Here is a 72,089-nt window from a genome sequence, read left to right on the forward strand (position 1 = left end):
GCGACCTGCTGAGCCCCCCCGACTAGTGCTCAGAGGCAGAGTGGTGGCTGATGAGGCAGTTGTAGACATGCTACCAGTTCTCCGACTCTGTCCAGGAAGGCGCAAGGTAACTTCGTCGTCGGTTGCATCCTCCTCCACCGCCTCTGTTGATCTCCTCGAGTGCCTGACTGTGGGTTGACAGTAGGTGGGATCTAGAACTTCCTCATCAATTGTTGTGTTTGCACTCCCCTCACCCTCAGACCGAGCCTCTTCTTGCCCTGACCGAATATTTAAGTTGTCATCACAATCTGGTATCTGCGTCTCATCGTCATCAGTATGTTCCTCATTGTCTATAACCACAGGTGTTACAGTTTGTGACAAAGGGTCAACATTATGCTCAGAAACTTGGTCCTCATGGCCTGAATCAGAGTCACAAAGGTTCTGGGCATCACTGCAGACCATTTCCTGGTCTGTACTCACTGTAGCTTGGGAGCAGACCTCTGATTCCCAGGCTATAGTGTGACTGAACAGCTCTGCAGACTCAGCCATCTCAGTTCCACCATACTGTGCAGGGCTGATGGAGACTTCAGAGCTGGGAGAAAGCAAGTTTGATTGGGATGACAACTCAGAGGACTGGTGTTTTTTGGATGCGGTAGTTGAGGTGGCTGAGAGGGCACTTGTTGGACCACTTGAGATCCATTCAAGCATTTTCCTTTTTTGGCCATCATCTACCTTTGTTCCTGTTGTTCGTGTCCATAAAAAAGGGAGCACATCGGATTGTCCACGGTAAGTAGTAGACATCTTACTTTTGCTGGTAGATGGTCTATCTTCAGCAGATGTTAATGGAGCTTTGCCACCTTCCCCACGGACAAACCCTTTTTTTCCTTTTCCAACACGCCTTTTCCCCTTTCCACCAGCATCTGTCATTTTGCCACTCATGTTGATTGCGACAAGATTGTGCACTTAAAATGTGGTAGTAAAAATTGAGAGGTGGTGTAGATTGCAGCGGTGGTCTAGCTTTATTAACAGCAGAATAATAAAGAATAAATATCCCTGACAATGCAACTACGGCCCTGGCAGCTGGCAGCATAAATTGCTAGTATAACGGCTTAGTAACTATCAGTTTGAGTGTGCAATGCAGGCAGACGTGCTGCAAATATCTTTGCACTACTGGGGCAATACAGCAGTCCAACAGCCACGTTTAGGATGCCACTAAGTTCACTCAGTGTTTGCTAGTATAATGGCTTAGTAACAATGAGTTGGAGTGTGCAATGCAGGCAGACGTGCTGCAAATATCTTTGCACTAGTGGGACTATACAGAAGTCCAATAGCCACGTTTAGGATGCCACTAAGTTCACTCAGTGTTTGCCAGTATAATGGCTTAGTAACAATGAGCATGAGTGTGCAAAGGGCAGGAGGGTACAGTGGCAGGGTTGTGGGTCTCTGGGTAGAGGAAAGGAAGCCTGCCTTTCTATCCCTCCTAATGGGGAAATGCAGCGAGGAAATCCCTGACCTTAGCTACACAGACGCTGTCATCTTGTGTAGCTGTTAAACTCTGTTTTCACGGACCTGTCACCTATGGCTCTGACCCTGCCGGTATGAGCCCTTAAAAGGACTGATAGAAAGTGCTATCCCTAAGCTGTCCAGCGCTGTGTATGGAGCGTATACAGCAGTATCGGCGATAGGAGCTGCGCCAGTGATGTCTGACACCAAGGACGCAGAAGGCAGATAATGGCGTGCTGGAGGAAAATGTCTGGTTTTATAATGCAGGGACATGTGACATGGACATCCTATCACACATGCCATTGCTTCTCTGGCTAAAAGTCCACTTAGCTGTGTGTGTGTCTGGGATTGGCTAACATGCTGGCCCGCCCCACCACACGCGCGCGCTTAGGGAAGGAAGACAAGGAAAAAAAACCAAAAATGGCCATTATACATACAGCAGTGATCTGAATGCGCTGTTCCCGCACACTATACACTGAAATGTCATAATAGTGTGAGTAACATAGTGACTTACACTATTACAGCGGAAAGCCAGCTAGGAATTAGCTGTTTTTTTTGCTGCTAGAACCGTTCTCGAACGTATCTAGAACTATCGAGCTTTAGCAAAAAAGCTCGAGTTCTAGTTCGATCTAGAACAGCCCCCAAAATCACTCGAGCAGCGAATTGGAGAACCTCGAACCGCGAACTGCGCTCAACTCTATTTATTAGGGAGATATAAATGGAGAACACAATGCCTCACACAGATATTACAAAGCCCACGGTTTAGGAAATATCTCTTGGGTATAACCCAATATTTTGCAAGTAATCCACAAAAGAAGAAAAAGTGGCTCCACTCCAAGGTCAATAAGAAGGATTTATTGGTACAAAAAAGTGTGCATAAAAAAGGCAGTGGCAGAGCTGGGTGTGAGCTCCCCAGGCCGTTTCACGCTAACCATGCGCTTCTACGTGTCCATGAACCGGTAGAAGCACATAGTAAGTGTGAAACGGCCGTAGTCCTGGGGAAGCTCGCACCCAGCTCTGCCACAACCTTTTTTATGGACCCTTTTTTGTACCAATAAATCCTTTTTATGGACCTGGAAGTGAAGCCACTTTTTCTTCTTTTGTGGATTACTTCCTGGACATCTGCCTCTTTTGAAGTGTGCCCCTCTGAGCATGTTTGATTTTTGGATCTGGAGCTGCTTTACTCTGGATACCCAACTATGAAAGGTAAACCTCGGTACTGCAGGATCAATTCTTTGTTTCACATAACCCAATATTTTTCATTGGATGGGTCTCCCAAAAATAAAGGCTACTTTACACACTGCGATATCGGTCCCGATATCGCTAGTGTGGGTACCCGCCCCCATCTGTTGCGCAACACGGGCAAATCACTGCCCGTGTCGCACAACAGCCGTCACACATACATACCTGTCCGGCGACGTCGCTGTGACGGGCGAACCGCCTCCTTTCTAAGGGGGCGGTCCGTGCGGCGTCACAGCGACGTCACTGAACCGCCGCCCAATAGCAGCGGAGGGGCGGAGCTGAGCGGGACGTAACATCCCGCCCACCTCCTTCCTTCCTCATAGTGGCCGGGAGGCAGGTAAGGGGAGCTTCCTCGTGTGACACGCAGCGATGTGTGCTGCCGCAGGAACGAGGAACAACCTCGTTACTGCTGCAGTAACGAGATTTGAGAATGGACCCCCATGTCGCCGATTAGCGATTTTGCACGTTTTTGCAGCGATGCAAAATCGCTTATCGGTGTCACACGCAACGGCATCGCTAATGCGGCCGGATGTGCGTCACGAATTCCGTGACCCCAACGACTCCGCATTAGCGATGTCGCAGCGTGTAAAGCCCGCTTTAGGCGAGCCTAAAATTCCTAATGCGCTTGGCGCTAGAAAATATATTTAAGGTGAAGAGGGTCATTCACTAGTTTGACCATGCTAAACTGTCCATATGATGAAATGATGACTGAGGAATTGAATAAAACATATTTTTTTTTCTCTGCTCTCTTGCAGAGGTAGTAAAGCGTAAACCTTAGGTTACAGTTTAAGAAAAGTCTGAAAAGGCATTATTAGAAATTCTTTGGGGATATTGATTTCTTCTCCTACTTGACATTGACCAATCATATGCATAAGTTATCATACAGAGGAAAAAGGAACAAATCCACCATAGATCCTTAAAGCTTTCTTTCTTTTCTAAGGCATACATTGAAACTGATCTCTGCATGTACTGTGTAGAATACAGCAGAAATGAGTGTCATTACAAACACCTCCAGCTTTCATTTCAGGGCAGTTAGTTTGAGGGAGGGGGATTATAGCAGAGCTCACTGTCATTGCAAATATCTCTTGCAGATCTACTCTCACTGCACTGTCAGCTCTGCTGTACTTATTTCTCCCCTACACTGATTGACCTAAGATTAAAGCTGGAGGTGTTTGTAATGACACTTAGCTTCACTGTACTCTACACATTAGAAGAAGATTTCAGTGTTATAATATATGTCTCTCAAGACAAGGCATGCTCTAAGCTTATCTAGGGGTGTGTTCTGTTTTTTTAATCTTCTTGACACCTCCAGTTTTTATTGGTGTACATCATTCAAGGGCATCACGGTGATTCAGTGGTTTACACTGCAGTCTTGCAGCGCTGGAGTCCTGGGTTCAAATACCACCAGTGACAACATTTACAGGGAGTTTGTATGTTCTCCCCGTGTTTGTGTGTTTTTCCTCTCATACGCCAAAGACAGTGATAGAGACCTTAGATTGTGAGCCTCAATGGGAACAGTGTTGCTAATGTCTGTAAACTAATGGCGCTATATATGTGACTAAATATTATTATTATCTGACATGCCGCGTCGGGGCCTTGGGGTGACTCGTTACCGGACTGCGGTTCTGGCTCTGGGACATCGTGGTGGCAAGGCCCATCTCTGTGACCCCAGCGGTGTCATTTAAATTTAAAGGGAATGATGACAGTTTATTCGGGACTCCATCTGTGGTATGCGGCAAGTTAGGTGCCGCCGCTGTGGGATTGTGACCTCTGAGGCAGATGGTGACGCAGCTGATGATGGTATAGTTCTCTTCAGGCAGAGCTGGGCCCCAGGGCAGATGGGGGTGGTAGTAGTAGTCTGTGATGGCGGGGGTTTGCAGGGCTGGAGGCGCAGGTGAATAACGAAGCGACACAGAGGTGCAGTCTCAATGCTTTTACTCACTGTAGCAGGTTCCACAGTTACACAACATGCCAGTGACCACCTTTGGAGTGCTGGAGTTTCGCTGTGATGTGCTCCAGCCGATCCCGGGTAGTTCGGAGGTCGAGTCCGGTGCACCTTTCTCAAGTGTACCCTTCCCTGGTCGTGTTCCTGCGCTTGCTTCTCCCTCCTGCCTTGCGCCCTCACTCACTGAACCCTGTGCCAGTGCCCGCGGACCCTGTGGGTGGCATGAAGCTCTATCCCTTGGTCCTTTAGGGTCACCTTCCAGCGAATTTGTGCGCGGATGTGGCTTCGGTGCTTGCAGTCAGCAAGCTGGTTTTAATAGTGGAGTACGTAGGTTCTTCCACTCTAGCCTAGGGACCAGTCCCCATGTTGAGGCCAAGTCCTTCCACCTGTAGATTATATTTGGAACAAGGCCACTGGAGAATGTTGTAGTTCCCGTGGTCTCTAGGACCCCTTCTGTCTGTGCTCGGGCCGAGTGGTACCAGCTCCAGGCCACGGGTCGTCACTCCTCCACTGCTTCTCTCCTATTTCCTTCTCTCTCCACACTCCACTACTGTGTGTTCCCACTCAACAGGCTTTACCCCCCCCCCCCCCGGTCTGGATTCGGGTATAATCACATCCTTATCATGTCTGGTGAGGTGTTGCTGACTGAGAGTGTTGTGCTTTTGTGTGAACCGGTGGTGATCCCCTCTATACCGGGATGGTATACCACACCTCTGGATGAGGTGCAGTACCTCTGTGGCGACTGAAGCCTCAGGGGCGCCACATATGCAGGGAAAAAAGTTCATGCCTCCAGAATCAAATTTCCGCAAACGCCCTTTTGGAATTATCATAAATTAAAATCTAAAATTTTACAAGCTAGTCTCTTTGCATCGTAGATGGGAAATTAAAATATAAAAACCACCTTTTATTCATCTCTACAGACACTATATCATGATGTGGACAGTTTTTCAGTAACATGTTAAAACTGGTGAAATGTTCTTCTAGACAAATGTTCAAATTTCCCATTGACTATCATTATAATCGGTATTCAAGTCGAGCCTGTCTGGGCGTCCAACCTGCCTTTTTTGAGTCCCATAGTGCTCGCTCAACACTAGAACTTATTATTAGCTGTATTTCTTTATTGTGCCACCAATGGAAACAGAACACTTTCAATGGAGTTCATGTAGAGATGTATGAACTCTTTCGGAGAAGGAAATAATCTTCATGTTTTGAAGTTTATATCAATTCTACATGTTAATTTTTTTAATTGAACTAGTTATTTCACCATCAAATGACTCTTTTTCCATAGAAAAGTAATTGCATATTTTGGGAATATTTATTATCACATCTTTAGGAGGTAACGGTTTTGCAGCCCACCTGAGCATCCCTGTATGGCCCTGATAAGTCTCCTCTTTGAAAATCCAGTTTGAAATTTGGCATGAGTTTTTGTATGTGTCAAGTCAACACGGGAAAATGCATTAAAACCAAATTTATGAAAACTGGTGAAATTCTTCATAATAATCAGATTTCTGCTCTGATTGTTCGTTGGTCAGCAAAATTAGCCAGCAGGAAGACCATATAATCTGAACCGGACTGGCATAAACATGACTTTAAAGACGTTTTCTCATCTGAATTTTTCCCTACAAATTAGCTATTCACCATCAACCTCAATTTTCCAAGGAAAACATTTCTGGCCAGGTATCATCCCTGCAGTATCCACTGCTGGTGAAATGGGATTTATACAGAAGTCATTAAAAAAATGTCTGCCTATATACAGTATTGCATGGATGGCTTAAATACAGAAATAGCTTGATGTCCAGACCTATGTGACTCTTCATTCTAGATGAGGGATGGAAGAAATGAAGAAAAAATATATATTTCCGACTTTATTAGCATTTTTAGTGGTAAGGTATGCCACTGCTCTTTATGAAACTGTTGGGCTTTGATACAGTCCATCTCAGGACACTATGGAAGACTTGGTCAAAACTGGAATTAATATACCAAGAGTCTCAAAATTGTTTGCGTAACTTTCATAAAGTCCAGATGTGTATAATTGATGTGTGTCATGGCTGTCCCTCTGTATTTTGAGACTTGTGACAGGATCAGGACTAGAGTCTCTCATTGTCATCTGAGACTCTACATATTAAATGTGTTTTCTTTCTTTCGGTGTGGCAAGGGTTAATGTCAGTTTTCCTTGACAGCAGCTTCTGACTCCTGGTCAGGTGTTTCTGGTTTGGGACCATCCCTAGTCTATCTATATACCCTCTGCTTCTTGCAGAGGGTGGCGGTTTTTCTCTTTGCCATTTGGATGCTGGGTCTGGAGGTGGAAGGAGCTGGTGGAGTCCTTGCTTTTGGTAGCAGTGTAGGCTGCCTGAAGTCCTGGCACCTGACTGCAGCCTAGTGTTTGGAGTCAGTCTGTTGTTGTTTACCCCCTGTCTTACCTTCCCTTGGTGTGTTGTTTTACTGCAGCGGTGGGACTAGTGATCCTTACCATCACACTCACTAGCCAGGGACTATTGTAGGGCCTTTTCAAGGCTTCAGGTTCCTGCTCAGCGACAGGTGGGGAACCTGTTTAGGGACTGGCTAGGAGTGCAGGGTACAGCAGCAGGTCAGTGGATGAGGTGGCCATCTTCTCTCTCACTAGCATCAGAGACTACCGTTTCTAGGCTGGTTTCACATCAGCGTTTTTTTGTCTTCAGGCAAAAAAATGCAAACCGCAAGTGACTGGATTCTGTGACATTATTGACAAACGCAAGCAAATGCAAGTGTTATTTACAGGATCTTGTAACGCAGTTTATGAGTCATGTGATTGGGAATGAGCTGCATTGGGCGTGGATTAAACTGAATTTGAGGTGACTGCATGGACGTCGCTCTGGGGATAGAGAGAGAGAGAGCTTCAGAGCATGCTCAGTACACCAAACAGGATCCTTCAGAAAGGATACAACCGCAAGTGCACATGCAGGATCCGGCGCCCTTTGAACTACATTGCACCAATGGCCGCAATGTACAGGATCCGTTGACCTGCAGTATTTGGACGCAGGTGAAAAACACAACATGTTGCGTTTTTTTAAAAAGTGAAAAAACTGCAAGTTACCGGATCTGGACAGTAACGCATGCGAACGTATGTTACCGCAAGTCCATTAAAAATGCATTGGATTAAAAATGGATCCGTTTTTGCGGCAAAAAAACCCATTCCTACCGCATTTCAAAAAACGCTGATGTGAAACCAGCCTAAATGTATCCCCGGTGTACCCCTTGCTTGTCGTGGTAAAATCCTTGTCTGTTGTGTGTTTTACCGTACGCCAGATCTTCCCTAAGTCAGTGTCGTGACAATGTGTGAATGCAACCTGGTGATGAACATAATGATCTGACTACAGGTCCATAACTTCTTTCAAATGTATTTTCAGCAATAATAAAAGAAAATTAGATTGCGCTATATGGATTTTCATGCTCTCATACACTTCCATTAATCCTATGATTAAACAATTGAAAAAACTTATGTCTTAGGCTGATTGATCATTGCTTCAGAACAGGCAAATGAGATAAAAGCAAAGAAGTGCAATCATGAGGCATTGTCTTTTTACTCAAATAGAGAGAGATAAAAGCACAAAGAAGTGAAAAGGTGGCAAAAGTCTATTATAATAATGTGATATAGCATCGAAGTTCAATGTCATTGGGAACATGGAAAGTAAGTTCTTAAATTAAAACTGCTATGTGACAAAAAATATTTAGCAATAGTGTACTTTACTTTTCGAGACGAGTTTATCATAGCTTTGTGAGTGGTGCAATATAAAAGATAGGTACTGTATTTTATACTTGTTAGAAGATTCAGTGTTGTCATTAAAAAGGGTTGGTTTTGTGGCTAAAAATGGAAAATTATAATAAAAAAAAAATAAAAATAACCTTATGTTCACATTATAGTTGATGATGCATCAATCTAATTTTCACAATTTTAAATGGTCTCCTGCTTACAGGCTGGGTCATGCATATGCAGTTATGCACTGCACAGCCGACCCGTAAGTAGCAGAGCGCCGGAGACAACTGCACGGGACACAGCATCGCGGGAGACTTCAGCACCACGAACATCAGGAGCGGGGACAGGTGAGCATCTCCCTGTGCTATCAAAATAACGAAGGGACATACCGCAGCAAATCCATACCATAGCGCTAAAACCACATGCGGATTTCGGGTGCGGTTTGCTGCATTTTTTTACCGCAGGTGCAGTAATCTTTCAGAGGGTCCAGAATTTTCTTAAGAAATTTCCATTTTCTAGTGCGCATAGGGCCTTAGCCCTGAAAAGGACTGTTGGTTGGCAGCACTAAGGACTGTTACTCAATGAATCCTGTCTAAATAACATTGATTCACTATCCCTACTCTAGCAGCTTACCCTACACTAATTGCAGCTAACAGTGGTATTATTATGCAATATAATCTATTTGATTTAGCCCTGAAAAGTCCTGTTGGTTGTATATGGCAGTACCAAGAACTGTATTGCAATGACCACTGTAATACAGTGGTATAGTGGCCTCTAATACACTATTCCTATTCAAGCAGCTAACCCTACACTAGTTGCAGGTACTATTATAGAATAGAAACTATTTGAATTAGCCCTGAAAAGGACTGCTGGTTTAATGTTACAACAGCAAGGTCTGTAAGGCTATAACACACTGTCCCTTCTCCAGTAGAAACTCTCCCTACACTATTTCCGGGTATAGTATGCCAAGCATTGCATCACTTGGTCTTATATACACTCAACGATATTATGCGGCTGCCAATCATAGTAATGCCAGTAGCCAATATGGTTACAGAATTATTGTGATTTCCAGGCAATTCCCCCATATTTGTTGGCTGGAAATTAGCTGCGAGACATGTGTGGCGGGGAATCAAGCATGACACGCAATTATTACGATATTCTATCGAGTACCAAGCGTTACGAGCAGTAGGATGCTCAATCAAGTACGAAGTAGTTTCAAGTACACTTGCCCTTTACTAACAATCATATTATCAGCTACATTCTATTTAAATATTAATGAATGACTATGCAACTTTATTCTGTGCCACAAACTTATAAAACATTATTTGCCCAATATTTAATAAAAAAAACAAAAAAAAAGCTGAAATAATGAATTAATTCTTAAAGTAAAGCGTTTTACCAGATGTTCTAATGAAAAAGTAAAGAAGAAAGGTAAAATGATTAGCTTTTAGTTTACCTCTATATTTAACAAATTGAAACTTATAGATTTCTCTTTGGTGCAGGTTATGGACTTCATACTAATTAGGGAAAATTTTTCTTTGCAATGTAATGCTATTGAAAAGTAGTTTATTAATTGGAAAGTAATACTCTAGCCGTAGAGAAGATTGCTATAGTAATTTTTAGTTAGGAGACATTACATTGCTCATTTCTTTGTAATTTTATTATTCTACAGAAAGGATGTATTCTGGCAGACTGTGTAATCTGGATCTGACACAATGGAGTCTAGTATATACGTAAAATTAAACTAAAATGTAAGAAATCCATGGTATCAAATTAATTATTTTATAATGTTTTAATGTTTCAAACAAAACCTGTATATTTTAATTCTTGAAACCTAATTCTAATAATCACCCACTTTTATACCTGAAGTCACAAGTGTGAACGTTCATCACCTGACTTTACGACAGTAGTAAAATGAGCTTTATTAGTATAGATGAGTAAAGCCCCATTTACACGCAACGACATCGCTAACGAGATGTCGTTGGGGGTCAGGGAATTCATGACGCACATATGGCCTCGTTAGCGACGTTGTTGCGTGTGACACGTACGAGCGACCGCTAACGATGTAAAATACTCACCAAATCGTTGATCGTTGACACGTCGTTCATTTTCAAAATCTCGTTGGTCGTTGTGGACGTAGGTTGTTCGTTGTTCCTGAGGCAGCAGACATCACTATGTGTGACACCCCGGGAACGACGAACAACAGCTTACCTGTGTCCTCCAGAAACAAGGTGGGCATGTCGTTCATGTGTCTGGTCACCGCCCCTCCGCTTCTATTGGTCGGCCGCTGTGTGACGTCGCTGTGACGGCGCACAAACCTCCCCCTTAACGAAAAGGTTGTTTGCCGCCCACAGCGATGTCGCTAGGAAGGTAAGTACATGTAACGGGTGTTAGCGATATTGTGTGCCATGGGCAGCGATTTGCCCGTGACGCACAAACGACGGGGGCAGGTGCGATCGCTAGCAACATCGCTAGCGATGTTGCAGCGTGTTAAGCACCCTTTAATCTCCTTAAACTCATGATGTGAGGTTTCCAAAATCAGCAGTCGCATAGTGACTGCAAACTTTTATCCTAAACCTGGAACAGCCCTTTAAGCATTCTGCCTCTGTGAGATGATACTGCTGAGCAACTGTATCCACACTATAACTTGACGTAGTGAAGAGGATCCAGAATTTAAGTAAAGATTTTTTTTTCTATAAAATTCTTGCTTGATTGATAAAACACAATTCCTGATTTTATTTATTTTTTTTTGCAATTTTAATTCGGCACTTGTATGATGTACACTTTGGGGTAAGCGAGCAGACGATGTTAAATTCCTTTCTAAGAGGGGTGTCCTTATTTACATTTCTACTTTACACGTTATAACCATCATACTATATACAATCTACCATAATCCGATTTGTAAAATTGCTCTGACAGGTTCCCTTTAGTTAGAATTTCCCCGGTGTTGCACTCTACCAATATCAAGCCATTACAGAGAAAAAAAGAGTGCTTTGTATAAAAATATAAAATTTTATTTAGTCAACAAAATATCATTGAAAAATGCAAATCACAAACATATACAAAAATTAAACAAAAACAAAGAATCAAGGATGTGGCAGGGTAGTGTGTGGAACTGCACAAAAAGATGATATATACACCAATGAATGAATCAGCTAATAATAGAAAAAAGCATATGTATGTATAATGAATGACAGAGGAATCCTTTTCCAGGTGCTATAAAGCAATACCGGGAGATTAGTAAAACCAAATGATCCAGAGGTTCCAAAGAAGAAAAAACTAAAGCTAGGAAATTAATACATACCGTATTTTTCACATTATAAGACGCACTTTTGTTCCCCCAAATTTTGGGGGAAACTAGGGGGTGCATCTTATAATACGAATAATATACTGCAGGGCCCAAGGGAAATGGGGGGCAGCTCTGGAACGGTGCTGGGGGCGGAGGCAGGCTGGTGGAGGCTGCAGGAGGAAATGGGAGATCTCCTGCTCCCGCTCATATAATATGCACTGCCGCTGTCCATCACCGTGGTGCTGAAACCTCATCGCGGTGATGGGCTGGGGGAGCGGCGCATATTATATGTGCCTGTGCCCCCTTTGATGGCACATGCCTCCACCTGTGTTAGATATGGCCCCCATGCTGCTGCCCATCCTAAAATAAAAAAGCTTTACTTACCTCCTCCAGCGCTGATCTCCCCGGTCTCCCTGCTGCCGCTGTGATCAGGCACACAGAGATGATGACAGTCTGCTGTGCCGATCACATGAACGCCACCGAGAAGCAGGAAGTGGAGGAGCTCAGCAGCACGGAGGGAGACACCAGGAGAACAGAGCTGAAGAAGGTAAGTAAAGGGTTTTTTATTTTACTATGGGCAGCAGCATGAGGGCCATATCAAACAAACACAGGGGGATGTGTGCCATCCATAGGGGGCCATGGGCAGCTCAGGAGGACATGTGCCATCCATAGGGGGCCATGGGCAGCACAGGGGAACGTGTGCCATCCATAGGGGGCCATGGGCAGCACAGGGAGATGTGTGCCATCCATAGGGGGCCATGGGCAGCACAGGGGGATGTGTGCCATCCATAGGGGGCCATGGGCAGCACAGGGGGACGTGTGCCATCTATAGGAGACCTTTGCCAGCTGTAAGGGATGTGTGCCAGCTATAGGGGACTTGTGCCAGCAATAGGGGATGTGTGCCAGCAATAGGAGACTTGTGCCAGCAATAGGAGACTTGTGCCAGCAATAGGAGACTTGTGCCAGCACAGGGGGATATGTGCCATAAATAGGGGACTTGTGCCAGCAATAGGGGACGTGTGCCATCAATGGGGGACATGTGGCATCACTGGGGGACATATGGCATCACTGGGGTACGTGTGCCAGCACAAGGGGGCTATATTCAATATAAGGGGGCCATATCCAGGTTAAGGGGCTAATTTTTGGATGAAGGGGTTATGAGGGACATATACCCTATATGATTTGTCAGACGGACACTGGCATTATAAGATGGACCCCATTTAACATTAAAAATGGCATCACTGGGGGACGTGTGCCAGCACAAGGGGGCTATATTCAATATAAGGGGGCCATATCCAGGTTAAGGGGCTAATTTTAGGATGAAAGGGCTATGAGGCACATTTACCCTATAAGATTTGTCAGACGGACACTGGCATTATAAGATGGACCCCATTTAACATTAAAAAAAAAATTCTCTTTTCCTTCACCAAATTTGGGGGTGCATCTTTTAATGAGGTGCGTCTTATAAAGCGAAAAATACGGTACTTATTAAAGTGCCTTTGCAGCTTCACAGAGGTAGGATTCCAACAGAAGACCCCCAACGACCATTTCACATGGAACTCTATTGCTTAATCATGGGGATTGATGATAAAGCAATAGAGTTCCATGCGAAACGGTCGTTATTTAGTCTTCTGACTAAATAAAATTTTGATATTTTTATACAAAGCACTCTTTTTCTCTGTTTTTGTATCTTAATTTTGAGTGTTATCATGTGGTGGCCATTTCTATGGTAACATTCGTTACTTTTTGGCCCTTTACTCTAACTATGGGCCTTATGGATTTTTTGTTTTCAATATCAAGCTATTGTATTTTGACGATTCAGTGTCTGGCAGTGATCTGTTCTTAATTAGGCCAAATGTATGGCTCTTTTGCTTGGTAACTCAATAGAGGTCAGCCATTGTTTCATGTCATGAGAGAAGCCCTCTGGTTTGTTAAATGTGCAGTCGAATTGAAATAGCGACCAAAGAGAGAACAGCTATCTTCCACCAATCATGTAAGACATAATACCCTGAAATGAGAACTGATCAGTAAGAAAAAGGGGCTTTGCTTCTGTCAGCACAGTCATGTTCTAAATTACTTCAGCCTGGTATCCATGGTTCCAACTGGAGGATCACAAAACTGCTTCACTTAATTCCTTCTACAGGACTTCAGCCTAGGGTCCACGGTTCCAGCTGAAGGACCACAGAACTGCTTCGCTGCTCAACTCTGAGCCTATAAATTTGTTTGTTCCCAGGTTGGAACAACTTGGTCACCTAGCTACATATCTTTCTGTGCTCAGTCAGCTTCTTATGCTTGCTGCTATTTCCTTTCGGTGGGTGCATGCCAAAAGAGAGGTGCTAATGGCTGACAGTTGGCCCTGGAAGCCCTGAAGTCATGAAGATTCTACTCTATGGCAAGTCAGCAGAAGGGTGAGACTCTATCACCTGAACCATTTGTGTTCTTGCTGGTAATGTACAATATGTTTTAACCTGTTGGCGATCCAATAAATGTTTACCAAAGTTTGGTTCCCTCACCTTGTGTTGTCTGAGTAGTGTTCTGCCCACGGGGAAGGAGTGTGAACCCCGGTCCGTGCGATCATTCTGAAGACAGCCAGGCTAGCGGACGAGAGCACCAACTGACCCTCGTGTCGCCATCACTGGTGGCAGTAGTGGTATGAGCCCTGGTCCATGTGGCCTTTGTCAAGACAGCCAGACCAGCGGACGAGAGCACCCACTGAATCTCGTGTCTCCATAACTGATGGCAGCAGTGGGATGAACCCCGGTCCATGTGATCATTCAGAAGACAGCCAGACCAGCGGACGAGAGCACCCACTGAACCTCGTGTCTCCATAACTGATGGCAGCAGTGGGATGAACCCCGGTCCGTGTGATCATTCAGAAGACAGCCAGACCAGCGGACGAGAGCACCCACTGAACCTCGTGTCTACACCACTGGTGGCAGCAGTGGGATGAACCCCGGTCCGTGCAATCATTCTGAAGACAGCCAGACCAGCGGACGAGAGCACCCACTGAACCTCGTTCTCCATAACTGATGGCAGCAGTGGGATGAACCCCGGTCCGTGTGCTCATTCTGAAGACAGCCAGACCAGCGGACGAGAGCACCCACTGAACCTCGTGTCTCCACCACTGGTGGCAGCAGTGGGATGAATTCCGGTCCGTGCAATAATTCTGAAGACCGCCAGACCAGCGGACAAGAGCACCCACTGAGCTTCGTGTCTCCACCACTGGTGGCAGCAGTGGGATGAACCCCGGTCCGTGCGATCATTCTGAAGACAGCCAGACCAGCGGACGAGAGCACCCACTGACCCTCGTGTCAACACATGTACAACCATAATATCAACTACATTCAAATGAGATATTAATGAATATGTAACTTTAATCTGAGTCACAAAATGATAAAACATTATCTTTCCAATATTTAAAAGAAAAAAAGCTGAAATGATTTATAATGTCCAATTAACAAAGTAAACTGTTTTACCAGATGTTCTAAAGAAAGAGTAAAAAGTAAAAGTAAAATGATTAGCTTTTAATTTACCTCTATATTTAACAAATTGAAACTTATAGATTTCTGTTTGGTGCACGCTATGGACTTTATACTAATTAGGAAAAAAATTTCTTTGCAATGTAATTTTGTTGAAAAGCAGTTCATTAATTGGAAAGTTATAGCTGGAGAGAAGTAATTTTTAGTTAGAAGACATTACATTGCTCATTTCATTAAAATGCTATTATTCTACAGAAAGGATCTATTCTGGCAGAGCGTGTAATCTGGATCTGACACAACCGAGTCTACTTTATATGTAATATAAAACTAATATGTAAGAAATCCATGGTCTTTTTAAAAATGAATCTTCATATAATCATTAAACAAATTTCAAACAAAACCTGTATATTTCAATCCTTCACACCCACTTCTATCACTCACTATTATACCAGAAGTCACAAGTGCTAGATTTCGGGATTGCTAACCCATCACATTGATGTATCATTAAGACGGCAAAAATAGGGCTACAACCAGAATTCTTTTTCATTCAAAAAAACCATGATATCCATCAGATAACATAGAATTTGTAGTCTGTAATCATGGGAACAAATAGAAATGCATTAGAGCTGTATTATGTATGCACAAAATAGCAGGACATTTTTTTAAAGGGGTTGATCACTACTTGGACAACCCTAAAGCGGGCTTTACACGCTGCAACATCGCTAGCGATGTTGCGAGCAATAGCACCCACCCACGTCGGTGGCGCGTCACGGTGTGATTGCTGCCGTAGCGAACAATATCGCTACGGCAGCGTCACATGCAATTACCTCTTCACCGACGTCTCTGTGGCCACTGAATAATCTCTCCTTTAAGGGAGAGGTTCATTCGGCATCACAGCGGCATCACTAAGTGGCCGCCCAATAGAAGCAGAGGGGCGGAGATGAGCGGCCAGAATATCCCGCCCACCTCCTTCCTTCCTCATTGCAGCAGCCGCAGGTACAATGTTGTTCCTCATTCCTGCGGTGTCACACATAGCGATGTGTGCTGTCGCAGGAAAGACGAACAACCTGCGTCCTGCAACAACAACGATATTTGGGATTAGAACGACGTGTCAACGATCAACGATTAGGTGAGTATTTTTGATCGTTAGCGGTCGTTCCTGTGTTTCACACGCAACGACGTCGCTAACGAGGCCGGATATGCGTCACAAATTCCGTGACCCCAACGACATCTCGTTAGCGATGTTGTTGCGTGTAAAGTCCCCTTTACTTATTCCCCTTGTTCGCCCCCCAAAAAAAAAATAAGCCTATACTCACCACCAGTGCGGCTGTGGATCTAGCGACAAATCTAAATCTGATCTAAAGCCACATTCCTGGGGCCCATGCAACATTGTTATGACAAGCAAGCCACGCGACTAATCAGCACCTGGTGTCTGTTTTCCCGCCTTTGGGCATTTGAGCAGGATGTGAGCATTGCCCTGACTTCCTGTTCAAACATCCAAAGGCAGGGAGAATGAAGCCAGTCCTTATTGGGGCTTGCGTATCATAACAATGTCACGTGGGCCCCAGGACCACGGCTTTTGACATCACTGAAACTGAGGCCGCACTGGAGGAGAATATAGGCTTATTTATTTCTATGGGTGAGAACAAGAGGAATAAGAAAGGGTTGTCCAAGTAGTCTGTGAGGGTGACAGGGTCCATAGTTGTTGGCAGAGGTGAGCCTCTGCTTCCAGGTAGTGCTTCTCTTCTGGGCTGCACCCCAGCCACCTCCATGGTGCAACAAGGGACACCACAACCCTGCTTCTTTAGGTTTAATTCAGACACTTGTTGGTATATGCAACAGACAAGGACTTCTATGTATGTGAGAAGTAGGACATTAAGCTGATCTAACAGTAATGGCGATGTTTTATGGCGTTTCCTTACTCCCTGTATTTGTAAAAAGTCTTTAGTTTCTTCCTGTTTTCACTTTCTCTTTCTGATGCAATGCTTAATGACTGTACATATTTTTACCTCATGTTCTAGAAATAGAGTTTGTTATCCCATGTAATCTGCTCTGTGAACTTTCTTCTACACCTGGGAAGCCAGAAGCTGTGCAACAACACTGAGTCCAATATAACATTTAACACTTCTTTACTGAAAAACTCTCACAGTTCCTGTGGAGCACATCCACTGCAGGCACAAAGCTTCAGCATTATAGGCATGTTACAGTTTGGCTTCTTTTCACATTTTCTTGCAAACTTTGATGCTGTTGCTTTCTAGAAAATGATTAATCTCACCCCAGTGTTGGATTCACATTTACACTGCTCAGTGCACCTAAATAATATCCTCAATGCTGCTTCATTTCGGGTGTGTAGCAAAAAAATAGATGAGCACAAATACCTGCTGTCTTCATGTATTGTGTATGACCATAGCAGCTTCTCTCCGCACTAGCTCAGGGACAACCGGAAATTAGAAACTGAGCAATGTGAAAACTGGAGTCAAATAAAAGATACAAGCCATAAAGTGGGCAGAAATATTGTCATTACGCATATGATCTCCAATAGGAACATTGACAATAATGTCTGTAAAGGACTGCAGAACATGATGGCACTATGTACTGTATTTTCCGGATTATAAAATGCACTTTTCCCCCCAAAACACGTGGTAAAATGGGGGTGCGTCTTATAATCTGGATATGGTTTACCAGAGCGGTGGTGGGGGAGTGGGGTCACAGCAGGCAGGGTTGGCCATACAAAGGGCTCAGAGGAGGGGGTGTCACTGCAGTGGAGCGGCTCAGGAGGGTCACAGGATGGAAGGTCGGTGATGCAGTGGGTGCCACTGATCTGACAGCGGGCTGCGGGTTCCATTGAATCGCTCGTGGTTGACACAATGGACTTCAACTAAATGGCTGCAGAGGCAGCGCGTGTGCAGATTGACACAATGCACTTCAAGAAAATAGCCGCAGAGTCCTATCTGTGCATGTACCGCTTCCGTGGCCATTTTCTTGAAGTCCATCTCATCAACAGAGGGCGATTCAATGGAACCCGAAGTCCGTCGGCAAATCAGTTGTGGCTGCCACCATGACACCCCTGAGCCCACAGCATCGCCGACCCTCAGTCCACTGAACCTCCTGAGCTGTGACTCCCCTTCCTCCGAGCCCCCAGTATTGCCGACCCTGCCTCCTGTGACCCTCTTGAGACACTCCACCACTGCTGCTCCCCCGTGGTGAGATATTATAAGACACACTAGGATTGTAAGACAGACCCTCATTTTAACATTAAAAACTATTATTTTGCTCCTCTAAATTTGGGGTGCGTCTTATAATCCGGTGCATCTTATAAAACAGAAAAATACGGTAATATGAAGAAATAACTAGTCAATTTGGTGTAATGTAGAAGGTAAAAATCTCTTGTCGCTAGCGGAAATGATCCTCGTACTTTCTAGTGTATGAAGAGAAATGAGGTACATTAGCTATGTCCCATTAGGACAATCTAAGCATAAGAAATAACGTTTACAACAGTTTTAGACACCCTGCCATATGCCAGTGGCAGAAATCAGGCTTTCTATGTCTGAGTGTAGGCACTGACATAATGATTACACATTTTAGTCTCTGTTAAGCTTTATTATGAAACCATCTGTGTTTTGAAAAATGTAGAAGTCAGTTTTGAACATATGTTAGCCATAAAACATCAATATAAAGAATTTTTTGAAGAAAGTTTTTCCATAATATGCATCACTATAGAATGTAAAGCTGCAACACATTGCTTCTATGTCGCTTACAACAATGTACATTACCCCTTCACCCCCATAGCTTGTTCTTCACCTTCATGACCCCGCCATTTTTTTCAATTCTGAGCAGTGTTACTTTATGCGGTAATAACTCTTGAACGCTTCCATGGATCCCAGTGATTCTGAGACTGATTTTTTGTGAAATACTGTAGTTCATAAGTCCATAAAGTAGAAAACCACGGCATACACCATCCAAGATCCAGAAAGTGCTTTTATTCCATATAACGTGCAGGTAAAATAGCGGGAAGGAGAGAGCCGGGTGCAGGCCCCCCAAGAACGACGGCCGTTTCGCACCTTGTGTGCTTCTATGGGACCCGTAGAAGCACACAAGGTGCGAAACGGCCGTCGTTTTTGGGGGGCCTGCACCCGGCTCTCTCCTTCCCGCTATTTTACCTGCACGTTATATGGAATAAAAGCACTTTCTGGATCTTGGATGGTGTATGCCGTGGTCTTCTACTTTATGGACTTCTGTTCTGCATATCTCCTCTTCTCGTCCACGTGCACACATTACCATTTCTTCTAAAAGGAGGACTGAGGTTGTTCCAACATATTCGGTGTAAGGTATTGCACGGTTCAGTGCAGAACCGCTTCTGTTTATTACATATACTGTACTTCATGTTATTTGTAATTCTAGGGCTATATTTTTGCATTTATTTGTGAAAATATTGAACATTTGGTAAAAATTTCGCAAATTTCAAACTTTGAATTTTAAAGTCCTTACACCAGAAAATTGTCACCTAAAATAGTTAATAAAAAAACATTTACCCCACGGCTCCTTTACAGCAGCACAATTTTTGAAACATCATTTCATTTCTTAGGAAGTTAGAATGGTTAAAAGATTATCAGTAATTTCTTATTTTTCCAACAAAATAAAAAAAAAAACATTTTTTAGAGACACTTTTGAAGTGACTTTGAGAAGCCTACATTACAGAAAATCACCAAAAGTGACACCATTCTAAAACCTGCACCCCTCAAACTACTCAAAACAACATCCAATAAGTTTATTAACCCTTCAGGTGCTTCACAGAAATTAAAACAATGTGGAAGGAAAAAAAAAATTACTTTTCCCCACAAAAGTGTTATTTTAGCAATATATTTTACATTTTCACAAAGGTAACAGGACAAAATGCATCATAGAATTTGTTGTACAATTTCTCCCGAGTACGTCAATACTAGAGTTGTGCGCGGTTCGTGGTTCTCCAGTTCGCGGCTCGAGTGATTTTGGGGGCAGTTCTAGATCGAACTAGAACTCGAGCTTTTTGCTAAAGCTCGATAGTTCTAGTTACGTTCGAGAATTGTTCTAGCAGCAAAAAGCCAAGCTAATTACTAGCTGGCTTTCCGCTGTAATAGTGTAAGTCACTCTGTGACTCACACTATTATGAAATTTCAGCGTATAGTGTGCGGGAACAGTGCATTCAGATCACTGCTGCTGGAATAATGGCGATCACAATTTTTTATTTTTTTTTTTCCTGGTCTTCCTTCCCTAAGCGCGCGCGTGTAGTGGGGCGGGCCAGCATGTCAGCCAATCCCAGACACACACACAGCTAAGTGGACTTTTAGCCAGAGAAGCAACGGCATGTGTGATAGGATGTCCATGTCACATGTCCCTGCATTATAAATACGGGCATCTGCCCGTCTGGACGCCATTATCTCTTCTGCGTCTGGGTGTCAGTCACCACTGGCGTAGCTCCTGTCTCCGATACTGCTGTGTACGCTCTACACACAGCGCTATACAGAATAGGGATAGAAGTTTCTATTAGCCCTTGTAAGGACTAATACTGGCAGGGTCAGAGCCATAGGTGACAGTCAGGTCTGTGGAAACAGATTTTAACAGCTACAGAAGATAACAGCGTCTGTGTAGCTAAGGTCAGGGACTTCCTCACTGCATTTCCCCATTAGGAAGGATAGAAAGTGAGGCTTCCTTTCCTGTACACTGACCCACAACCCTGCCACTGTACCCTCCTGCCCTTTGCACACTCAAGCTCATTTTTACTAAGCCATTATACTAGCAAACACTGAGGAAACTTAGTGGCATCCTAAAAGTGGCTGCTGGACTTCCATTAGTGTCCCACTAGTGCAAATCTATTTGCAGCACCTCTGCATTGCACACTCAAACTGATTGTTACTAAGCCATTATACTAGAAAACACTGAGTAAACTTAGTGGCATCCTAAAAGTGGCTGTTGGACTTCCATTATTGTCCCACTGGTGCAAAGCTATTTGCAGCACCACTGCATTGCACACTCAAACTCATTGTTACTAAGCCATTATACTAGCAAACACTGAGTAAACTTAGTGGCATCCTAAAAGTGGCTGTTGGACATCCATTAGTGTCCCACTAGTGCAAATCTATTTGCAGCACCTCTGCATTGCACACTCAAACTCATTGTTACTAAGCCATTATACTAGCAAACACTGAGGAAACTTAGTGGCATCCTAAAAGTGGCTGTTGGACATCCATTAGTGTCCCACTAGTGCAAATCTATTTGCAGCACCTCTGCATTGCACACTCAAACTGATTGTTACTAAGCCATTATACTAGAAAACACTGAGTAAACTTAGTGGCATCCTAAAAGTGGCTGTTGGACTTCCATTATTGTCCCACTGGTGCAAAGCTATTTGCAGCACCACTGCATTGCACACTCAAACTCATTGTTACTAAGCCATTATACTAGCAAACACTGAGTAAACTTAGTGGCATCCTAAAAGTGGCTGTTGGACATCCATTAGTGTCCCACTAGTGCAAATCTATTTGCAGCACCTCTGCATTGCACACTCAAACTGATTGTTACTAAGCCATTATACTAGCAAACACTGAGTAAACTTAGTGGCATCCTAAAAGTGGCTGTTGGACTTCCATTATTGTCCCACTGGTGCAAAGCTATTTGCAGCACCACTGCATTGCACACTCAAACGCATTGTTACTAAGCCATTATACTAGCAAACACTGAGTAAACTTAGTGGCATCCTAAAAGTGGCTGTTGGACATCCATTAGTGTCCCACTAGTGCAAATCTATTTGCAGCACCTCTGCATTGCACACTCAAACTGATTGTTACTAAGCCATTATACTAGCAAACACTGAGTAAACTTAGTGGCATCCTAAAAGTGGCTGTTGGACTTCCATTATTGTCCCACTGGTGCAAAGCTATTTGCAGCACCACTGCATTGCACACTCAAACGCATTGTTACTAAGCCATTATACTAGCAAACACTGAGTAAACTTAGTGGCATTCTAAAAGTGGCTGTTGGACATCCATTAGTGTCCCACTAGTGCAAATCTATTTGCAGCACCTCTGCATTGCACACTCAAACTGATTGTTACTAAGCCATTATACTAGCAAACACTGAGTAAACTTAGTGGCATCCTAAAAGTGGCTGTTGGACTTCCATTATTGTCCCACTGGTGCAAAGCTATTTGCAGCACCACTGCATTGCACACTCAAACTCATTGTTACTAAGCCATTATACTAGCAAACACTGAGTAAACTTAGTGGCATCCTAAAAGTGGCTGTTGGACTTCAATTAGTGTCCCACTAGTGCAAATCTATTTGCAGCACCACTGCATTGCACACTCAAACTCATTGTTACTAAGCCATTATGTTAGCAAACACTGAGTAAACTTAGTGACATCCTAAAAGTGGCTGTTGGACTTCCATTAGTGTCCCACTAGTGCAAATCTATTTGCAGCACCACTGCATTGCACACTCAAACTCATTGTTACTAAGCCATTATACTAGCAAACTATGCTGCCAGTTTAAGGGCGTAGTTGCATTGTCAGGGATTGTTGTTTATTCTGCTGTTAATAAAGATAGACCACCGCTGCAATCTACACCACCTCTCAATTTTTACTACCACATTTTAAGTGCACAATCGTGTCGCAATCAAAATGAGTGACAAAATGACAGATGCTGGTGGAAAGGGGAAGAGGCGTGTTGGAAAAGGAAAAAAAGGGTTTGTCCGTGGGGAAGGTGGCAAAGCTCCATTAACATCTGCTGAAGATAGACCATCTTCCAGCAAAAGTAAGGCCCCACGACTTGTGTGTCAATCCTCTGTCTGTCCAAGTTCCGCCACTGCTTCTGCCTCCTCCACCTCATCTGGGTCCTCCACCTCCGCCCCAAGCCTGCCTGGTCAGGCCACCAGCGTTCTCACTGCGCAGAAGGAATCACGCACCCCTCATTACTATGCTGGCAGCAGAGCGCAACGGCATCAGGCGGTCTTTAGCTTGAAATGTCTTGGAAATAAGAGTCACACAGTGGCTGAGTTGTGGGCAGCTCTGGAGACTGAGTTTAATAAATGGTTGTCTCCACTCAACCTGCATCCTGGTAAGGCCGTGTGCGACAATGCTGCAAACCTGGGTGTGGCCCTTCGCCTGGGCAAGGTGACACACGTGCCTTGTATGGCTCACGTGTTGAACCTTGTTGTCCAGCAATTTTTAACACACTATCCCGGCCTAGATGGCCTTCTGAACAGAGCATGAAAACTGTCTGCTCACTTCCACCGTTCAACCACTGCTGCTGAGCGACTTGCATCGCTCCAGAAGTCTTTCGGCCTGCCAGGTCATCGCCTGAAATGTGATGTGCCGACACGCTGGAATTCGACTCTCCACATGTTACAGCGACTGTGGCAGCACCGCCGAGCCCTGGTGCAATACGTCATGACGTATAGCCTGGGCCAACGAGATGCAGAGGTGGGGCAGATCACCCTGATGGAGTGGTCTCAAATCAAGGACCTATGCACCCTTCTGCACAGTTTCGACATGGCGACGAATATGTTTAGCGCTGACAATGCCATTATCAGCATGACAATTCCAGTCATTTACATGCTGGAGCACACGCTAAACACTATTCGGAGTCAGGGGGTGGGACAACAGGAAGGGGAGGAACTACAGGAGGATTCATATGCGCAAGACACAACAACATCACCAAGGTCCAGACGTTCATCATCACCAACGTGGCAGGCATGGGACCATGGGGGACAGGGATCAACAAGGGCGCATAGTAGCAGGCGAAATGTTGAGGAAGGTAAAGGGAGAACATGAAGAAATGGAGGACGAACTGTCCATGGACATGGAAGACTCAGCGGATGAGGGCGACCTTGATCAATTTTCTATTGAAAGAGGCTGGGGGGAGATGTCAGAGGAAGAAAGAACGGTTAGCACCTCTATGCCACAAACACAGTGTGGACTTGGTCCGCGTGGCTGCGCAAGACACATGAGCGCCTTTTTGCTGCACTACCTCCAACATGACCCTCGTATTGTCAAAATTAGAAGTGATGATGACTACTGGCTTGCCACACTATTAGATCCCCGGTAGAAGTCCCAATTTTGTGACATAATTCCAGCCATAGAAAGGGACGCACGTATGCAGGAGTATCAGCAGAAGCTGTTACTCGATCTTAGCTCGGCTTTTCCACCAAACAACCGTGCACGTGCAGGGAGTGAATCTCCCAGTTGTAACTTGACAAACATGGGACGGTCTTGTCATCTTCAACAGTCTACCCATACCAGTAGCACCGTATCTGGTGCTGGTAACAGCAATTTTATGGAATCTTTTCATAATTTTTTTAGACCATCCTTTGCAAGGCCACCAGAGACAACAAGTCTGACACATAGCCAACGGCTGGAGAGGATGATACAGGAGTATCTCCAAATGAACATCGATGCCATGACTTTGCAAATGGAGCCTTGCTCATTTTGGGCTTCAAATCTTGAAAAATGGCCAGAGCTCTCCACTTACACCTTGGAGATTTTGTCGTTTCCAGCTGCCAGCGTTGTCTCTGAACGTGTCTTCAGTGCTGCTGGGTGTGTGCTGACAGATAAGCGCATGCGTCTGTCCAGTGACAATGTGGACAGACTAACGTTCATCAAAATGAATAAGTCATGGATCCACAAGGAATTTACTACCCCTGTGTCATCCTGGGGAGAGTAAATACTTGTGGATTTTGAATGTGCTTGATGTAAATCTACCTGTGAAGTGTACAACTAGGGCACAAGTGCTGCCACTGATGTGGTGTCTGTGTGGCCCAAGTTTTGGAAAAAATGGAGACTCTGCTTGGAGTAACCCTTGCATACATTGTTTTTAAAAATGATCCAAGATGAACAGAGCTGGGATCAGGAAAGACTTAGCTACCTACCCCGGTGTCATCCTGGGGATGGTTAAGGATGGCGTATTTTTGAATGTGCTTGATGCAAATCTAGCTGTGAAGTGTACAACTGGGGCACAAGTGCTGCCACTGAATGGGTGGGTGTCTGTGTGGCCCAATTTTTGGAAAAAAGGGAGACTCCGCTTGGAGTAACCCTTGCTTGTTGTGTTTTTTAAAAGGAGCCAAGATGAACAAGTCATGGTTCAGCAAATACTTTGCTACCTACCCCGGTGTCATCCTGGGGACAGTTAAGTATGACGTATTTTTGAATGTGCTTGATGCAAATCTAGCTGTGAAGTGTACAACTGGGGCACAACTGCTGCCACTGAAGGGGTGGGTGTGTGTGTGGCACAATTTTTGGAAAAAAGGGAGACTACGCTTGGAGTAACCCTTGCTTACATTGTTTTTACAAATGATCCAAGATGAACACAGCTAGAATCAGGAAAGACTTTGCTACCTACCCCAGTGTCATCCTGGGGATGGTTAAGTATGGCGTATTTTTGAATGTGCTTGATGCAAATCTAGCTGTGAAGTGTACAACTGGGGCACAAGGGCTGCCACTGAAGGGGTGGGTGTGTGTGTGGCCCAATTTTTGGAAAAAAGGGAGACTCCGCTTGGAGTAACCTTGCGGTGTTTTACATGATTTTAGAAGGGCGTGCCATGCCTATATCTCTGTCTCCTCCTCTTTTTCCTTGTCCAGCTCTTTTGTTTTCGCATGAGTATATGTCCTTGTCACTTTCCCATGTGTTTGTGTTGTGTTGTGAGTTGTTTGTCACCTTTTGGACACCTTTGAGGATGTTTTCTAGGTGTTTTTATGTGTTTGTGATTGCCTCCCATTGTTTCCTACGCGGTTCGAGTGGTTCGCCGAACCGGTTCGCCGATCCGAACTCGAACGAGACCCCCGTTCGGCGAACCGAACTCGAGCCGAACCACGACCGGTTCGCTCATCTCTAGTCAATACCCCATTTGTGGTAGAAATCTACCGTTTGGGCGCACGGCAGGGATCAGAAGGGAAGGCGCGCCATTTGAATATTTTGAACACAAAAGTGGTTGGAATCACTAGTGGATGCCATGTTGCATTTGAAAAACCCCTGAGATGCCTAAGCAGTGGAGATCCTCCCCATGAGACCTCATTTTGGAAACTAGACCCCTCAAGGAACTTTTTTTTAGATGTTTGGTGAGCACCTTGAACCTCCAGGTCCTTCACAGAATTTTATAACGTTGAGCAAAGAAAATGAAAAAATACATTTTTACAACAAAAATGTTTCGTTAACCCGAAATATTTCATTTTCCTTTTGGTGCAGAAAAAAATGTGTAGCGTGTCAATTCTTACAGCGTTTTTGCAGCATTTTTTCATCAATTGAATTCAGTGTGAAAAACGCATAAAAAATGCATGTTGTTTATGTGGGTTGTTCCTACCAATAGATGCACAAATGGTGCAGAAATTTCTGCAACCAAATACTCAACATGTTAGCCCTGGGTGCCAGAACAAGAGTATATATATATATCCTGCTGGAGGAAGAAGAGGGCGCAGTGGAGATAGCAGTGCGGTATGTGAGCGAATGTCATAGACTTCGAGAAAGAGAACTATGATAGGCCATGGACTTCCCCACAGTCCCCACCCTGGATGTGCCCCATCTATCCTTACTACAGTCTCCACCCTGGATGTGCCCCATCTATCCTTACTACAGTCCCCACCCTGGATATACCCCATCAAAAGCCATGGACTTCCATAGCCCCCACCCTAGACGTGCCCCCACAGTCCCCACCCACCATCCCCACAGTCCCTAATGTACACTTGCTTTGGCAAAACTAATTTGTATTTGGTCCTGCCAATAAAGATGATTTGATATATACATGTATTGTATATATATAGTATATATATGTATATATATTCAGTACAGACCAAAGGTTTGGACACACCTTCTCATTCAAAGAGTTTTCTTTATTTTCATGACTCTAAAAATTGTAGATTCACATTGAAGGCATCAAAACTATGAATGAAAACATGTGGAATTAAATACTTAAAAAAGTGTGAAACAACTGAAAATATGTCTTATATTCTAGGTTCTTCAAAGTAGCCACCTTTTGCTTTGATTACTGCTTTGCACACTCTTGGCATTCTCTTGATGAGCTCCAAGAGGTAGTCACCGGAAATGGTTTTCCAACAGTCTTGAAGGAGTTCCCAGAGATGCTTAGCACTTGTTGGCTCTTTTGCCTTCACTCTGCGGTCCAGCTCACCCCAAACCATCTCGATTGGGTTCAGGTCTGGTGACTGTGGAGATCAGGTCATCTGGTGTAGCACCCCATCACTCTCCTTCTTAGTCAAATAGCCCTTACACAGCCTGGAGGTGTGTTTGGGGTCATTGTCCTGTTGAAAAATAAATGATGGTCCAACTAAATGCAAACCAGATGGAATAGCACGCCGCTGCAAGATGCTGTGGTAGCCATGCTGGTTCTGTATGCCTTCAATTTTGAATAAATCCCCAACAGTGTCACCAGCAAAGCACCCCCACACCATCACACCTCCTCCTCGATGCTTCACGGTGGGAACCAGCCATGTAGAGTCCATCCTTTCACCTTTTCTACAAAGACATGGTGGTTGGATCTAAAGTTCTCAAATTTGGACTCATCAGACCAAAGAACAGATTTCCACTGGTCTAATGTCCATTCCTTGTGTTCTTTAGCCCAAACAAGTCTCTTCTGCTTGTTGCCTGTCCTTAGCAGTGGTTTCCCAGCAGCTATTTTACCATGAAGGCTTCTGCACAAAGTCTCCTCTTAATAGTTGCTCTAGAGGTGATGTGTGTCCAAACTTTTGGTCTTTACTGTATATATATATATATATATATATATATATATATATATATATATATATATATATAATACAGAGAGAGAGAGAAACAAAAGAGAAGTGGTAGAGTGACAGAGAGACACTTGGTTGCTATCCCGAGCAATGCTAGGTACTACAGCTAATTTAAATTTAATTTTAAAAATTAATATTTTTTTTAGCTTAAGAGTAGGCCTCAAATAGCCATAACAGGAAAAATTAAAAATGGTGGAAGCAAAAAAGCAAAAACTTGAAAAAAAAATAGTCAGTAACACATTTGGGGCTTAGTTAAAAAAGATCTATAGATGGATGGATGGAAGGATAGATAGATAGATAGATAGATAGATAGAATAGATAGAAGATAGGTAGATAGATAGATAGATAGAGGGATAGATAGATATATAGATAGATAGATAGAGGGATAGATAGAGGGATAGATAGAATATAGATAGATAGATAGATAGAGGGATAGATAGATATATAGATAGATAGATAGATAGAGAGATAGATAGAGGGATAGATAGATGGATAGATAGAGGGATAGATAGAGGGATAGATAGAGGGATAGATAGATAGAATATAGATGGATGGATGGATGGATGAATAAGATAGATAGATAGATAGATAGATAGATAGAAAACGATTTCCATACTTCAGATTTATTTTTAATTATAACACAAATTCCTCACATAATTCCTAGGTATTAACAGAAGGGATTTATTTGCTTTACTGTCAAATTTCGTGGACATCATAAATTAAACCTTTCTTCAATAAATATTACCGAGGATTAATTAGTTCATGTTTAATTTTCTGCAGCATTACTAGACAACACAGAATGTAGGGAACTAACAAACGAATTGATTTATTTCATGTTTCTCCTTTAATCTCTCACAAGTTATTGTACATGTTAATACATAAGACATGAACGTGTTATTCATGGCTTTTTACATAAATACCTCTTTTTCTGTAAAAAAAAAAAAAGTATTCTTTTCTATTTTGATCTTTCAATATTATTTAAAGGGCCATTAACCTAAAAATATTTGTAATGACATTGAACCGTCCCGCTATTGCTGAGAATTTAATGTGCTTGCACCAATTTTACATGCTTTTTTATGTAATGGCACAACTGCTATTCAGGAACCCTTTGATTCTTCAAAACAGATTTTCTAACACTTCACATTGCTCACTTCCCTACTCCAATCAAGCACAGTTTCTCAGATAACCCAAAGAGCTGGAGATACAATGCCAGCAAGCTCTACTGAAACGCGCATGGGGTAATTAATGTTGCGCCCCTAAGAATTTGGCATCACTCCCTCTATGCTATTCTAAACTATGTTGCCCGAATAATCCACCTGTCCCCCCCGCTACTCCCTGACCTCTCCTCTCTGTCATTCCCTTTCCTGGCTTCCCATTGCCCAACGACTCCAGTTCAAAATCCTAAACATAACATACAAAGCCTTCCACAACCTGTCTCCTCCATACATCTGTGACCTAGTCTCCCGGTACTTACCTACATGTAATCTCAGATCCTCACAAAATCTCCTTCCCTACTCCCTTCAAATCTTCTCTTCCCACAATCACATCCAAGATTTCTCCCGTGCCTCCCCCATACTCTGGAACTCTCTGCCACAACAAATCAGACTCTCGCCTAACGTAGAAACCTTCAAAAGGAACATGAAGACCCACCTCTTCCAACAAGCCTAAAATCTGCAGTAACCCTCAATCCTCCATAGCGCCACATGACCATCTCCACTCTCACCTACTGCATCCTCACCTATCCCTTGTAGATTAGAGATAAAAAAGAGGAAGCGGGTTTTCGTGCCAAAAGAGGCTGCAACCTCAGAAACACATTGACTTGACCTGTGCATGAATAAAGAGAATATTTAATCAACATCGCATCCTGGTGACAACACGGCACAAAAACCAGACTCCTTTTTTTTATCTCTAATCTGAATATCCCGGGGCTGCTGCTATTACCTCTTCTATGCTGTTACAGGAGTTGTGACTTTCACAACCCTGCCAGGTGAGTTGATTCAGTTACACTTACCTACTGTGTGTTATCCGATAAGACCTTATTTGCGCTATCATTTCCACAGTGTCTCCATCCCTTGCAGATTGTGAGCCCTCGCGGGCAGGGTCCTCTCTCCTCCTGTGCCCTCACCCATCCCTTGTAGACTGTGAGTCCTCGCGAGCAGGGTCTTCTCTCCTCCTGTACACTGTGAGCCCTCGCGGGCAGGGTCCCCTCTCCTCCTGTAGACTGTGAGCCCTCGTGGGCAGGGTCCTCTCTCCTCCTGTAGACTGTGAGCCCTCACGGGCAGGGTCCCCTCTCCTCCTGTAGACTATGAGCCCTCATGGGCAGGGTCCTCTCTCCTCCTGTAGACCTTGATCCCTCGCGGGCAGGGTCCTTTCTCCTCCTGTAGACTGTGAGCCCTTGTGGGCAGGGTCCTCTCTCCTCCTGTACACCGTGAGCCCTCGCGGACAGGGTCCTATTTCCTCCTGTAGACTGTGAGCCCTCGCAGGCAGGGTCCTCTCTCCTCCTGTAGACTGTGAGCCCTCGTGGGCAGGGTTCTCTCTCCTCCTGTAGACTGTGAGCCCTCGCAGGCAGGGTCCTCTCTCCTCTTGTAGACTGTGAGCCCTCGCGGGCAGGGTTCTCTCTCCTCCTGTAGACTGGGAGCCCTCGCGGGCAGGGTTCTCTCTCCTCCTGTAGACTGTGAGCCCTCGCGGGCAGGGTTCTCTCTCCTCCTGTAGACTGTGAGCCCTCGCGGGCAGGGTTCTCTCTCCTCCTGTAGACTGTGAGCCCTCGCAGGCAGGGTTCTCTCTCCTCCTGTAGACTGTGAGCCCTCGCGGGCAGGGTCCTCTCCTCCTGTAGACTGTGAGCCCTCGCAGGCAGGGTTCTCTCTCATCCTGTAGACTGTGAGCCATCGCGGGCAGGGTCCTCTCCTCCTCCTGTACCAGTCTGTGCCTTGTTTTGATTATGATTATTGTAGTTGTCCATACTATGTAAACCCCTTTTCACATGTAAAGCGTCATGGAATAAATGGCGCTATAATAATAATAATAATATGCTATATCACAGGCACCTAATAGTGCTTTGTGTAAACCAAAAAGCCTTTTTTATTACCATATGTAAAATTGCTCTTCTTGAGTTGTGCAAACAATGTGTCAGACCACTGGTTTTGCAGCATGGAGCTGATATTGTCCTTGCCATGGCCTCCTAGGGTTGACACTTATGATGAAAGCCAGAAAGAAGATAGAAAATGACAACGGTAGATGCATACACTCCTGAAGATCCTTTGTAGTTTACAGGAAAATGCATTTTTATTCATTGCCTTTTGAATGAAGTGTTTCACATCAGATCATCTCTTCTTCAGATCACAAGACCTTATGAGAAGTTGTAGAGCAGAGAAATGTGTTTAAGATGTAGCGAGTACACCGAATTTATTATGCCAGTAATGCCATTGAATTTAGTTCAATTTATGGCGTTCTGACTCAAAAAATCCCAGACATCTAATGACAGCATTGACAAATCCCTTCAAATGTATTCAAAAGAAAAGTCATACGAATATATATGATTTTAAATATTTTTATTTGCAGGAGAAGGATCGATATGATTTCACCATAAAACAAAAATGTGCAACCTAGACACATATAACTGTTGAATACATAAAAATGATAAATTTGGATAGTTTTGTAACACGGTTTCACTTTTCATGTACTATGTACAAATTGCGTCTGGATTTTGTGCCTGCAAGCTTTGGAAGTTTATGTCTAGCCATGATTAAGGTATTTTTAGTTAGAAAGTGATGATACAAGTGAAATCTCTCAATTGATACTGTCACAATTTCTCAGTGCAGATCATCTTGCACACAAGTGATACTCTGCTGCGCCTTCCTGATTTACAGAGCCGGCAGTGACATTATTCATCTGTGCAGAGCATCTTGCATTTGGAGATACTCAGCTGTGTTTCTTTGAGCACTAGCTGACAGGTTGTTTGACAGCTCAGGATTCCATACAGGTTCTGGTAGATGCTTTTACTTAGGTGTCCCAGCTTCCTGGTAACTGCTCTGTTTCATTACTGAGCATGCTTTCCCAGACCCTCGCCAGTCATACTCTCTGGTTCTGCAGTTGTGCTCTAGTCTTGTGTTTGTGCTTGTGTTCTGATCTAAGTTTCTTGACCCCGGACCATTGTTTGACTCCTCTCTGCCCGTTCCCTGTTCTTGTCATTACCTCCTGGCTTCTGACCTCGGACCATTACCGGACCACATTTCTGTCTGGTACGTGAATCTAATACGTACTCTCATGGAATTCTGATCCTCGGCCTGTAACTTTTTAATGGTATAAAAAATTTATTCATGAGCAATTGAATTCTCAAAGCCTAGAAAGTACCAGAGATGCCCAGAATACCGGGAGGAGGAAGTAAGGTGCAGACCACATGCCATGGAGGAATGGACAAGACCGCAGATCAGGGCAGTGTGAATTAAATTACTCTAGTCTTAACATATATAAACAGCTTGTGTTTACCAAGCAAGAAAACTGTTTGTTACTACTGTGATTCTCCGAAAATAAGGGTTTTATATTATTTTTTTTTCTCCATGAGATAGGCTAAGGCTTATTTTCAGGCGATGTCTTATTTTTTTTTTCCATGAACAACAATCCACATTTATTCTTGAACAAAAAAAAATCAACATTTATTCAAATATAATCATATTACATTCTGGAACATCAACATAACTCTCCAAACCCTGTGTGTAACACACGTGTATCTATCTATCTATCTACCCATCCATCGATCTATCTATCTATTCCTCTATTTATCCATCCCTCTATCTATCTATCTATCTATCTACCCATCCATCTATGTATCCCTCTATCCATCCATGGTAATGATAATAAAATATAACTTTTAATTATTCCATTAAAAACAGGGAAAATGTGAGACAAACAACATATAAAATCTTGTATTAAGCCAAAACTTGAGGTGACTTGTCAGAAACCATAAGATCAATCTGACCCGTACCAGTAAAGGCAAAAGGGCCCACTGAAACATGAAGTAAAAATGGGCTCATGAAAGGGTGCCAATGATAGCCCCAATAAATATAGTAGAAAAGGATGGATCTCACCAGTATAGCTTGATACTCTTTTTCAGGTGAAGACAGGAGCTCATAGGGGGAGCCACTTACATATGGCTACCAAATAACCCCTCGAATGATCCAGTGGTGGCGTACTCCAGTCTCCCTATGCGTTTCGTCATAAGGCACTCATCGGGGGAGCTTTGCTGGACATAAATGAGAGATAACACATCTCTTGTATAGGTCAGATTGATCTTATGGTTTCTGACAAATCACCTCAAATTTTGGCTTAATACAAGATTTTATATGTTGTTTGTCTCACATTTTCCCTGTTTTTAATGGAATAATTATTTTATAGTTTTATTTTATTATCATTACCTTGCTGATATATCCCTTCCCTGATTTGGGTAATTGCTACTGCTACTGAACTCTATCCATTCATCCATCTATCCCTCTATTCATCTATTTATCTGTCTGTCTGTCTGTCTATCTATCCATCTATTTATTTTAGGATAGATAGATAATACTATAGATAGAGGGTAGTAGATATCTATTATCTATCTATCTTTATCTATCTATCCTCTATCTATCTTTTACCTATCTATCCTCTATCTATACACACACTAACCTGTCTCCTCTTCAGCTTTAGATTTCATATTTCATAGTTTCATAGTTTTTAAGGTTGAAGGGAGACTCTAAGGCGAGCTTTGCACGTTGCGACATCGCAAGCCGATGCTGCGATGTCGCACGCGATAGTCCCCGCCCCCATCGCAGGTACGATATCGTGTGATAGCTGGCGTAGCGAAAATTATCGCAACGCCAGCTTCACATGCACTCACCTGCCCTGCGACCATTGCTCTGGCCGGCGACCCGCCTCCTTCCTAAGGGGGCGGGTCGTGCGGCGTCATAGTGACGTCACACGGCAGGCGGCCAATTGCGGCGGAGGGGCGGAGATGAGCAGGATGTAAACATCCCGCCCACCTCCGTCCTTCCGCATAGCCGCCGGCGGCAGGTAAGGAGATGTTCCTCGCTCCTGCGGCTTCACACACAGCGATGTGTGCTGCCACAGGAATGAGGAACAACATCGTACCTGTCGCGGCACCGGCATTATGGAAATGTCGGTGAATGCAACGATGATACGATAACGACGTTTTTGCGCTCGTTCATCGTATCATCTAGCATTTACACAGTACGATGTCGAAAGTAACGCCGGATGTGCGTCACTTTCGATTTGACCCCACCGACATCGCACGTGCGATGTCGCAACGTGCAAAGCCGCCCTAAGTCCATCTAGTTCAACCCGTAGCCTAACATGTTGATCCAGAGGAAGGCAATAAAAACCCAATGTGTCAAACAAGCTCCAATGGGGAAAAAAAATTCCTTCCTGACTCCACATACGGCAATCAGACTAGTTCCCTGGATCAACACCCTGTCATAAAATCTAATATACATAACTGGTAATATTAAATTTTTTAAGAAAGGCATCCAGGCTCTGCTTAAATGTTAGTAGTGAATCACTCATTACAACATCATGCGGCAGAGAGTTCCATAGTCTCACTGCTCGTACAGTAAAGAATCCTCATCTGTGATTATGATTAAACCTTCTTTCCTCAAGACGTAGCAGATGCTCCCGTGTTCCAGTCGCAGGCCTAGGTGTAAAGAGATCTTTGGAAAGATCTCTGTACCGTCCCCTCATATGTTCATACATTGTGATTAGATCCCCCCTAAGCCTTTGTTTTTCCAAACTAAATAACCCCCAAGTTTAATAACCTGTCTTGGTGTTGCAGCCCACCCATTCCTCTAATAATCTTGGTCGCTCTTCTATCTACCTGTAAGATTATACTATTTATAACCTTCTATACTTTTGCTATCAAGAAAAGCATCCATTCCTCTCTTAAATTCATTCAGTGAGTTGGCCATCACCACTTCCTCAGGAAGAGAGTTCCAGAGCCTCACTGCTCTTACCGTGAAGAACCCTCTTCTATGCTGATGTAGGAATTTTCTTTCCTCCAATCGAAGAGAATGCCCCCTTGTTCTTGTCATAGTCCTTGGTACAAACAGATCATGGGAGAGATCTCTATATGGCCCTCTGATATATTTGTACATATTTATTAGGTCTCCCCTAAGTCTTCTCTTTTCTAGAGTAAATAGACGTAATTTTGATAACCTTTCCGTGTATTTTAATGCACCCACTCCATTTATTATTTTAGTAGCCCGCCTCTGAACCCTTTCAAGTTCAGTAATGTCTTTCTTGAGCACTGGCGCCCAAAATTGCAGACAATACTCCAAGTGTGGTCTGACGAGTGATTTGTACAGAGGGAGAATGATGTTTTCATCTTGTGCCCCCAGACCTCTTCTAATGCATCCCATCACCCTATTTGCTTTGGTGGCTGCTGCCTGACACTGGGCACTCCAATTTAGCTTCTTATTGACTAAGATGCCTAAGTCTTTTTCCATGTCTGATTTCCCCAGCAGTTTTCCATTTAGTAAGTAATCTTAGCATTTGTTTATCCTTCCCATGTGCATAACCTTACACTTATCTGTGTTAAACATCATTTGCCATTTTTCAGCCCAATTCTCCAATTTACTCAAATCCATCTGTAGTTGCAAACTGTCCTCCTTTGTGTTAACTATCTTACATAGTTTTGTATCATCTGCAAATACTGATATTTTACTCTGTAAACCATCCACCAGATCATTAATAAATATATTAAATAGTAGGGGGCCCAATACAGACCCCTGTGGCACCCCACTAGTAACCCTGGCCCAATCTGAGTATGCGCCATTAATAACCACTCTTTGTTTTCTATCACTAAGCCAGCTACCTACCCATCTACACATCTAGATTCCTGCAATTAAGAGACCTTTGGTCACATGACAATGAAGTCATCAAGGGTCTTTACACAATCTTATCCTCAGAATGCAGATGTTGCAGTCTTTAAGAAAGGGGGGATCCTGCAACATTGCGCAGTTTGACTACGCCTAATGCCAGTCCTGACTGTAACTAGGGCTTATTTTTGGAGTAGGGTGTGAGCGAAATACTCTGCTGTTATACCCTTGGAAGTCCAAATTAATAAGATTTGTTTTACAAATGCTTGGAGAAATCAATGCAGCACAGCCTAGCATAGTGTACTGAGAGTTTCTGGTTTATTACATCAAGTGACCAGCTTATATAGTACCTTACACAAAGAAGTAACTATGCACCAATAAGAGCCACAGGGGTGTGTGTAGAAATGTGAAACTTCCCCGCCTATCAGTTTAAGCTAAACGCTATGACATCATTCAGTTATAAGACAAGATGGTTTCTATACAATACAAAATGGCTTGTATTTTCTCACAAGGGCTTATGTTTCAAGCATACTCCAAAAATCCTGTAAAATCACACTAGGGCTTATTTTTGGAGTAGGTCTTATTTTCAGTGAAACACTATAATTCTAAACTTTGCTATATAAAAACATGGTCCAGCATTGGACCCACACTTATATCCATATACTGTATTATGATAAATGGACAAGGGTTGTTCTGGTGCTTTTCTAAGCTAAGAAATATCAGTGGATAGATGAAGATTACTTGTTTTCTTCGTACAATTACTTTCATCTATTTTTTCCCTTTTGTATGAAACTTTCAAAAACAGTAAATAAAAAGCAATAATTGAGATTCAATGCGTGGGAGTCTTTTAGGTGCTTACATGGGGAAATGTATGAAAATAGATAAAAACTGAACACTTTTTAATAATAACAACAAAATCAACACAGAAATTTGCAAAGAAAACCACTTCATCCTTAAGCAAATCACCTAAATTCCTGGCTGGTGGCTCATTTTACGTTTAATGCATTCAAACAACAGATGGTGTAGAACTAACAGGATACAGGAGACGCTGGAAACCGGCACTTACAGTAATCCGCGGAGTGATTGTTCTGGGCTGATGTCTGTTACTGAATTTACAGTAAACAATAGGGCTAGCCTTAATACTAAGGGCATGTTCACACCTAGTGGAGATGCTGCGAGATTTCCATTGAAATTGGAATTGTGAGTAATTAAAATATGAATGAGACTTTAATTTCTTCCTTTTGTTGTTGCGCTTTTTTTGTTTCTCCTCATCTTCCAAGAATCCTAACCTTTTATATCCTTTTATATTTTTCTATTCATGTGGCTATGCAATTGCTTCTTTTTTGTAATACATGTTGTAGTTTTGAATGATACTGTTCATTTTACCCAATAATATACTGAAAAATGGGGAAAAAAAAATTATCCAGTGTTGGGAAATGGTGAAGAAAACCGCATGTTTGCTATTGTTTTTGGGGGGTTTATTTTGAAAGTATTCACTGTGCGGTAAAAATTATCTAAAATCATGATTTTCCAGGTTAGGACAATTTGACAATACCAAACTTTTATAGAAATTGTTTTAGATGGTCAAAAAGAAATGTGAAAATTTGAAAAAAAAAAAAAATAAATAAATGGTTTTCTGAAACTAGCAACTTTTTTGTTTCTCCGTTGACGAGCTGAAATTTATATTGATACCATTTTAGGGCAAATACATTTTCATTGTAGTACCTGTGATAACACGCTCGGGGATCGCCTTGGCTGGGTTCAAAGGGCACGTATTCACCTCAGGCAGACAGCCGAATTCCAGGTATAACTGACGATTGGTCAGGTTTATTGCAGTGAAGCATAAACAAAAAAAAACACCAACAAAATAAATCCTTGCCTGTCCGGCGCTAACTATACAGGATGATATGCTAACTACAAACTGGAGGGCTTCCCCCTTCCAGCTAAAGCATACAAACAGCAAGCCCTGCTCCTACTCACAAGTGTCTCCTACACAGACAGGCTTTCTGTGTTTCCAGATGGAGACCCTCACCCAACTTCCCAGACTCCTTTTACCTCCGTCCTTCACCTCCCATTAATCCATTAGTAGCCAGGTGATCCTGACCAAGCTAAGTCACATAGGACCGATACCGGGGTTTGATATACCTGCACTCATCCACTAATCCCACATGAATCTCACATACCCCACTGCTGACTATAGCCCGTTTAGAGAATATACCATTCTTTGTGGTCTCCTGATGAAGCAAGGAGCTTATTTCTTATTAAGCATGAATTGAATGTTACTATTACAATGATTGGAACATAAGCAAGAATATGAGACGTTTTGGGGATTCTAAAGGATTTTTAACTACCACATTTCCTTTTAGGCAAGTTTGGGATGATCTGAGCTGTCATTGCAGAATATATATAGTGTGGTAATTTAGAGGGTTTATTGACTCTGACAGAACCCTCATCTTCATATTATTCCTCCTTAGACCGTCATCAAAATTAGCTATTTGAGGCTTTAAGAAGGTTAAATCTGCGTGTAAATCTTGCCAATAACCTACCCCTCCTGGTAGCCTGCTATACATCTGCTTTACCCCTTTAGGCTATGTGCGCACTAGAGCTTTTTACCTGCGGATTTACCCGCGGATTTGCCCCGGAAATTTCTTGAGAAATGTCTGCAATCTTTGTGCAGACATTTCCCATGAAAATCAATGAGAAAAAAAAATAGCTGTGCGCACTGTGCGGATTTTTCTCAAGAAAATTTCTTGAGAAAATTCACATTTCTAGTGCGCACATAGCCTTAGGATAGTGAGTATGAGACTATTTGGCATTGCCCTGAACCATGGTATAGGGTATGCCTCAGTTTTATTCTACTAGCCTATACTACTACATTATATAGGGTGTATGCATTTTCTGCTGTACTTTTGCACTTTATAGCTGCAATATACTTGCAGACTCTGATCAGGATAGCTAACCTCTGATTTTGCTGGTGACATTTCGGTCCTACAGGGGCTGTTACACATACACTCTTCATATAGGATAGTGCGTGTGGTCTTAAATCTATTGCACCAGTCTATATGTTCCTTGTACTCAGGGGTCTGATCATCTCTGCCTGTTGCACTCTATATATATATATATATATATATATATATATATATATATATATATAATATATATATATATATATATATACTGAAACACGCAAGCCTTGAACAGGGTTGCATCTCCTGGCTCTGCTGTCTGTGATACTTTAGTCTCTTAGAGGTATTTTCATCTATACTATTTACTATATTGATGTGAATTAATCGGAACAGGCTTGTTTTATCTTTGTCATCCTAAAAAAGACAGCTCATAGCCCTTGAGGTACTGCTATTCCCTCTTTATACCATCTAAGGCTCTGTGCGCACTAGTGCGTTTTACCCGCGGATTTGCCGCGGAAATTTCTTGAGAAATGTATGCAATCTTTGTGCAGACATTTCCCAGCAAATTCTATGAGAAAAAAAATAGCTGTGCGCACTGTGTGGATTTTTCTCAAGAAATTTCCTTGAGAAGAATTTCTCGAGAAAATTACTTGAGAAAATGAACATGTCCATTATTTCCGCAGGTACCCTGCGGATTTCGGCAGTACAGCCTGCAAAATCGGCAGGGAACAACCAGTCGGAAAATCGCGGCTATTCCGCGGCAAATCCGCATGCGGATTTGGTGCGGATTTTTTCCGGAGGTCCGGAAATCTTTCACTCCCAGAAGTTTCTCAAGAAATTTTCTTGAGAAACTTCACATTTCTAGTGCGCACATAGCCTTAGGCTCTGCCCAAGCCCATATATTATAATTACATAACCTATATTGTACAGTTTAAAGTGCATACTGTGTAGCAGGTTACATTACTTATTTATGTAATATTTGTATGAGGGTTATCTGATATTTTTGTGTGATTCACTTTCACATTTATTACAAATGGCTTTTGGCTTGGGGATACAAGTCTGTTTTTAAATGTTTTAATTGTTTTCATGTGCCTTTACTCCCAGTGAGGAGATTCATGTATTCTCTGTTTTTGTACTAAAGATTAGTGATGAGCGAGTACCAAAAAGCTCGGGTGCTCGAGGCTCGGGCCGAACATCCCAAGATACTCGTGTACTCGGCCCGAGCAACGAGCCCAATGTTATCCTATGGGAGACCCGAGTATTTTTATGAAATGACCCCCGGCAGCATGTAGAAACCCTAAAAATGTCACAAAAGTCTCAGAAGAGTGCTCAAATGACATGGCAACAGCATGGGGAAGACCTCTTGAAGCATTTATCACTCAAAAGTCACAGCTGTGAACAATGTTGTCCGTGTTTTACGCCATTTTTACGGACTCACCAGAAAACCTTCCAAAATGACACCAAAATGAATTTTCATGGCGGAAATGTTAAGGGCACATGCCCAATAGTGAGATAGAGCTGGTGTATGTTACTTTTTGAGATTAATACATGAAAGATTTTACGTAAAACATTGTGTGGCACTCCGATGTCCAAAACGCACGTTTTGTGCTTTTTACTAGCGATGTCGGTCATTTATTTTTTCATTCTATCTCCCATCGGTCGGTCTCGCTCTGTCGGTCTCTCTCTGTCTTGTCTGTCCACCTCTCACAGTCTGTCGGTCATTCTCCCCCCTTTCTCTTACTTACCGTTCCCCGATCCCCGGCGCGGCGCTGCACAGCTGTTCACTAAACTCCGGCGGCTTTTCCTCTTTTGAAAAAGCCGGCCGCTCATTAAACAATCTCGTATTCCCTGCTTTCCTGCTTTTCGGCGCCTATGATTGGTTGCAGTGAGACACGCCCCCACGTTGAGTGACAGGTGTCTCAGTGCACCCAATCACAGCAGCCGGTGGGCGTGTCTATACTGTGCAGTGAAATAAATAGTTAAATAATTAAAAAAAACGGCGTGCGGTCCCCCCAATTTTAATACCAGCCAGATAAAGCCATACGGCTGAAGGCTGGTATTCTCAGGATGGAGAGCTCCACGTTATGGGGAGCCCCCCAGCCTAACAATATCAGTCAGCAGCCGCCCAGAATTGCCGCATACATTAGATGCGACAGTTCTGGGACAGTACCCGGCTCTTCCCGATTTACCCTAGTGCGTTGGCAAATCGGGGTAATAAGGAGTTAATGGCATCCCATAGCTGCCAATAAGTCCTAGATTAATCATGTCAGGCGTCTCCCCGAGATTCCTTCCATGATTAATCTGTAAATTACAGTTAAAAAACACACACACCCAAAAAATCCTTTATTAGAAATAAAAAACACTAACAAAGTCCCTCATCACCAATTTATTAACCCCGACAAACCCTCCATGTCCGGCGTAATCCACAGTCCTCCAGCGTCGCATCCAGCTGTGCTGCATAAAGGTGACAGGAGCTGCAGAATACACCGCCGCTCCTGTCAGCTTCACACAGCAACTGAAGACACCCGCGCGATCAGCTGAGCTGTCACTGAGGTTACCTGGATCCAGCGGTGGATGCAGCGGTGGCCGCGGGTAACCTCAGTGACAGCTCAGCTGATCGCGCTACTCACCGCCGCTCCGGTCAGCTCCACACAGCAACTGAGGTGAGTATAGCGATCAGCTGAGCTGTCACTGAGGTTAATCGCGGCCACCGCTGGATCCAGCCGTGAGTTACCTGACTGACAGCAGCTGATCGCGCTACTCACCTCAGTTGCTGTATGAAGCTGACAGGAGCGGCGGTGTATTCTGCAGCTCCTGTCACCTGCATGCAGCAGAGCTGGACGCGACGCTGGAGGTCCGTGGATTACGCCGGACATGGAGGGCTTTGTCGGGGTTAATAAATTGGTGATGAGGGACTTTGTTATTGTTTTTTATTTCTAATAAAGGATTTTTCAGGTGTGTGTGTTTTTTAACTGTAATTTACAGATTAATCATGGAAGGTTTCTCGGGGAGACGCCTGACATGATTAATCTAGGACTTATTGGCAGCTATGGGCTGCCATTAACTCCGTATTACCCCGATTTGCCAACGCACTAGGGTAAATCGGCTGAGAGTGCGAGGTACTGAAGTAAAGGGAGGCGACTGAAGATGTGTGGCATAGTTTTAACACAATCTCATAGTGGTGATAACTGTAACTGTTTAATTTCATTAGGGATTTGTTGTCTGTGTTTGTCTGGGGTACTGTGAAAAAGCAAAAAAAAAAAAAAAAAAGTGTGTCTAGTGATTTAGTCAGTAGTATTAGCCACACCTGTTTCTAGAAGCTTCTAGCAGCTTCTAGTAGTCCTTGTAGAACTATATAAACCAGCCAGAGCAAGCGAGGTGCTTAGAGTGCGAGGTACTGAAGTAAAGGGAGGCGACTGAAGATAAGTGTGGCATAGTTTTAACACAATCTCATAGTGGTGATAACTGTAGCTGTTTAAGAAGAGAAGAGTCGCCGTAAGCTGATCGATTGCTGGGACTTGCCGGGTCTCGCTGTTTGAGGACATCGCAAAACCGCGCGCCTGACGGCGCGCGACTTTCGCCTGTCATACGCTACATCAGCATTATGGAAGAGAAGAAAATCCACATGGTCACCTGCAACACATGCTACATGTTTACGGATCTGCCGCACAAAAAATCCAACTTCACCTGTCAAAAGTGCAAACTTGTTGCCCTCTTAGAGGAAAAGGTGCAGGGACTGGAAGAAAGAATAGCAACTTTGAAGCTAATTAAAGAACTTGAGGACTTCTTGGACGAGGCAGAAGCAACAATTCAGGATATGGAAAGTGAGAAAAGCTTCAGAACACATACAGAGGCTGAAAAGTGGACACATGTGACCAAAAGAAGCCAGCGGATCAAGTGGTCGGCACCACCCACACAGCTTAGCAACCAATATGAAGCCCTCATGCTGGAGAACGAAAATGGCACAGCTCAGGATGATACCGTCTCTACAGGAGAAGACACAGTATCATCAAAAGAAGTTACTTTGTCAACAAAAGCAGAAACAAAAGACACTCAAAAACACTCAGGAGCAAAATGCAGTGCATCCAGAAAGAAAAGAAGAGTGGTAGTTATGGGCGACTCACTACTAAGAGGCACGGAGGCAACTATCTGCAGGCCGGACATAACCGCACGAGAAGTATGCTGCCTACCGGGAGCAAAAATCAAGGATGTGGCCAACAGGATACCAACTATCCTCGGATCCAAGGACGAATACCCGTTCCTATTGATACATGTAGGAACAAACGACACGGCAAGAAATGATCTACCAACTATTTGTGAAGACTTTGAAATTCTGGGGAAGAAAATTAAGGAACGGAACGTACAGGTTGTTTTCTCATCAATCCTCCCAGTCGATGGCCATGGTGTCAGAAGATGGAATAGGATACTAGATTTGAACAACTGGCTACGACGGTGATGCAGGCAGCAAGGATTTGGATTTTTGGACCATGGAGTGAATTACCTCTACGATGGACTTCTCGCAAGAGACGGGATACACCTCACAAAACTTGGGAAACACACGTTCGCCAGAAGGCTTGCCACACTCATCAGGAGGGCTTTAAACTAGAAGAAGAGGGGATGGGAGAAAAAACAGCAGACAAGAACATGCAGCAGAAGGACAAACTAATCAAGGATACTAGATGCCGTAAAGAGGACCCAAGACAGGGTAATCAGAAGGAAGCTAAGAAAAGGGGAGCAAAACTTCTTTCCTGCATGCTGACCAATGCAAGAAGCCTGACCAATAAGATGGAGGAACTGGAGCTGGTAATGTATGAGGAGAAATACGACATAGTAGGAATAACTGAGACATGGTTAGATGATAGTTATGACTGGGCGGCTAACCTGCAAGGATATGAATTGTTTAGGAGGGATCGTAAAAAAAGGAAAGGGGGTGGAGTCTGTCTATATATAAAGTCCAGTTTAAAGCCCAGACTAAGAGAAGATATTCAAGAGGGAAATGAAGAGGTGGAGTCTCTATGGGTGGAGATACAAGGAGGGAAAACTAATAAAATCCTCATAGGGGTTTGTTTTAACCCCTTCACCCCCGGCCACTAAAACACCCTAATGACCGGGCCATTTTTTGCAATTCTGACCAGTGTCACTTTGACAGGTTATAACTCTGGGACGCTTCAACGGATCCTGGCGATTCTGAGATTGTTTTTTCGTGACATATTGTACTTCATGTCAGTGGTAAATTTAGGCCGATATTTTTTGCGTTTATTTGTGAAAATTTAGGAAATTTGGCGAAAATTTTGAAAATTTCGCAATTTTCAAACTTTGAAAATTTATGCCCATAAATCTGAGAAATATGTCACACAAAATAGTTACTAAATAACATTTCCCACTTGTCTACTTTACATCAGCGCAATTTTCGAAACAAATTTTTTTTTCGTTAGGAAGTTAGAAGGGATCAAAGTTCATCAGCAATTTCTCATTTTTCCAACAAAATTTAGAAAATAATTTTTTTTAGGGACCACATCACATTTGAGGTGACTTTGAGAGACCGAGGTGACAGAAAATACCCAAAAGTGACCCCATTCTAAAAACTGCACCCCTCACTCTGCTCAAAACCACATCCAAAAAGTTTATTAACCCTTTAGGTGCTTCACAGGAACCAAAGCAATGTGGAAGGAAAAAATGAAAATTTTACTTTTTAACACAAAAATGTTACTTTAGCCATAAAATTTTCATTTTCACAAGGGAGAAAAGAGAAAGTGCACCCTACAATTTATTGTGCATTTTCTCCTGAGTACGCCGATACCCCATATGTGGTAAAAATCAATTGTTTGGGTGCACAGCGGAGCTCGGAAGGGAAGGAGCGCCATTTGAATTTTTGAACGCAAAATTAGCTGCACTCATTAGCGGACGCCATGTCGGGTTTGAAGACCCCCTGAGGTGCCTAAACAATGGAGCTCCCCCACAAGTGACCCCATTTTGGAAACTAGAGCCCTCAAATATTTTTTCTAGATGTTTGATGAGCACTTTGAACACCTGGGGGCTTCACAGAAGTTTATAACGTTGAGCCGTGAAAAGAAAAAAAAAATTTTTTACCACAAAACTGTTGCTTCAACTAGGTAGCTTTTTTTTCACAAGGGTATTGGGAAAAAATGCAACATAAAATATATTGTCCATTTTCTCCTGAGTACGCAGATACCTCATATGTGGTGGAAATCAAATGTTTGGACACACGGCAGTGCTCGGAATGCAAGGAGCGCCATTTGAATTTTTGAACGCAAAATTAGCTGCACTAATTAGCGGACGCCATGTCGGGTTTGAAGACCCCCTGAGGTGCCTAAACAATGGAGCTCCCCCACAAGTGACCCCATTTTGGAAACTAGAGCCCTCAAATATTTTTTCTAGATGTTTGATGAGCACTTTGAACACCTGGGGGCTTCACAGAAGTTTATAACGTTGAGCCGTGAAAAGAAAAAAATTTTTTTTTTACCACAAAACTGTTGCTTCAACTAGGTAGCTTTTTTTTTCACAAGGGTATCGGGAAAAAATGCAACATAAAATGTATTGTCCATTTTCTCCTGAGTACGCAGATACCTCATATGTGGTGGAAATCAAATGTTTGGACACACGGCAGTGCTCGGAAGGCAAGGAGCGCCATTTAAATGCAAAATTAGCTGCACTAATTAGCGGACGCCATGTCGGGTTTGAAGACCCCCTGAGGTGCCTAAACAATGGAGCTCCCCCACAAGTGACCCCATTTTGGAAACTAGAGCCCTCAAATATTTTTTCTAGATGTTTGATGAGCACTTTGAACACCTGGGGGCTTCACAGAAGTTTATAACGTTGAGCCGTGAAAAGAAAAAATTTTTTTTTTACCACAAAACTGTTGCTTCAACTAGGTAGCTTTTTTTTTCACAAGGGTATTGGGAAAAAATGCAACATAAAATGTATTGTCCATTTTCTCCTGAGTACGCAGATACCTCATATGTGGTGGAAATCAAATGTTTGGACACACGGCAGTGCTCGGAAGGCAAGGAGCGCCATTTAAATGCAAAATTAGCTGCACTCATTAGCGGACGCCATGTCAGGTTTGAAGACCCCCTGAGGTGCCTAAACAATGGAGCTCCCCCACAAGTGACCCCATTTTGGAAACTAGAGCCCTCAAATAATTTTTCTAGATGTTTGGTGAGCACTTTGAACACCTGGGGGCTTCACAGAAGTTTATAGCGTTGAGCCGTGAAAAGAAAAAAAATTTTTTTTACCACAAAACGGTTGCTTCAATTAGGTAGCTTTTTTTTTCACAAGGGTAACAGGAAAAAATGCACCATAAAATGTATTGTGCATTTTCTCCTGAGTACGCAGATACATCATATGTGGTGGAAAGTAATTGTTTGGGCGCATGGCGGGGCTCAGAAGAGAAGGAGCGCCATTTGACAGCAAAATTGGTTGGAATCATTAGCGGACGCCATGTCACGTTTGGAGACCCCCTATGGTGCCTAAACAGTGGAGCTCCCCCACAAGTGACACCATTTTGGAAACTAGAGCCCTCAAATAATTTTTCTAGATGTTTGGTGAGCACTTTGAACACCTGGGGGCTTCACAGAAGTTTATAGCGTTGAGCCGTGAAAAGAAAAAAATTTTTTTTACCACAAAACGGTTGCTTCAACTAGGTAGCTTTTTTTTTCACAAGGCTATCAGGAAAAAATGCACCATAAAACGTATTGTGCATTTTCTCCTGAGTACGCAGATACCTCATATGTGGTGGAAAGTAATTGTTTGGGCGCACGGCGGGGCTCAGAAGAGAAGGAGCGCCATTTGACTTTTCAAACGCACAGACGCAGTGCACTGATCGGCCGCTGCAGGACGCACGGTCGGATGCGATAAAAAAAGCGTCGGGGATACGTAAAAAAAAAGTCACGCCAAAAATTGACCATGGATGCAGATATGTTATGTGCATCCCTGATCAGCGCTCGGCGGGACGCACAGACGGATGCCATACAAAAATTGTCGCGAATACGGAAAAAAGTCACGCCAAAAATTGAGCAGGGATGCCGATCCGTTATCTGCATCCCTGATCAGCGCTCGGCGGGACGCACGGACGGATGCGATACAAAAAGCGTCGCGAATACGGAAAAAAGTCACGCCAAAAATTGAGCAGGGATGCCGATCCGTTATCTGCATCCCTGATCAGCGCTCGGCGGGACGCACGGACGGATGCAATACAAAAAGCGTCGGGGATACGGAAAAAAGTCACGCCAAAAATTGAGCAGGGATGCCGATCCGTTATCTGCATCCCTGATCAGCGCTCGGCGGGACGCACGGACGGACGGACGCGATACAAAAAGCGTCGCGAATACGGAAAAAAGTCATGCCAAAAACTGACCACGGATGCAGATCCGTTATCTGCATCCCTGATCAGCGCTTGGCGGGACGCACGGACAGATGAGGTGTAAAAATGGACAGGATACAAGAAAAAAAAAAAAAAAGTTATACTCACAGTACCAAGAGGATCACTGACCAGAAGAGTTGCAGAGGAACAAGAAGGCAGTGAGATAGACAGCTTTACACCAGCAGCAGGCAGGACGTTGGACAGATCAGCAGAAGGACCCAGCGATGGAGGCAGATGTGATCGGGCCAGTGAAGACCTCGGACGACCCGTGAAGGCAGGTAAGAGGACGTCGGGGGGGCCAGGGGGGGATGGGGAGAGGGGGGGGCAGAGGGGGGGGCAGATGGGGGGGGGTTAGAGGGAGAGCAGAGGGGGCGGAGAAGCAAAGGCAGAAGGAAGGAACCTTGGAAGCAGAATAGAGATGACAGAGGAGGCAGGCAGATCGCGTGGGGAGCAGATCGGGATGCCGGGGGGCAGATCGGGGCGTAGGGGGGCAGATCGGGGCGTAGGGGGGCAGATCTGGGGGGGCACGGGCAGGGGCCTTCACGGGAGCGCGCAGGGGCCATCGCCGGAGCGCAATACTTACCTTTAGAGCTGGCGCGGTGACAGCAGAGGCGGCGTCTGCGGCGGCAGCAGCGGTGGCGTGGTACCAAAAGTACCAGCCACTCCACGCTGCAGCCATGTTGGGGGAGGGTCCCCAGAGCAGTACAGGCCTGGGGAGGGCGGCCACCGGCAGATCAGACCGCCCCACTGCACACTGATTGGAGCGATTGCGCGTCATAGCACGATCGCTCCAATCAGTGCTGCAGGGGCTGGGGGCGGCATGTTTGAGGTCCACCTATGATATGCTGCAGCAGCTGCGGCATCTCATAGCTGGATCTCACAGGATCGCACTAATTCGGGCATTATTTTTGCCGAAATTAGTGCGATCGATGTGGTTGGCGGTTCAGATTTGAACAGCCAATCACATCGATCGTCGATAGGGGGTGGCGATGCCACCCCCCCTGGGGTCAAGCAAAGGTCCCCTGCTGTAAGAAACAGCAGGGGACATCATTTGAAAGCCGTTGCTATGGCCACGGCAATCAAATGAAGTTTAGGCAGTAAAATTACGTCCCTGGTCGTTAAGTCACGTTAAAATAGGACGTAATTTTACTGCCCGCGGTCGTGAAGGGGATAAGCCACCAAATATAACAGAAACTACTGAAAATATATTATTGAAACAAATAGACAAAGCAGCAAATCACAATGAGGTGATTATTATGGGGGACTTCAATTACCCCAATATAGACTGGGAAACTGAAACCTGCGTATCTCAGAAAGGAAACCGGTTTCTGTCAGTAACTAAGGATAATTATCTGTCCCAACTTGTGCCGGGCCCAACTAGAGGGGCAGCCCTTCTGGACTTAATTTTAAGCAACAGGCCAGATAGAATAACAGACGTACGAGTGGATGGGCACCTAGGGAATAGTGACCACAATATAATACAATTCCACTTGTCCTTTAGTAAGGTGCCTTGGAGGGGGGTTACAAAAACGCTGAATTTCAGCAAAGCAAAGTTTGATCAACTTAGAGAAGACCTTCGCCAAATTGATTGGGACAATGTCCTCAAAAATGGGAGCACAGAAAATAAGTGGGAAATGTTTAAATCAGTATTAAACACCCACTGCGAGCTAGCCATACCATACAGAAATAAAAGGGCTAGGAACAGGAGAAAACCAATGTGGCTAAATAAGGATGTAAAAGGGGCAATGAATAATAAGAAAAAGGCATTTAAAAAGCTAAAACAAGAAGGCAGCGAGGAAGCATTAAAAATATATAGAGAAAAAAATAAAATGTGTAAAAAACAAATATATTTAGCAAAAGTAGAAACTGAGAGACTCATTGCTAAGGAAAGCAAAGCAAATCCCAAACTATTCTTTAATTATATAAACAGCAAAAAGATTAAAATTGATGGTGTTGGCCCTTTAAAGAATAATGAGGGTAAAATCATAGAAAGCGATGTGGGAAAAGCAAATGTTTTAAATACTTTTTTCTCAACTGTGTTCACATAGGAAAAGCATATGCCAGGGGAAATGCAGAGTGATCATGTAAATGCCCCATTAAGTATGACCTGCCTAACCCAGGAAGAAGTGCAGAACCGACTTAGTAACATTAAAATTGACAAATCACCAGGCCCTGATGGCATTCACCCTCGGGTATTAAGGGAGTTAAGTAATGTGATAGACAGGCCTCTATTCCTTTTATTTAAAGACTCTATAGAAACTGGGTCTGTTCCACTGGATTGGCGGCTAGCAAATGTGGTACCAATATTCAAAAAAGGGTGCAAAAGGGAACCTGGAAACTATAGGCCGGTAAGCTTAACATCTGTTGTGGGTAAAATGTTTGAAGGGTTTTTAAGGGATACTATTATGGAATGTCTCAATGTTAATAACTGTTTAACTCCATATCAACATGGATTTATGAAGGATCGCTCCTGTCAAACTAACCTGATCAGCTTCTATGAGGATGTAAGCTCTCACATGGACCGAGGAGAATCATTGGATGTCATTTATCTCGACTTCGGTAAAGCATTTGACACTGTCCCACATAAAAGACTGCTAAGTAAAATGAGAAAGCTTGGGCTCGGGGAAAATGTGTGTAGATGGGTAGGTAGCTGGCTTAGTGGTAGAAAACAAAGAGTGGTTATTAATGGTGCATACTCAGATTGGGCCAGGGTTACTAGTGGGGTGCCACAGGGGTCTGTATTGGGCCCCCTACTATTTAATATATTTATTAATGATCTGGTGGATGGTTTACAGAGTAAAATATCAGTATTTGCAGATGATACAAAACTATGTAAGGTAGTTAACACAAAGGAGGACAGTTTGCAACTACAGATGGATTTGAGTAAATTGGAGAATTGGGCTGAAAAATGGCAAATGAGGTTTAACACAGATAAGTGTAAGGTTATGCACATGGGAAGGAGAAACAGATGCTACGATTACTTACTAAATGGGAAACTGCTGGGGAAATCAGACATGGAAAAAGACTTAGGCATCTTAGTGAATAAGAATCTAAATTGGAGTGCCCAGTGTCAGGCAGCAGCCACCAAAGCAAATAGGGTGATGGGATGCATTAGAAGAGGTCTGGGGGCACGAGATGAAAACATCATTCTCCCTCTGTACAAATCACTAGTCAGACCACACTTGGAGTATTGTGTGCAATTTTGGGCGCCGGTGCTGAAGAAAGACATTACTGAACTTGAAAGGGTTCAGAGGCGGGCTACTAAAATAATAAATGGAATGGGTGCATTACAATACACGGAAAGGTTATCAAAATTAGGTCTATTTACTCTAGAAAAGAGAAGACTTAGGGGAGACCTAATAAATATGTACAAATATATCAGAGGGCCATATAGAGATCTCTCCCATGATCTGTTTGTACCAAGGACTATGACAAGAACAAGGGGGCATTCTTTTCGATTGGAGGAAAGAAAATTCCTACATCAGCATAGAAGAGGGTTCTTCACGGTAAGAGCAGTGAGGCTCTGGAACTCTCTTCCTGAGGAAGTGGTGATGGCCAACTCACTGAATGAATTTAAGAGAGGAATGGATGCATTTCTTGTTAGCAAAAGTATAGAAGGTTATAAATAGCATAATCTTACAGGTAGATAGAAGAGCGACCTAGATTATTAGAGGAATGGGGGGGGGCTGCAATACCAAGACAGGTTATTAAACTTGGGGTTAGTTAGTTAGGAAAAACAAAGGCTTAGGGGGATCTAATCACAATGTATAAATATATGAGGGGACAGTACAGAGACCTTTCCAAAGATCTCTTTACACCTAGGCCTGCGCCTGGAACAGGGGGCATCCGCTAAGTCTTGAGGAAAGAATGTTTAATCATAATCACAGATGAGGATTCTTTACTGTACGAGCAGTGAGACTATGGAGCTCTCTGCCGTATGATGTTGTAATGAGGGATTCACTAGTAAAATTTAAGCAGAGCCTGAACGCATTTCTTGAAAAATATAATATTACCAGTTATGTATATTAGATTTTATGACAGGGTGTTGATCCAGGGAACTAGTCTGATTGCCGGATGTGGAGTCAGGAAGGATTTTTTTTCCCCATTGGAGCTTATTTGACACATTGGGGTTTTTTTGCCTTCCTCTGGATCAACATGTTAGGCTACAGGTTGAACTAGATAGACTTAGAGTCTCCCTTCAACCTTAAAAACTATGAAACTATGAAACTATGAAACTATGAAATCGGGAAGAGCCAGGTACAGTCCCAGAACTGTCGCATATAATGTATGCGGCAATTTTGGGCGGCTGCTGACTGATATTGTTAGGCTGGGGGGCTCCCCATAACGTGGGGCTCCCCATCCTGAGAATATCAGCCTTCAGCTGTATGGCTTTATCTGGCTGGTATTAAAATTGGGGGGACCGCACGCCGTTTTTTTTAAATTATTTATTTATTTATTTTACTGCACAGTATAGACACGCCCACCGGCTGCTGTGATTGGGTGCAGTGAGACACCTGTCACTCAGCGTGGGGGCGTGTCTCACTGCAACCAATCATAGGCGCATGTGGGCGGGGAAAGCAGGGAATATGAGATGGCTGTGTGCAGAGCACAGCGCGCCCGCCGGTATAAAGGCTCGGTCACGCTGTGCGAGCCGGCCAATTATTGCAATTCCACAACTAACAGGGCTGTGGCATTGCAGTGGTCTGCCAGCCAATCCCTGCATGAGGGCTGGCTCTCAAAAGAGCGCCAACATGCAGGGATGAAGACCACGAGTACAGCACGAGTATCGCGAAATTACTCAGTACCCGCCGAGTAGCCCGAGTACAGTGATACTCGTGCGAGTACCGAGTAGTGACAAGCATACTCGCTCATCACTAATAAAGATTTATACTTTCATACGATTCAATTTTTTGGTGATCCCTTGATAGGTATACTCTTTTTCTTCTTGTTTCGTTTTGCCTTTCGTATACCTGGAGATCCCATAGGGTGGTGCCCTTCCTCCCCATAGTCTATCTGCGTGTAGATTTTTATATCGATCGTGATATCTTGTATTACCTCACATGATGTCAGAATGTAGCGCTGGCACACAGTAATCTTTGTGAGTGTGACCAATGTCATCGCCAAAGCCATTGTGTAGCTTAAGGTTTTCTTCAAATCTGAAGAAATTGGCCGACACACCTGTTAAGGGTGCTTTACACGCTGCGACATTGCTTCCGATATATCGTCGGGGTCACGTTGTTAGTGACGCACATTCAGCGTCGTTAGCGACATCGCAGCGTGTGACACCAATGATCGACGATCAACGATCGCAAAAACGTCAAAAATAGTTGATCGTTGACACATCGCTCCTTTTCATAATATCGTTGGTGGTGCATGCCGCTGGTTGTTCCTCGTTTCTGCGGCATCACACATCTCTATGTGTGACACCGCAGGAACAACGAACATCTCCTTACCTGCGTCCACCGGCAATGAGGAAGGAAGGAGGTGGGTGGCATGTTTCGGCCGCTCATCTCCTCCCCTCCTCTTCTATTGCACAGCTGCCGTGTGACGTCGCTGTGACGCAGCATGAACCGCCCCCTTAGAAAGGAGGTGGACCGTCCACAGCGATGTTGCAGGGAAGCTAAGTCCGTGTGACGGGTGTAAGTGATGTTGTGCGCCATGGGCAGCGATTTGTTCATGACGCACAACCGACGGGGGCGGGTACGCTCGCTAGCGATATTGATACCAATATCGCAGCGTATAAAGCCCGCTTTAGTATACTGTATATACAATGTGTAGGTGCACATTCACACTGTGGCGATTTACAGACATAAACTAGGATAAAAACAAATAAATGTAATTTCAGTAGCAGATTGGGCACTGTTCCCCATCTTGTATGCATTCATAACATGTTGGATTGCTTTGAAGACAGCACAGAACACTCTTTTGCTAGATGTTTATAGTCAGTGGGCAGTACTGGTGTCTATGCTGCTGAGACTCTATAGTCAGTGGGCAGTATGGATGTATGTGCTGCTGGGACCTTATAGTCAGTGGGCAGTATGGGGTCTGTGCTGCTGGGACTTTATAGTCAGTGGGCAGAATGGGTGTCTGTGCTGCTGGGACTTGATAGTCAGCGGGCAGTATGGGTGTCTGTGCTGCTGAGACTTTATAGTTTGTGAGTGGTATCAGTATCTGTACTGCTGGGACTTTATAGTCAGTGAGCAGTATGGGTGTCTATGCTGCTGAGACTCTATAGTCAGTGGGCAGTATGGATGTCTGTGCTGCTGGGACCTTATAGTCAGTGGGCAGTATGGGGTCTGTGCTGCTGGGACTTTATAGTCAGTGGGCAGTATGGGTGTCTATGCTGCTGAGACTCTATAGTCAGTGGGCAGTATGGATGTCTGTGCTGCTGGGACCTTATAGTCAGTGGGTAGTATGGGGTCTGTGCTGCTGGGACTTTATAGTCAATGGGCAGTATGGGTGTCTGTGCTGCTGGGACCTCATAGTCAGTGGTCAGTATGGGGTCTGTACTGCTGGGACTTTATAGTCAGTGGGCAGTAGAGATGAGCGATGTTCAAGGTTCGCCAATTTCATGTTCGAGTGATTTTGGGGGGTGTTCGAGCTCAAGCTCGAACTCGAGCTTTTTGCTAAAAGCTCGATAGTTCGAGTTAGATTCGACAACGGTTCGATCAACAAAAATGTGGCTTTTCACAGTAAGGCTATGTGCACACGTTGCGGTCTGCATGCGTCCTGCATCCCCAGCACAATCCCTCTCTCTTTCCTACTCACCGATCACGGGCGTCTCGCTGCACGGCTGTCAGAAATCTGCGGCGTCTTTTCCTCTTTAGAAAATGGCTGCCGCTTCATTATTCAATCAGGTATTCCATGATTTCCCAGCCCACTGGCGCCCATGATTGGTTGCAGTCAGACACGCCCCCACGATGAGTGACAGCTGTCTCACTGCAACCAATCACAGCCGCTGGCGGGCGGGTCTATATCGTGCAGTAAAATAAATAAATAAATAATAAAAAAAAAATGCAGTTCCCGCCATATTTGATACCAGCCAGGATAAAGCCACACGGCTGGAGGCTGGTATTGTCAGGATGCAGAGCACCATATTATCGAGAGCCCACCACCCTAACAATATCACCCAGCAGCCGCCCGGAATTCCCGCATCCATTAGATGCGACAGTCCCGGGACTTTACCCAGCTCATCCCGAATTGCCCTGGTGTGGTGGCAATCGGGGTAATAAGAGGTTAATCATGACAAGCGTCTCCCCGAGACACCTTCCATGATCAACCTGAAAGTGAAAGCAAAGAAACACACACAGCAAAAAATTCTTTATTTGGAATAAAAGACAAAAAAACACCCTCTTTTACCAGTTGATTAATCCCCAAATACACATCCAGGTCCGATGTAATCCACACGACACTGTCAGCTGTGCTACAGAACACGAGAGCTCTGTATCAGCTCCACATAGCAATAAAGTGAATTGCGTGGTCAGCAGAGACTTCAGCAATGCAGACTTCAAGATTACCAAATCTGCCTATCTTTATCATTAGAGGCAGTAACTCAGTGGATAGAGCGCTCGCCTAAGAAGCATTTCAAATTATAGAACACGATCGCGCTGTGTCCTCTCCACGTAGCAATGAAGTGAATCGCGCTGTCACCAGAGACTTCACTCTGCAATGCAGACGTCAAGGTTACTAAATCTGCCTATCTTTATCATTAGAGGCAGTAGCTCAGTGGATAGAGCGCTCGCCTAAGAAGGATAACTTCACGAGTTCTACTCCCGGTCCTGGTAAAGAATTTAATTTGATTTTTTTTTACATTTTTTTATTTTCAATTTTAAATGATATCGTGCAGTAAAATAAATAAATAATAAAATAATAATAATAATTTAAAAAAAAATGCGGTTCCCCCCATATTTGATACCAGCCAGGATAAAGCCACACGGCTGGAGGCTGGTATTGTCAGGATGGGGAGCGCCACCCTAACAATATCACCCAGCAGCCGCCCGGAATTGCCGCATCCATTATATGCGACGGTCCCGGGACTCCACCCAGCTCTTCCCGAATTGCCCTGGTGCGGTGACAATCAGGGTAATAATGAGTTAATCATGGCAGGCGTCTCCCCGAGACACATTCCATAATTAAACTGAAAGTGAAAATAAAGAAACCCCCACAGCGAAAAATCCTTTATTTGGAATAAAAGACAAAAAAACACCCTGTTTCACCATTTTATTAAAATCCCAAAATACCTCTCCAGGTCCGACGTAATCCACACGACACTGTCAGCTCTGCTACAGAACAAGAGAGCTCTGTATCAGCTCCACGTAGCAATGAAGTGAATTGTGCGGTCAGCAGAGCCGGACATCAGCTGTGAGCCGCGGGACACACCTCTAAAATGGGAGCAGTTCACGGAATGAGGCTGCGTTGCTCTCTCCTCACTCTCTTCTCTCTCTCTCTCTCCCACTCTCTCTTTATCTCTCTCTGTCTCTCTCTCGCTCTCTCTTTTTCTCTCTCTCTTTCTATCTCTTTTCCTCTCTCTCTTTCTCTCTCTCTTTATCTCTCTCTCTCTTTCTCTCTCACTCTCTCTCTTCTCTCTCTTTTTTTCTCACTCTTTCTTTCTCTCTCTCTCTTTTTCGCTCTCTCTTTCTCTCTCTCTCTCTTTTTCGCTCTCTCTTTCTCTCTCTCTCCTCTCTCTTTTTTGCTCTCTCTCTTTCTCAGTCTCTCTTTTTCTCTTTTTCCCTCTCCTCTCTCTTTCTCCCTCCTTCTCTCTCTCCTCACTCTTTTTCTCTCTGTCTCTTTTTCTCAGTCTCTCTTTTTCTCTTTTTCCCTCTCTCTAGCTCTCGCTCTCTCCTCTCTCTTCTCTCTCTCTTCTCGCCTCTCTCGCTTCTCTCCTCTCTTTCTCTCTCTCTCTTTTCTCTATCTCTCTTTTTTCTCTCTCTTTCTCTTTCTCTCTCTCTCCTCTCTCTTTTTCTCTCTTTTTCTCTCTCTTTTTTTCTCAGTCTCTCTTTTTCTCTTTTTCCCTCTCTCACTCTCTCTCCTCTCTCTCTTCTCTCTCTCTCTCTTCTCTACTCTTCTCTCCTCTTGTCTCTCTCTTCTCTCTCTCTCTTATCTCTGTCTCTTCTCTCCTCTCTCTTTCTCTCTCTCTCTTCTCTCTCTCTTATCTCCTCTCTCTCTTTTCTCTCTCTTTTCTCTCTCCCTCCCTCTCTCTGTTCTCTCCTCTCTCTCTTTCCTCTCTATCTTCTCTCTCTCTTATTTCTCTCTCTCTTTCTCAGACCTGGCGATGATCAGCTGATGCGGTCACCTGACGGAATCAGCTGACACTAAAAGTCGAGCGGTGTGGCCGGCTTTTTACCGCCCGGCTAAACTATCAGCTGATACTGTCGGACAGGAGTCTGCACAGAAGTGGGTAGTTTTTTTTTTTTGCACTGATGCATCAGCTGATTCTATAAAAGTCGTTTATACAATCAGCTGCTGTGTCATGTGATTCATGCCCTTGAACCTGACACATCATCTGATCGCTTTGCCTTCCAGCAAACTGATCAGATGATATTGGATCCGGATTGGACGGCGCGGGACCCTTGACCCAGGATTACTGCGGAGGGGGGTTCTTTATTTCAATAAAGATGGAATCACTAATTGTGTTGTGTTTTATTTCTAATAAAAATATTTTTCTGTGTTGTGTTTTTTTTATCTGTACTAGAAATTCATGGTCGCCATGTCTAATATTGGCGGGACACCATAAATTTCGGGCTTAAGGCCAGTTGATAATATACAGCTAGCCCTAACCCCATTATTACCCAGCGAGTCACCCGTCACCAGGGCAGCTGGAAGAGTTGGATACAGCGCCAGAAGATGGCGCTTCTATGAAAGCGCCCTTTTGTGGGGTGGCTGCGGACTGCAATTCTCAGCAGGGGTGCCCAGAAAGGTTGGGCACCCTGAGCTGCGGATTCCAATCCCCAGCTGCCTAGTTGTACCTGGCTGGACACAAAAATTGGGCGAAGTCCACGTAATTTTTTTTGGGGGGGGGGGCAAAAAACTTCTGCATACAGTCCTGGATGGAGTTTGCTGAGCCTTGTAGTTCTGCAGCTGCTGTCTGTCTGTATGGAGGAGAGCAGACAGCAGCTGCAGAACTACAAGGCTCAGCATGCTCCATTCACTAGTGTATGCAGGAAAGCAGACAGCAGCTGCAGAACTACAAGACTCAGCATACTCCATCCAGGACTGTATGCAGGAGTTTGCCCACCAAAAAAATGCCGTGGGCTTCGCCATATTTTTGTATGCTAGTCATGTACAGCAGGCAGGTACGGCTGCTCCCAACCCCCAGCTGCCTATTTGTACCCGGCTGGGAACTTAAAAAATAGGGAAGCCCTTTTTTTAATTATTTCATGAATTTCATGAAATAATGAAAAAAAAAATCGACATGAGCTTCGCCCCATTTTTGTGTCCAGCCAGGTACAACTAGGGAGCTGGGGATTGGAATCCGCAGCACGGGTTAGCCCGAGCTTTCTGGGCCCCTCTGCTGATATCTGCAGTCCGCAGCCGCCTCCTTTCATAGAAGCGCCATCATCTGGCGCTGTATCCAACTCTTCCAGCTGCCCTGAAGCCGGGTGGCTCGCTGGGTAATAATGACTTAATACTAGCTTTGTTTTACTAGCTAGTATTAAGCCAGAGATTCTTAATGTCAGGCAAGTTTGACCCGGCCATTAATCATCTCCAATAAAGGGTTAAAAAAAAGACACCACATAGAGAAAAAATACTTTAATAGAAATAAATACACAGACACAGTTAGAGACTCCATGTTTATTACTCCCTGTCAGCCCTCCACGATCCATGGTTTTCTGTCTTCTTTCTCCTTCAACCCATGCAGTTCTGCTACATCAGACAGCGCTGCATGGGAGGAAGAATGCTGCTGCTCCCGTGCAGTAATCACTCAGTGTGTGACCAGAGGCTGCCGGCTGTAAGCGGTGATGTCACCACTGACAGGTGGGTTGCTATAGCAACGGTGATCTTCGTTATTGATTGGCTGTGGCAGCCGGTGAATAACGGAACGGGGAAGCATTACGACCATGTGCCAGAGCATTTCGCCGGTATACGGAGATGCTGGAACAATCACCGCGTACCGGAGAGATGCAATGACAGGACCTAGCATGACATCATAGCCATGTGACCAGTTTGGAGCCAATGAGATAATAGACATGTGACTGGTCACATGCTTTTTTTGACATCACGGAAGGTCCTCTCATCAGTGCTGGTTACCGGGAGGACGCAGCGATTATCGGAAGTAAAAGCGGCAGGAGACAGAGTGTAGGACACATCGCAGGGACCTGTAAGTGTTATGGCAATGTTTATTAACTTTATGTGTACATTTATAATGTGTTTTTATGTGTTTGTGTTTGCCTTCAATTGTTTTCAATGGGGTTCGAGAGGTTCATCGAGCCGAACTCGAACGCGGCCTCCATTCGACAAACCGAACCAAACTCGAGCCTTTAGAGGCTCGCTCATCTCTAGTGGGCAGTATTGGTGTCTGTGCTGCTGGGACCTTATAGCAAGTGGTTTTTCAAGTTGTAAAATGACTGACATTTTATATTTAGACTCTATTACTTTATACCACATTAGATTTTTGCTATTTGACTTTTGGCAAGTTTTAGATGCTCTTTAATACCAGTACTGTCCTGAAAATTTCCAAAATGTGTTTCAATAGATAATACCAATACCAGTTCTGAAAGATGTAAACCACATTTGTAGGAGCACATCTTTTCCAAGAAGAAATCTCATTCTAATTTGAGGGAGTACATCCCATCAAAGGAGTAATTTAGGAACTTGTATGAGAACGTAATATTGTTATCCTGCAAGAAGACAGCAGACTAATCCCAATTTTCACAGCCTGCAGCAAAACCCTCTCCTATTATCCTACGGGAAACTGTTATTTCACACCTAGTTATGTTGTTACCTTGTAACAGTAAAGGTTACATTACACTACAAGATAGAATTAAAGAACTTTTTGGTTTCAACTCAAAAGTAAATGTCTTGACTACACGATGTTTTTTATTCTTTCATTAAAACTATCTGAGAAGTTAGATTGATTTTCTTCATCTTCCAGAAAATGTATGATTTTATATTCAGCGTTGGGTGCGCGTCTTCTTCCTTGGCATATTTTATAGATTACAGCAAGGTATGCTTCAGTTCATTTTAGATTGATGTAGCATTAGTTTTTTTAAACAGACAGGAAACCTTTGCTGTTCTCTAAGATACACATGTTCCAACTTTCTGTATTTTATACATTCCCTTGGAAACACGCTTCTCGAAAACCATTTACATCTGTTCACCCTCTACTTTCATCTTCAAGTCCTTACACTGGTGTATTCTCATACTAGAGATATGTCAGCAAGTTTAATGTTATATAAGGGATTGGAGTCAGCCGAGACTGTGACATGCATAACAGCTCTACTGTATCGGGGCCGAGAACATTTTTAGTGATGCAAATGGGAATTAAGATGTCTGTAAAATAATAAACAGCAAGGAAATGGAAATCTGAAAAGTATTTTAAGGTTATAAGAAAAAACATCAAAGAGTGCATTGGTCCCCAAATAGTTTTATTGAAGACATTGAAGGCATATGTGTCATGAATGATTCTGCTCAGCGGTGCGCTGCTCTCCTGCAGAGCCTATGCGGGGTTTCATATTTTTCCCCGGTTCCCAGTTGAGTCCTGTCTAGTGTGGGAGGGGTCTGTTCTTTGGAGTCTCGTTCCGGGTGATTGCTCTGCTTTATCTGGGAGCTGTTTCACCCGCCAGTGATAGTTCCAGTTTAGCAGTGCACGTCTCTGGTTCCCGTAAGTGTCTGATCTGATCTTGTCCCACTACCTAGTTTAGCTGTTTCCCTCCCATCTCCTTTCCTTCTGACTTAATTCCCTGCCTCCCTGACCTCGGCTTGTTCCCTGACTCTGGGTCTGCGCACTCCCTTGTACTTATGTGACCTCTCTGTTTACCAACCCTGGCTCGTCCCCTGACCCTGGCTCTGCATGCTTCTTCTGTCATTTACGTTATCTCCTGGCTTTTGACCCCTGGCTTGTTTGACTACCCTTCACTAGGCGTTTCTTGTGACACCTAATGTACAAACCCGGCAGATCAACTCCACTAGTGTGCCTAGTGACACCTAGTGGTTTGCTGTTTTATTCCGGATTCTCATCATCAGAATATGTAAATTTATAGAGTATGATGAATGACATGATGAAAACAGGAAAATTGTCATGGGGTATGTAATGACAGAACAGGGGCTCCTAGGCTCGCCCTCAAACTCGAGACTTTGCGATGTCCCTTATCTCAGAGATAGACTTGATAGTAGCCAGGTTTGAGCACCCAGCGTGACCCTGACTCCTGTCTGAGACTGATATTACTCCCCTTCTCCCCCACCCTTGGGGCAGGCCAGAAACACTAACAAAACCCCACAGAAATGACACCGACAAGGAAGAACAAAAACTCGTAACTAGAGATGAGCAGTGTTCGAATCGAACTGTTCGCCAATCTTAAATTTTACCTGTTTTAGGCGATGTTCGAGTGGTTTGACGAACGCGAACAATTAGCTTCAAGTTTGACAGTTCGAGGTTATGTTCGATAACGGTTCGATCACCAAAAGCATAACTGGCTTTTCACAGTGTCATTTAATGTTAATACAGTGGAACCTTGGTTAACGAGAACAATCCGTTCTGGGAGTGTGCTTGTTAACCAAGTTACTCGTTTAGCAAAGCAAGATTTCCCATAGGAAATCATTGCAATGCATACAATTCCTTCCACAACTTGTTAAATGTCCCATCCTGGTCCCCTATTGTGCCATTCCACATATGCACAAACACGCACAAACACACACACAAATATACACACACATACACGCACACACACATATTATGCTCACCTTACCTTCCGTTCCATCTCCGGCCTCCTGGGACTTGCAGTTCGCCGGTACATAATGTGTATCAGGTAACCATCGCAACCGATGCCGGAACGTCCGCTGCCAGAGCGCTGACGTCAAAGGCTGGAGTCGCTTGCCTCTGATTGGCCAGTGCGCTGCCTTTGAGTAGCATCTGACAGAGGAAGTTCCTCCCTCGTCGCGATGGTTACCCGATACATGTAGTTCGCCACTACAGGATGTGAATCGGGTAACCATCGTGACGAGGGAGGAACTTCCTCTGTCAGATGCTACTCAAAGGCAGCGCTCCTGCCTTTGACGTCAGCGCTCTGTCAGCGGACGTTCCGGCATCGGTCACGATGGTTACCTGATACACATCTTGTACTGGCGAACTGCAAGTCCCAGGAGGCCAGCGATGGAACAGAAGATAAGGTGAGCATAATATGTGTGTGTGCGTTCATGTTTGTGCATGTTTGTATGTGTTTGTGTATGCCTGCCATTGTTTTCAATGGTGTTCGAAGGTGTTCAAAAGTGTTCGACGAATGTTCAACAAACATTCAACGAACACACCCCAAGTTCAACAAACCGAACCGAACTTGAACACTAGGGTGGTGGCTCATCTCTACTTGTAACACTACACTCAAACACAGAGGAGAGACAATATGTGTATAGCGGAATAAAGAAAAGGGAAGGAAGTAAATGCACAACAGGTGAACATCCACACCACTCAAAATCGCAACTACAGATCACCATTAACAGGATCAACACTAAAACCAGAACCACTAGAGCTATACCGAAGCTATTATCGGTGCATACTGGAAGAAATACATACCTAAAATAGGAAGGCTACAGCTGCAATTAGCAACCTGAGCTACTAGTTCCTGCTCACCAGTCTGCAGGAATTAACTCCTGCAGGGCTAAAGACCAGTGAACCTGAATTAGCCAACACCCAACACTGGCTGAACCACTCTGAAGTCTCAGGTTGCGTGTCAGACTCTGTAGTGTGAACAGAGTCCAATGCTGCCATACCACCAAGTGTGTGCAGAGTTGAACAGTGCATGACAATGATCTAAAACAGTGGTCCCGCCACATTTAAGTCTAAGAGATAGTTGTGAGCCAAATCCAGTCCCCAACCCCTCTCCATCCTACAGTAGTGACACTCAGAACTCACCATGACCATGATGATAGCCAATGTTTCCCCCCAAATACAAACTCAGACCTTGTGACCCTGTCCAATTTGGTCAGTGTACTTACATGGAAGGGTTCCTGCTTTGTCCCATTCGGCATTATTTTATCATGCACAATCACCACAGTATTATGTTCAGCTTCAAGTACCTGGTCTGATTAACAATATCATCCTATCTACAGCTTACAATATTTATTTATCTTCCCTATACCCCCGTCAGTATATGCACATTCCGATCTGCTCTTCTGCGCAGGGCTACTAACAAAAGTCACCAGATGAAGACCTTCATAACTGGTCTCTAGACCTGTTGCTAATTCATTAACCTGGCAGACAGCTGCAACCACACATCATGGAAGTGCAAGTCACATGTGGCTCCTGAGCCATGGGTTGAGGACCATTGATCTTGGTGAAGTAGCAGATGAAGGAATGAGTTTGGTGGTGTGGAGACAAAAGTATATAGAGGAAGAACAGATCAAAAATGGTTATGTAATTCCATATGTGAAGAACCAAAGCCACAGCAAGCAACAGTCAGTTGGCAATCAAGAAAGAATAGAAGCAGGTTAGAGAGGGCAAACATTATCTATAAAAAGTATAATTAACCAATTGAAAAACCGGTAAAGTTCCTTTATATATAGAAAATATATATTTTTTTCAATATAGGGACCCCCTTAACTTCAGAAGAATGGGTTATTGGCTTTTGGGGGGTCAAGGAGAGCCAACATGTAGGACATGTGTTTATATAAACTAGATTATTTGAATTTGACAAATATATGGACAATACTTTTAAGTATTTATTGGGTTCCTGAAGATTTAGTAGAAAAATATAAATCTATGATAAATATTTTTTGTTATGTCACTAAATATATTGTCTGTCATATTACAGTTACAGTAGAGCTGCTTTCTGGTCATAGTCACTATTTCGGAAAGCCATTTATCTCATAAAACATTTGCCTTTACTCTCCTTTTTGTAGAATTGTACATACTAAATGAGTCCGAAAAGTAATTACAGAAACTTTTTTAGCTAGCATGTGCTGTCTGCATGTAGAAATGACTCAGATAGAGTTATTATAGCCATATCTCTGTTTATCCACTGTATCAAATCTGGAAGCCGACATTAGGATTGAGGAAATAAAAGTCCACAGTGATTTAAGTCTCCTCGTATTGTGCCCCAAAATGAAATGAATAGCGTGTGCACCCAGCATGAAGCTAATAAACAGAACAGATCACTTTTTAACAAAATAAACTACTAAATCTTATGTTAAATTTTGAAGATTGTTTTTGGAAAGTTATAATACTTCTTTTTACAATATACAATCAGATTTGTTTGTAGCCAAATCCCTTGCTATCTATGTTTCATTGATGTCACATAGCAGGCCTATTTTTAAGTAACATGAATGAAAGTGCCCGAGGCACAAATGGTAATTCAGTGAATGCAGAAGGTTTTCTCACGCATTGTCGAGATCTGATAGAAAATGGACATTTCATAATCTCGGAAATACACACAGACATAAATAGGATCTTGACCTTGCTGCTGCTTAAAGAGGACCTTTTACCAAATATTTTATTTTGAACTGGACACATCATGTAATAGCGGCAGCAAAGATGAATAGAATATATATATATATATATATATATATATATATATATATATATATATATTTTTATTTTGCCTCTCCATTGCAGAGATATTCATAAGGAAAGTACTTGGCACCTAATGAGTTAACGTTTTATAGATCCAAGTGGATGTCATGCAATAGTTTTCACTGGGGGGGGTTGTAATTCTTACTCCTGTATAATTTTGCCAATCATAAGCAAGCAGTGGAAAAGTACATGTCTCCTCAACACCTTAGAGCAGGTTTTTCAGCATTTGATAAGTATGACAGACAGTCCTGATCTCCTGGTCTAACCTCCTGTGTGATTAGAAAGGGCTGTGAGTAGACTGCAGAGGACTAACACCATTCAGATTAAATCCCTGTTGGGAGAGATATAGAAGCAGCTGAGTTTAGCTGTGATACATTACAAACCCTCCTGTCACCAGTTTTTTAGTGTATGAGCTAATCCCACCACCTTCCTTAGCCCCGATGCTGCATTCTAAAAAGTGCTATATTATCACCTGACCACCCCCTGCATATCCCCGAAAAAACCTTTTGATTAGCTCCCATGCTGTATGCCAATGCGACTGCTCTGGTACGGTCGGCGTCATTGAAGCTGCTACTGTCTTGCCTCTCCACTTCTAATTGCCATCCTCCCGATGTGTTTGATGTGGATGATGCGTCCTGCATCATCCACACAGCTGAACATAATCTCTCGCCTGCACAAGTAGATTGCAGTTCATGCAAGCACTTTTTGCTATGCCCTGCTGCGGGCTGCTGCCGACACATGCACAGTTAGGGCTCTGCCCTAAGAATGGTGCAAGATTTTGTCCGACTATGTGGATGATGTAGGATGCGTCATTCAAATCAATCACATCGGGAGGACGACAATTCCCAGTGGGGAGGCAGGACAGGAGCCACTACAATGACACTCAACAGACCAGACTGGTCACATTTGCATACAGTGGGGGAGCTGTTCAAAAGTTTTTTTGGGGACATATGTAGGGGGTCTTTTTAGAATGCAGCATAGATGCTAAGGAAGGGGTTGGTATTAACTCATACACTAAAAACCTGGTAACAGAAGGGTTTGTAATGTGACACAGCTAAACTCAGCTGCTCTATATCTCTCCCCACAGGGATTTGATTTGAATGAAGTTAGTCATCTGCAGTCTACTCACAGCCCTTTCTAATCATAAAGGAGGTTAGACCAGGAGATCAGGGCAGTCTGTCATACTTATCAAATGCTGAAAAACCTGCTGTAAGTTGTTGAGGGGACATGTCCTTTTTATGCTGCCTACTTATGATTGGGAAAAATTATACAGAATTACACCCCCCCTTCGCCCAGGCAGAGAGCTATTCACAAGGTTTTTTGGGGGATATGCTGGGCAGTCAGTGCATAATATACCACTTTTCAGAATGCAGAATAAGGGCTAAGGAAGGTGGTGTGATTAGCTCATACACTAAAAAACTGCTGACGGGTTCCCTTTAATGAACATTATTTAAATAACGGTTTATAATCTTATCTCACTACTATCTTCCCTGGGAAACCGTCCTTGCAAACTTTATGTGTAGCAAATAAAGTTGAGCGAAACCAAAGTTCAGTGTTCATACCAAACACAGACCTTACAAAAAAAAAACAGAGTTTGGATTTAGAGTTCGGGTGCTTTACGTATGAGCACCATTCGCGCGAGTGTTGAGCTAAGTATTTTATCTTACATTGCTGTGTTCTTCCTTATCTTTTTTTCTTGGCTAAACATATCATTAGATGGAAGGTACAGGATGATGAACTTTAAAATAAAAACATGTTTTTTCAATACTCTGTCACAAGATGTTTCTGCCTTACGTGTTTTTTTTTTTGTGGCCATCCAGTGGTTGTGATGGGAAATGCAGCCTGTCAGATATTTTGCTGCCATGTCATAATATTTCAATCAAAACATCCCCAAATAAGGTGTCAAAATGCTGTAATAGATTCAAAAAGATCTCTTGCATAAGCAGCCAACTTAAAGCCATACATGAGAGTCACAAACACCATTCAATATCAATTAAAAAAATGTATATATTTTATTGAAAGAAAATTTTTAAAAGAAATATTTAAAAAAATAAAAGAAAATTGAAATACAATTTATAATTACTAGAGACAATATGCTTATGGGAAAAGGGTCACTCAAATCAGGGCAGAAACGAAAAATAATTAATTTAATAAGAGACCACTGAAGGTTGTAGAAAATTACTTGTAAAACCACGTAATAATAATTAAATGGGAGCCCCAGGGTAAATAAACAGAATAAATAAATATCCCTAAACTACTGAACAATAAGAGTACGTAAATACTAAGATAATGCTAAGTCTAATATATATTTTAGCCATCATTAGACTTTCTCAGGGAGAGATAATGTAGGAATCCTGTAGGAATTCCTACACTATCTCTTCCTGAGGAAGTCTGACGATGAAACGCGCGTCGGAAGGCGGCAGATGAATTGTACAGACCCTATATTAGGTATTTCTTATTCCTCCATGTTGTTTCCACATTGTGAACTTTCATATTGGTTTTTGTGAATGGCACTTTTCTGAACCTTGAGCTACACAACTATCATACTGATATCCATCTATTAGAGTACAGGTTATTTTACTAAAATATACAGTATATTACCCTTAGCATTATCCTAGTATTTATGTACTCCTATTGTTCAGTATTTTAGGGATATTTATTCTGTTTATATACCCTGGTGCTCACATTCAATTTATTATTACATGGTTTTACAAGTAGTTTTCTACTACCTCCAGTTGTCTCTTATTAAATTAATTATTTTTCGTTTCTGCCCTGATTTGAGTGACCCTGTTCCCATAAGCATATTGTTCCTAGTAGTGATGAAATGTATTTAATTTTTTTCTTAGTTTTTTAAAGATTTCTTTTAACAAATTTCTTTCAATAATATACAGTATATATATTTTTAAAATTTATATTGAATGGTGTTTGTTACTCTCATGTATGGCTTTAAGTTCTCTGCTTATGCATGACATCTTTTTGAATCTATCATGTCATAATATTGTATTGAATCTGTTTCTTGAGAAATTAGAGTCTTTATTGAATTTCTTTATTGATAAATTGGAGCCCTTATGGCAAACCAAGTTCCAAGACATATTGTGTAGAGTCTTAAAGGGAACCTGTCAGGTGCAATATGCACCCAGAACCACAAGCAGTTTTAGGTGCATATTCCTTATCCCTGTCTAGCGGTCTCAGCCTATAGTAGTATAGATAAAGGGATCTTTAGAAAAAGTATATCTAAAGATCCTTTATGATATGCTAATGAGGCCAATCACTAGTCGGAAGGGTGATATTTACCTTGGCTAGTCACCCCCCCTTAGAATGTAAGCATGGCCCTGTGGATGTGCTAACACGCTAATGAATGCGCAGCATCAGAGGCATGGTTGCTCTCAACTCTCTGCTGCCACTGTTGGTTTTCGGCTCAGTGCACATAGATCAGAAGTCCCGGACTTCCGGCAGCAGAGAGGTGAGCGACCATGCCTCTGACGCTGCGCACTCATCAGCATATTAGCCCACCCACAAAGGTATACTTACTTGCCATGAGGGCCGACTAGCCAAGGGAAAGAACGCTCTTGTGACTAGTCCCTTTGCTCATTAGCATATTATAAAGGATCTTTAGAAATACTTTTTTTAAAGATCTCTTTATGCATGCTACTATAGGCTGGGAAGGCTAGGCAGGGATATATTGCACCTGACAGGTTCTCTTTAAAGGGGTTGTCTCACAAAAAAACCCTGCCTACATGCCTGTTGTCTTGGCGGATTGGATAGGCCATTCATAAGTGGCTCGAGCAGATACTACCGCTAAGTTTATTTTTAAAAAATCAGTCTTGGTGTAATTATATTTTAAATAAGAACCTCACACCAAACTCAAATGTGGCCCATCTTAGAACTTGATTAATATATACACACATTTTAACTGTCTTTAATTGGATCTAATATAAAAATTTAATTGGATCTAATATAAAAATTCAAGCTATATTGCTAAAAGTTTTAATCGAAAACCTCCAATCATTTTATGTGTATCTTTTATGCAGACTATGCGTCTCCACGGTAACAGACTACAAATAAACCCTTTGTAGTCTGACCTTGCAGACATATTCCTTTTTCATTTTTCCTATATTTCTTGCTAAACATCACATGCTGCATCTATTTTGACTGATATTTTAATTACAAACTGTTCCATAATGTTAAAAGACATCCTTTTAATACTATTAGTTTGCATCTTCTATGAAAACCGTATAAATCTAAGTAGCTTGAGCTTAGTTCATTTCTCAGAAGAAAAAAATAAATCTCCATTTACAGATCAGTTCAGACATATGAGATGATTTAAAAGCATCTCTACATCAAATCAATAAAATTAATGTTCATTTTTCTTTGCCGCCTGATGAATATAACAAGCCGCTTCACAAATCAAAACCAAATTATTTTTCACAACTTAGCAAAGGATAAAAATTGATTTCCATACAATAATAAAAGTATAATAGTAATTTTTGTCTCTCTTTGGCTGTCTTGTTGTCACGTTCGTCTCCCTGCATGTAGAGACCAGTGCCACTCTTTGGACTGGAGCCTCTCATCTGGCTCTATACATTTAAATGGGTTTCGTTTCTCTTGGCACTGAAGTGGTTAAGTGTCAGTTTTTCTCTTGCAGCCTTTCCAAGTAGTTCCTTGCTGAGTATTTTCAGCTGCACTCACTTTGTAGGCATGCCGTTCAGCTTTAAATAGTGGTGTATCCTAGCAATCCCTGCTGAAGATACAAAATAATTTGGTCTCTGGCCGCCTTGGAGGAAGGTTCTGCAGTTGACGTTTCCTGTGCTGGGCTATATCCTTTTGGTTGTTTTTCCCCCTGTTTGTCTTTACTTACCTGGTGTGTTGTTAGTGCAGCGGTGGGGTCTAGTGAACCCCACCTGCCCCTCACTAGTCAGGGCTACTAAAGGGTCTTCCGAGAGTCTCAAGTTCCTGTTCGGTGACAGTTGCGGAGACTGTATAGGGACTGACTAGGAGAGGAGGGACAGCCGCAGATGAGAATAGGTGGTGCCCCACCAACCCCTATCACAAGTTCCAGGGACTCCTGTTATTTTTGTGTCCCCGGTGCTCCCCTTTTTTGTGTTTTTTATTGTGCATCAGATGCACGTAGGCTTGAACACACCCAGCCATGGTTACTTCGCCCAGCAAGTGTGACACTTGTCTGGATCTTCTGTTAAAATAATCTTCCGACAATAAGAAAATAAGCTAGAAAAGAGAAGCGCTGATAGGGTTTTACCAGATTAGACACACTGTTAGCAAATGGTAAATGCATTCACCGATTGAGGATGTGAGAGGTCACAACCACCACAGATAGCATGTAATAATGGCAGCTGCTGCGGCCCCACGTGTTTCAGACTTCAAAGTGGAGAGGGAGAAGGGGTTAAACACGCGCAATCCGCCAGTAATCCAGAAGGAGATGTTGATAAATTAACAATCAACTGTTGATTTACTGGTCCTGAAGAAGAGGTCTTAGACCTTGAAACGCGTAGACCCATGGAATAAAAGATTGTTTAATTTATCAACATCTCCTTCTGGATTACTGGCGGATTGCGTGACAATAAGAAAATCACAGGGTGTCCTGCTGCATCAACCCAGTCTCTTCTAATCTGAGGGTAGAGATGCTTACAGCAAACAATTAACTAATATGGGGGTAGAGATGCTTACAGCAAACAATTAACAACCTGCAGTGCAACTACAAGGGAAATGGAGTATTAAAAAATTCCCAGCTGAAGCAATTGGCTGTCCATATAGAGCACAGATATGCTGGGTCCTCCTGATCAAGAAATGATCTTATATAGACTCCTTACAATAGTGAGAGTCCCAAAGAGCCTCCATCCCCCAACACTTATTAGCTAAAAAAAATCAAGGAGATATTTAAAAATGTTCATTATAGATGAGTGGGCTAGTCAATGTATAAATCAATATGTATAACTATCTAAATAAAACTATACATGTATGATATCTCAGCAATTGTACTGACCTGGAGAATCATGGTATAATGTCATTTTCACCATACAATGAAGATCATAAGGATGAAACTAGTATTTTACAGCTTGACTTTTATGTTTTTCTATACATTGTGTGGTAATGTAATTCAAAACTACAACTTATTAAGCAAACAGGTCTTCTAGGTTGAATTAAAAAAAATTAAAAAAATTATGGTGCTTGGAAGAAGAGAAAAAAAAAGTGGCACAAAAGGAAATAAAAATCACCAGCAAAAAAAACCAACAAAGCGAGCAATGGTATGGTAAAGTGAGCTCGAAACAGTAAACCATGAGGGTGGCCAATATTAATTTTGCTCTATGCCTCTCAGTCCCCATAAATGCCCCGAGTATTTTTACATAAAACTCATATTCATACCTGTTAGGCAATTCCATTTCATGAGAGTTCGGAATGGTTTTCTGTCTTGTCCATATGGTGTTTATTTTATGAAATAATAACTTAATTTGCAAAGACCAACCACATTTCCACCAAATAATGACCCGAGATGCTTAACAAATTACATCCTCCATCAGAAAATATGTAATTCTCATATAATAAAGCACATCTTTCATAATTAAATTAAAATTATAATTCAGAATTTCCTATATTGCGAGAACGCTGCTCAGTAAAGCTCGCTGTCACTGTCATGACCTGAATGAATAATGAATTCCTCTAAATGTATTGGACATTGTAATATTCAGCATCTGGTGTAACATTCCTAACCGGTTCCTCCTAATGTATTTAGTATTGAATTTTTCAGTTGTAATAACATGTAGAAAATTTTAATATCATTACAATGGGTCACCCTCACAAGGGTGAGTCAGACAACTTTTTTATGGCATATATACTGTATATATATATATATATATATATATATATATATATATATATATATACACACATACATACATACACATACTATAAATATATATATATTTTTTTTTTTACGTATGGCATATATATAGTATACTGTATGTGCAGTATATGTGGTATATGTAATGTATAGAATATGAATGAAGTACATGTATAATATTTCTTGTGTCTATACAGTACTGTGCAAAAGTTTTAGACACATGTCTGCAAAGTAGTAATGATTTTAAAAATATAAGAATGTTTATATTGAGAAATTAAGGAGGCTGTCCACTACTCTTACATTAATGGCCTATTCTTAGATCATCCATAACTGATTACCTGGTGTCCGACACCCAGCACCTCCAACAGCTGTTCTAGGTGAAAAACTTTCAGCCAGTAAAGGGAAATAACAAAATGTTAGAAAAGTAAAAAAATATATATAACCTAATATTATTTTCCCAGATAGTACTGTAACAGGCTTAATGATCAAAGAATAATCTCAAACCGAAAAAGAAATCATTAAATAGCCAGATAGTGATAAAATATCAATTATATATTAAATATATTAAAAAGGTATTTGACAAATAATGATAATGAGTACACTAGGAAAACAGCACCTCAGACCAGCGGGAGGGGGACATAAATACATCAGATCACTTAGTATGCTGGTGGTCCATATAAATACATTATAAATGATATAACAATGAGATCATAAACGTGTATATAAGTGTAGAATAAGGAACCAACCTGTCTGCATGTTCCCCAGCTGCTGGAATGGTGCCAGAGACCCAACACACACGTTTTGGCGTGGAAACCTTCATCTCATGTGAAAGAAGTGGTCGTGGATGGTGATGGGCAGACTCTCAAATAACCAGGACTGGAAGACCTAACTGGATTACAAAAAAAAATCTAGTTCTGGCCTGGAATTGATCCTGGTTATCTGACCAGACTCCAGTCCCCATTTAAGTCTATGGAGACCAGAGTAGAGTCTGGCTATTAAAAATGATGGTAGAAAGGATATGGGTATAGGCGCAAGCGCTTCATACTTACTGAGGCTCTGTTGTGGTTGTACACTGCTCCCATGGCCGCTCATTCACTTCAGGAGCTGCTCATTAAACTCATGCATATGCACCGTTTCCCCTGCCCACCAGCATCTGTGATTGGTAGCAGTCAGATGCGCCCTCAGCCTGAGTGACAGCGTGTCTGACTGCTTCCAATCACAGATGCTATGCATGTCTATTGTGGTATTAAAGTAAATAAATAAAAAAATTGGCATAGGGTCCCCCCATATTATGATATCCAGCACAAATAAAGCCCATGGCTACCGGCTGCATCCCCCAGCCATGCACTTATGTCAGCTGTGTATCAAAATAAGAGGACCCGCATGTGGCTCTTTAAAAAAAATACAAAATAAATAAATA

This window comes from Anomaloglossus baeobatrachus, chromosome 9, assembly GCF_048569485.1.
Source record: "Anomaloglossus baeobatrachus isolate aAnoBae1 chromosome 9, aAnoBae1.hap1, whole genome shotgun sequence".
Classification (NCBI taxonomy): Eukaryota; Metazoa; Chordata; class Amphibia; order Anura; family Aromobatidae; genus Anomaloglossus; species Anomaloglossus baeobatrachus.